We start from the raw sequence: 72,089 nt of genomic DNA, 5'->3' as shown, positions 1-72,089 counted from the left end.
GACAGATTTCTAGAAACATATGAACTATCAAAGCTCAACGAAGAAGATAGAGCAATTTTGAATAACCAAGTATCAGCTCCTGAAATTGAAAACATAATTAAAGGCATATCAACAAAGAAAAGCCCAGATCCTGATAGATTCATGGCTGAATTCTACAAGAAATTTAGAGAAGATCTGATGTCAATACTCCTTAAAATTTTCAATGAAATTAAAAAGGAATCAATTTTCCCTAAATCATTCCTGGAGGCAAGTATTACTCTGATTCCAAAACCAGAGAAAGACCCAACCAAAAAGAAGAACTATAGGCCAGTCTCACTAATGAACATTGAGGCAATGATTCTCAATACTGGCAAATAGAATGCAACAAATCATCAAGAAGATTAGATACCACAACCAAGTGGGATTTATTCCAGGAATGCAGGGATGGTTTAATATACACAAATCAATAAATGTAATACACCACATCAACAGAGCCAAAAATAAAGGCCATATGGTCATCTCAATAGATTCAGAAAAAGCTTTCGATGAAGTCCAACACGTGTTCATAATAAAAACCCTTCAGAAACTTGGAACACACGGTGTCTACCTCAATCTTATAAAGGCCATCTATAACAAACCAATAGCTAACTTTATAGTAAATAGTATATGGACAAAAAATATAGTAAATGGACAAAAAATGAGAGCTTTCACTTTAAAATCAGGAAGAAGACAAGGATGTCCACTATCACCATTCCTATTCAATATAATTCTAGAAATACTAGCCAGGGAAATCACACGGGAGAGAAATAAAAGGAATAAAGATAGGAAAGGAAGAAGTTAAATCATCACTATTTGCAGATGACCTAATACTTTATATAGAAGATCCAAAAAACTCGATTAAAAGACTACTAGAAGTAATAAACAATTCAGCAGTGTAGTTGAATACAAAGTCAATGCTCAGAAATCAATAGCATTCCTGTACACAAAGAACTCACCGAGAAAGTATAGAAATATCACCCTTCACAATAGTATCTGAAAAAAATGAAATACTTAGGAAGCAACCTAAGAATGTAAAAAACCTATATGCTGAAAATTATGCTATGCTTAAAAAAGGAGATTGAAGAGGATATTAAAAAATGGAAGGATATTCCTTGCTCTTGGCTAGGAAGAACCAACATTGTGAAAATGACCATACTCCCAAAACTGTTATACAGATTTAACAAAATCCCAATCAAAATACCATTAACATACTTCACAGATCTAGAGAAAACACTCCTAAAATTCATTTGGAAACAGAAGAAACCTAGAATAGCAAAGACAATTCTGGGCAACAAAAGCAAGATAGGAGGTGTCTCACTCCCTGACCTGAAACTATACTACAAAGTCACAATGATAAAATCAGCATGGCACTGGCAAAGAAATAGACCACAGGATCAAGGAAAAAGATTAGAAGATGCAAGCCCAACTACAAAGACACTCAGCCACCTGCTTTTGACAAAGAAGCTAAACATATTCCTCTTTAATAAATGTTGTTGGAAAAATTGGCTTTCTACATGCCATAGACTGAAACTATAACCATGCCTATCACCATGCACAAAACTAAAATCTAAACGGATCAAAGACCTAAATATTAAAACAGAAATACTAATCTACTGGAAGACAAGGTAGATAGAAGTGTTGGAGACATAAGGGTAGGCAGAGAATTCATGAACAAAACGCAAACTGCATAGGAAACACTTCAAAGTATCAACAATTGGGATCTCACATTATTGAAAAGTTTCTGTACTTCAAAAGAAATCACCAACAGAGTGAAAAGAAAACCAGAATGGGAAATAATGTTAGCCAGTAATCCCTCAGACAAAGGACTTATATCCAGAACATATAAAGAATTAAAAAACATCAAGCCCCCCAAATCCAAAGACCCTCTCCAAAAATGGGCATCAGAGATGAACACACAGTTCCTAAATAAAGATACACAAATGGCAAATAAATACATGAAGAAATATCACCACCACTGGTCATTCAAGAAGTGTAAATTAAAACAGCATTGTCATTTCATCTCACTCCTGAAAGAATTGCTACCATCAAGAAATCAACTGGTTACAAATGTTGGCAAGACATTGTATCTGTGGGGAGAAAGGAACACTGCTCCACTGTTGTGGGAGTATAGAAAGGTGCAGCCATTATAGAAATCAGTATGAAGAATTCTCAGAAGACTAACTGGAAGTTCCATTCAACCCAGCTATTCCCTTCCTGGGTGTTTTCCCAGAAAAACTGAAAAGGTCATATCAAAGCATCACAATTTGTAACAGCTAAATCTTGGAAACAACCGATGCCCATCAACTGCAGAGTGGATGAAAAAGATGTGGTATTTTTATACAATGGAATATTACTCAGCTATAAAAAAGGATGATCTTGAGGCCTTCATAGGTAAATGGAGACAACTTGAAACTATCCTCATAAGTGAAATAAATAAGAATCATGTTTATAAATATCACATTGTGTCTGTAATGTAAAAAGGAATGAAAACTGTAGGAGTAATAAAACCCAAAATGTGTAATTGCTATTGTAAAAAAGAGAGGAAAAGAAAGTGCTCTACAGGATATAACTGCATATATGTTTAAGTGTTTAGTATTGATAACCATGTTACTAAGTTTTTGTAGGGTCATTGAAAAGAACTGTTTGCAGTCTGACTGTTTGAATGTCTACTTTGTATGCTTTAATTTTGTAACTTGAACAACTATTTCTAAGAAGATAATATGTAATTTATCAACTAGTGATTTCTTACTTTTTTGAAATTATATATATTTCTACCCTTTTTCTGTTTTGTTTTTTCTCTTTAAATAAAATTTTTAAAATAAATAAATAAAAATAAATAAATGCAAAACAAAATTATGCAATTTTGGCTTCGCTGTTCAAAAAAATATAATTTTTCTATTACAGAAATGAAATGTTCAGGTCGTAGGAATTTTTAGTCCTTTTATCTTTGAGATTCACCACAGAATAACTGGAATGCATATCCAATTGTAAGCATCAGAGTGAGTGTCAAAGGCTAGACAAATTCAAAATGTATGAAAAATGGGTAACAAAAAAGTAAGCTTGTTGGGAACTGTCTTATAAATGAATTATTGATGGAACTATGATATTCGGCCTGGAAAACAAAATGCTAAAAGGGATTATATAATAGTTATTTGTACAGAATTGAAGGCTACCATGTGAAATGGAGGAGGAAGAACAGGCTTATTCTCTGGGTCCAGAAAACAAACTAGAACACCAGAGTAACCTTCCTCCTAGTCCCTGTGCAGCCATGTAACTATGAATCATTGAAAACCTCAAAAATGCTCACTGTGACCCTGATAAAGGTTGATGAATATGAGAGAAATTGAAGAGAGGCATCATCAGTAACTAACAATTGAGCAAATGAGCGAAGAGTCACCAAGGATACCAGTATTTTGAGTCCAAAAGCACCTGGTTAAAGATAGAGTCAAACCAAAGTGTTCACAACCTTTCCCCTGTATAGAGCACCCACCTGCCTCCTCAGCAGAAGCAGCAAGCACTATTACAGGAGGTGCAATGGCCGACAGACCAGGGTTTTCACACCAACAAGTGTGAAACTCCCACTTTGGCCTCTGCTCCTGGCTGCTCACCTCACTCAGGGTGCTCTTGCCCTGCACGTCTGCAAGGCTCACACCTTTCCTCCATGCGGGCCTCTGCTTCACTTGTATGTCAACTCTGCAAGTCAAAAAATTTTATTTTGTTCCCTGATGCCTCAGCAATGCCTAGAACAGTATCCGGGACACTATAGATACCCAGGAATCACTGTGAAATATGTAACTTTTTCAAAGGTAATTTACATAACTTCATGGCAAAATTGTCACAACAACACTGCACCTTGATTGATGCAAAGCTCACTGGGATTGGTCTTGATTTCTGTGACATATTACAGATGTATTACAGCTTACCTTTGAAAGTGACAGCACTTGTAGCCACAAATCTAACATTGAGTTTTTCAGTACTATATTGACAGACTGCCCTTGACACTCTCTTGAATTTTCCAAATCAACACATGAAATAATTTGGTCACATTGTAATGCTGTAGGCCAAAAAAATATTATCTGTAATGCTATTTTCCAACTATATGGGATTAAACAAATTATACAAACTAATGATTTTGGATTTCAGAATCAAATTTTGAAATTTGAATATTTAAGTGGAAGTTTTTCTTAAAACATGAATTTGGGGATTACTACATGAGCTATAAGATGGTATCCAAAATCAAAATAATTAAAATATTACATATATTTGTGCATACCCTCCCAGGTGAAAAAGAATAGATAACTACGTGCCTCTGTATACTTTTTCTTTCACAAAGGCTTCTCAGTACAGTTTTACTCTCTGAAAAATAGGAGAAATCAGGCCCAGAGATGGCAGCAGTTTCCTTAAAGACTCCAGAGACAGGCTTAAGCTTTGACCTCTCTCTTAAGTCACTCTTTCTACCCCACCCACCCACCCCCATCCTCTAAAAAGCTACTCTGGTTCCATTTACAGGAGTTAGTCCCAAATGTCACCCAGAAACATTTACCCAAAAATGTTTGCCTACTCCTCTCCTTTGTCCCAATAAGAGAGAGAGAGAGAGAGTTTGTGTGCTAAACCTAATTGTACAGATGCCTTCAGAACGCAGCCAGAGTCTGACCATTTCCCATCCTGCTGTCTCCTGACCAGGGCTCTCACCATCTCTCTCCTGGACTGCTACAGATTTCCTGTTTGCTTTCTAAAGCATGTACACTGCTACTCGAGACTGCACTCCCCTCCCCAGGTATTCTCAGGGAAAGTCCAAGTTTTACCAAGGCCCGCAAGCCCTGCCCCTTACCTCAGTGATCTCAACTCCCCTTTCTCTGGCCCTGGCTCACTGTGTTCAGGCCATGTGGGATCCTTGCTGTGCCTTGAACACAGGCCTGCCTTGGGGATTCCCACTGGAGTCCACAGCTTCCTTGTGTCATTGCTTAAATGTCATCTTCACAGCAAGGTCTCCCCCTGTGTATCCAAGAAGGCTAAAATGAAGCTTGGCATATCATAATGATCCTATAATTATTTTTTACTTAATGCATTAGTAATTCTGATAGTACAGAAATTATTCTACACATGGATATGTCTAGAATGCTTAGTGTGTGTGTATGCTACATGCTACTAAGCACTATGGAGATTTTGCTGGTTTTGGTGGTGATGGTGGTATTTTCGCTTTAAGATCTGCCCTCTGAAAGCTTACAGTCCAGTTGTGAAGATCATAGGTAGTCAGCAATGTCAAAGAGATTAAGAATGAAAAGTATTGATAAAAATATCAACTATACTAATAACAAGTTTCTGTATTTTCACTAAGCATCAGTTACTCATTATATACCCAGTATGGTTCTATACCACCCTGCAGATACTGGTGTGAGCAACATAGACATGATCCTTACCTCCTGGGAATTTAGATTCTGAAGACACAAACAGACAACAAATCCATGAATTAATAAACAAAGTAATCATAGAAGTACCCTGATAAACAAGGTCTGCCCCAGAAAACAAAAGGACACCAGTCACAATCATGAGATAAACACAAGCAGAGAGGGAGTCAGAAAAATGAGCACCTGGGTCTTGCTCTCCTCTCATCCTCCAGTCTCCTACTGGTGCCTGCCATTGGCCAGTGGACAGCCAGAGGGAAGGGGAGTCTGTTAATGCCCAGCAGGTGAAGATCTGGAAATGGGGGTGGAGACTGTGCCCAAATATACCCAGGAGAGTGCAAGTCCTCCCCAGTCTTTCCTGACTGCTGTTTGTACCCACTGTTCTATCCATTGCATAGTCATTTCTGTCTTTATCTCTCCAGCAGAATAATCTAACTAGGTTCATGAATCTCTTCATCTTTAATTGCTCGTCATAGACTTTTTTACTTCTCTAGTTTTGTGGTCTTCTAAATCATTCAATTTCTCCCATCTTTCTGAATATAAAAAAATAAAACATTATGTACCACTTGCATACCACTTATTAGTAGGACGATAGTTTATTTGCATGAAAACGAAAACTTTTAAAATTTGATTGGCATGCTAGGACCAGCCTGATTTGATTTTTAAAGATTTTTTTAAACAAACAGCCTCTAAAGGCAGATTGTTTTAAAACATCCTTATTGATATGCATAGAAAATAACTTCATATTGAAATTATCAGAAATTAGATACAAAGAGAAAAATCACCTCAGAATCAATAATAATTCTGTCATTCATTGGCATTTATTGAACACTTACTTTGGGTCAAAAATTACATCAGCAATTTTACAGCATTATTACTCACAATGTAAGTAATAGGTAACAATATTTTATTATTAAAATAACCTGAGGCACGGGGTACAAGTTCACTTTTCCAGGGTCACACAGATAATAAGAGATGAGAAGTGGATTACAACTTTGCTTTACCCCTGCTGAGTCAAACTCAGACTAACAGGGAAAAAACCCTTTCGACAGATCTGTGGTATCCAAACACACTCCTCACCCATCTTTCCACATCTAATCACTTCTAAATGGGCAGGCATCTAAATATATTCATTGCCCATAATAATAATAACTGAAAATATATTAAGTGAACAAAAAACAAGTTGTATGACAATTGAACACACAGTGATTCCCACTGTGGCAAAATAAGAATAGATATTTATAAGCTAAAGGGTTGTAGTTATACATAATGGACAAATATATAATATATCAATGTGACTATCAGTTTATAGTCATAGCTGATTTCTTAAAAACAATAGAAAATAATCTGTCAGAACATGGAGTTGCCTTAAAACCATACTCAGAAAGGGTAATGGGGTATTTTTTCCCACTACACCCATCTATACTATTTGAATTTATCACAAATTTACATGTTATAACATTATACTAATATTTCATAAGGAGGCAAAGGCTGTGATGGTAGCCCAAAATAACTTCTTTACCAAAAAGCATCACTTTGCAAATCCTAGTGTACCCACTAGGAATTTCTTCCAAGGTTATTAGATTCAAACTCTGCTGTTTTCTTCTTGCTAGCTATATACATCAATAAGTGGTACTAGCAAAAAATAAATTTAAAAAATCAGTAGCCATAAAATAACTTCACTAATTAAATTAATACTATCAGACTGTCTATAGGCTTGGAAGCAAACAACTTTGTTTCACTGAAAATAAAATCTAACTAGAGATCAAAAATGTCAGTGCCAATCAGCCTATCCTTGTCTTCCTACTATTTCAGAGTAGCCACCAACCAAGAGAATATTGAGGTTTAACCTCCTGTACAACACTGGCCATCATCATACTAACAATCAGGTATTAATTACAGCTGAAATTTATTTTCCAATTAGGTCTTACTTTTGGAGAAACAGAATTTTACCACCAGTCCAGGCCTTAACTTTGTGTGGAAGCACAAAGAGTACCCAGAAAAGAATCAACTACAAATCTTGGCTGGTATCTTATTAAGAAACCATGTCCTGAGAGGAAAGAGCACAGAATTTTATTGCCAAAAGTGAAGTGTTTGGATTGAATTTTTTAAAAATGCAATGTGCCATGACTGACATGATATCAAACTCTAGAACCTCAATGTGGATTTATAGATTGCGAAGCCCAATTCAAAGTGATTAGTCATGACAAAATATGTAAATACTGAATTCTCAGCATTTTAAATAAGAACTGGTTGAGTAAGTATTCATACACTGTAACACAAAACATTCTTTGAGTTCATGCAAATCATGCCAAAAATCAATGCAGCACTTTATCACAAAGCTTGACATTATTTTCTTCCTTAGTCACTCAACATCAGCCATGTAAGCATGCTCCCCAGTTTAAGCCAGGGTTATATCCCTGTCGACCCATCCTAAGTTAAAAAGTGCCAACAGTCAAAATTGCATTTAATACACTTCACCTTCATCATCAGAGTTCAGCAGCACAAGACTGCACACAGTACACTGCTTCCCTGGGCATCTCAGGGCTAACCAGAAGCGGTAGCTCACTGCCCAGTATCACAGGGACCATCATACTACATAGGGTTAGCCCAAGAAAAGATCAAAAATCAAACTCTAAACTACAATATCTGCTGAATGCATAACACTGTCACATCATTAGTCAAGCCATTGTAAACTGAGGGTTGCACTGCGGAAGGCATGATGTTCTCATGCCTCCTCCAAGCAAGGGGAATTCGCCATCCTACCCGACTTTCACAGAGCTGATCACGCACAAGTCCTTGGAAGTACATGGCATTCAGTACTTCTGCTTTTCTCTTAATTGGCTTACTGCATAGAGTAATATTCTTCACATCACCAACTAATTCTGTTTGCTTGACTTATTCTGCTGTATAGCTACTGTAGCAGTAGAAATAATTCTTTCTTGGAGGATGTTATGTAACGCTGTAGTTAGAACTCTAACACTAGTCAGTCTGCAGTACATTCCTGTAGTCCATGAGGATTTGGGATACTGAGACTGGAGAATTACAATTTAAAGACCAACCTCAAAACAGAAAATTTAGAAGAGAAAAAATAAATAAATAAAGATTGTAGATTTAGTTCAACGCCCCTTAGGTTGAATTCCCCAGTGCTGTGGAGGAAGGGAAGGAGGGAGGGAGAGAAATAGAGAGTCTGGGAGGAATGAAAGGAGAGAGCAAAAGGGAAGGAAGGGAAGAAAGAGTAAAGAAAGAAAATAATGAAAGGGAGAAGTAGAGAGGGAGCGAGAGAGACAGACAGACAGACAGAGGACTTGACTTTCAATACAAGTTCCAACACTGAGTAGGCAGAGGACTTTCAGCAATGTATTTAATCATTATGAGACTCAGTATTCCCATCTGTAAAGTAGGACTGACACGTATCTTACATGTAAAGTAGTTAGTAATTGCTCAGCACTTAATTATTTTTAATTCTAGAGTTTTTTAATCTTCTCCATGGCATGATTTTTCTAAAGATCAAAAATGTTTCAACAATTACACTGTCACATGAGCAGAATCTCCTGGTCATTGTATATATCAACCTGGATGTGACTTCCAGAAGGCCTGGATTTATACTAAAGGAATATCTCAAAATGATGCTTAGTTTTATAACAGTGGTAGAGTCATTTTTTGCCAGGATTGGTTAAAATTATAAAATTTAATTAAACCAACATGAAATATATAAGCAATTACATCTGGAAAAATTCAATTAATTTTCAATTTTCTATTTTTTGTAGGGACAGGAAACTGAATAACTAGAATCCATAGACCACACAAACAAAAAGAAATCTAATTTAAAACAACTTTTTCCTCCTCTAAAGCCTTCTTTGATAAGTTTGCAAATGTTACTGATTTCAGTTCCATCTTCAGCTTAAAGTGAAATCCTTCGAGCAGAGAGGCAAGGCCTAAAGAACAAAGGAAGAAAAATAAAAACATTAAACAGCACATACCTAAATGCCCAGAAGTAGGCAGTGGCTTGGTGTTCAGTGATCAGTCACTACTTACAAAGAAGTTTTCCTCATTTAAGGAGTTCTACAGGAACCAAAGCCACCTGGAGCCAGATGTGGCTCATGCCTGAGTCCCAGCACTTGGGAACTGAACCGTGAGGACTGCTGTGAGTTTGAGGTCAGCTTGGGATACATAGTGAGTTCAAAGCCAGTCTGAACTATCTAGTCAGACTCTGTCTCAAAAAAAAAAAAGATATGGGAGAAACCAGCCACCTGAAATCTATAGTTTAGCCCAGATTTTCTCAGACTTCTGACTTCAGGAAAACAAGCAACCACACCCCAAAAGACGGGTGCTAACCCTACCCCACCCACTCACCCCTTCTCCACATGTACCTCCAATGAAACATAAAACAAATCCATAGCACATCTAGCAATGCAGGTGTTTTTTGGTTGTTTGTTTGTTTTGTTTTGTTTTTTTGTACTAGGTATCAAACTCACAGCCTCGTGCTTGCCAGGCAGATGCTTTTGACACTGAGCTATTATCCCCAACCTTCTCAGATATATTTTGTTCACTTGCAGAAATTAAAAGGAAAACTGTTTTATTTTGCTTGTCAACACTTAAAAATGGAATGATTTCACATTAAATCTAGTATCTAGCTTCTCTAAAAACTTTAAGAGATTTGCCAACACAAGCCCAGCATGCCTGGTAGAGATAATAGAGTCACTACTGCTCAGCAGAATGTATGCTCTGTAACATACAACATCCCCCTGCTCTGCTGTGATCCACCACACTCTCCTGGCCCTGGGGGACATGTGCGTGACCAGAGATTACTGGAAGGTCAGGAGGAGCATTAAACCAGATTGATGACCAAACATTAGTAGTAACCAATATGTGTATTGAACAAAATATAACAGAATATAAAATCATTCTGGAAAGTAATCTTGGCTGTCATTTTTAAAATAAATGGGATACCTTCTTAGAATTACTGCTATATGAAAATAGGCAAGTTACCTTTCCTGTGCTCCAAATGATTTAATGTCCTCACAAAAATACTCTAATTCAGTGACCTACTTATGATTGCACATTATTCTCCACACTTTGCAAATTAAAATGCACATATTTAAATGCTGTGGCCAGAGTTTAAAACTCTTCAATAAGAGAAAGAAACATTAAAGGGGAAAATAATATGCCTTTGCCTCTCATTATTCTTAGGATTAATTAGCTTTTAGGTCACAGAGTCTTGTTTTCAAAAAAGTCCGCGATGTATCTGAGACTAATTGAGGGTTTGGAAAATGCCAGGATTGGTCGCTGTACATTGGGCCTAGAACTTCATTAAGATGTGTCTGGATCTGATTATACTTATAAAATTTCTACACTCACATGATCTGACACTGACTGAGCATCTCATGTTGGGCTCCCCTTAATAAACTAAATAATTTCCATTCCTGAGACATAAATAACATTAACAGAAACAAGGGATGGACAAAATAGGAACTAAATTTCTGAAATATGCAAAATGCATCTCCATTTTTCTTCATCAGGCCAACAGTTCCAGTATTAAACAAAGAAAATAATTTTAATACATGATTCATTAACCATTATAATCTTCATGCTCATTCCATGGGCAGCCACTGTAGAAAAGCCACCAACCAAAAGGCCATGGTATCCTATGATGCTGCCCACCCACCCCCAGAAAATGATAGACCTACAGCCTGAAGCATGGTCTGCTCATGCTGTCTTTCTCCATCTTCAAAAAATGAACTAGGAACCTTCCTTCTTTGAGACCTTGAATAGGAAATTTCACGATACAGGATAATAGTGCACCCTCTCATAAAGCTTACACACCATAAAATAGTTGATTAATGTACATGTGTGTTTCTTCTAGCTGTGTGGCCTAGTGCTGGTACACAGAAAACTAGTAAGCCCCTAAAACATACTTCTTAAATTGAACTAAATTGCATTCAGTATTTTCAGTCATATCCACACAAAACATGTGAAAGTCTCAAAGCACTTAGCTGTGTCTAGGATCTCTTCTCCACTGGCATCGAAGGCAGTAGGGTAACATTCCTAACACAACTGAAAAAATGATAAGTATGTTTGAAATATAATAATTAGACCCAGGTGTGCACAGTAAAATCTGCTAGATTCTGTAAAGGCAGATTGATAAAACAGTTTCATGATGTTTCACTTTTTTTTATTTTTAAAGAGATTAAGACAAAAAGGGTCATTAAAAAAAAGCAGATCAGAACACAATATGAGCAACACTATTTTACCAGAAGAGAACCCGTAATTAACAGTAACCACCATACATGGACAGAATAGTTTGAAATAGTTGAGCATACCTTCACATACAATAGTATCAAACATAACAAAATAGTGTAAAACCATTCAAGAGAATGAAAGTATAACAAGGAATTCAGAATCAAATAACAGAAAATGAAGAATGGCTACTCTATTATCTCATTTTCCATAGAAAATTTGTTTATGCTTTCACACATATTACAATCCAATAAGATACAACATGATAGAACCAATGGAAACAGAACAAAAGCATGGTAGGACTTCAGAATAAGATGATACTAAATCAGCACTGGCTATTATAATGACTCCTTTTCTTCAAAATAACTGTTCATATCATCACAGATAATAAAATCAAACAAAACAGGATAAACCGATTCCAAATAATCAAGGCAATCATTATAAGGCTTCAAACCAATGTAATAGGGAATCATGATTACCATAAACTCTTATGTACACTTAACATTTCTTACATTAGGGAGACTATATGGTATTTATACATGTGAATTTGATTTATTTTGCTTATGAGTATGGTCTCAAGCTGCATCCATTTATTTATAAATATCTCAGTGTGATCATTCATTATACCTGAGTAGCACTCCATTGTATAAAAATACCACAACTTTTTATCCATTCCTCAGTTGATGGACACTTTGTTTCCAAGATCTGGCTATTACAAATTGTGCTGCTATAAACATGGGTGTACATGTGGTATGATGTTTTTTAGTTCTTCTGGGAATATGCCTAGAAGTGAAATAGCTGGGAATGGGACTTCCAATCCCAGGTTTTTGAGGAATTTCCAGACTTATCTCCATAGTGGTTGCACTAGTCTAAACCCTCACCAACAGTGCAGCAGAGTTCCTTTTTCCCCACAGCCTCTCCAGCATTTGTTGGTGGTGGTTTTCTTGATCCAGGCCACTCATTCAGGAATGAGATGGAATCTCAGTGTTGTTTTAATTTGCATTTCTCTAATGAGTAATGCTGACATTTTTTTCATGTATTTATTTGCCATTTGTATTTCTTAATCTGAGAACTGTGTATTCATCTCAGATACACATTTTTGGATTGGATCCTTGAACTTGGGGGTCTGATTTTTTTTAATTCTTTACATATTTTAGACAGAAGTCCTTTGTCTGAGGGACAGTTTACTAAGATGTTTTCACAGTTTGTGGGTTTTCTTTTCACTATGCTGGAGATTTCTTTTAATGTGCAGAAACTCTTTAATAAAATGTGATCCCAAGTATTGATTCTGGGAAGTAGTTCCCGTGCGGTTTGATTCCTGTTCATGAATTCTCTACCTATCCCTATGTCTTTGAGATTTTTACCTAATTTGCCTTCCAACAGATTTGGTGTTTCTGTTTTAATATTCAGGTCTTTGATCCATTTAGATTTTAGTTTAGTATATGGTCATAGGCATGGGTCTAGTTTTAGTTATCAGCATATGGAGAGCCAGTTTTTCCAGCACCATTTATTAAAGCGACTGTCATTCTGCCAGTGAACATGTTTGGCCCCTTTATCAAAGACAAGGTGGTTGAGCATGTATGTAGTTGTGGTTGAATCTTCTAATCTAGTCCATTGATCTTCAGATCTGTTTTTATTCCAGGACGATGTTGATTTTATTACAGTACCTTTGTGTTATAACTTCAACGCAGGGATAGTGATGCCTCTTGCCTTGCCTTTCCTGCTTAGCATTGCTTTTGCTATTGTAGGTCTCTTCTGGTTCCAGATGAATTTTAGAAGTGATTTCTCTAGATCTACGAGGTATGTAGATGGTATTTTCATTGGGATTGCATTGAATCTGTGTAACAGTTTTGGAAGAATGGCCATTTTCACAATATTTATTCTTCCAATCCACGAACAAGGATGTCTTTCCATTTTCTGAGACTGTCTTCAATTTCTTTTTCAGGGTATTATAATTTTCCCTGTATAGATCTTTTACTTATTTCATGAGATTAATTCCTAAGTATTTCATTTTTTGGATGCTAGTGTGAAGTGTGTAGCTTCTCTTATTTCTCTCTCCGTGAATTTCTTGGCAGTGTATAGAAATGCTATTGAATTTTGAGTATTGATTTTGTATCCAGCTACATTGCCGAATTTATTTATTATATCTAGGAGTCTTTCCATGGAGTTTTGGGGGTCTTCTATGTAGAGTATCATGTCATCTGCAAATAACGATAATTTAACTTCCTCTTTTCCTATCTTTACCCTTTTTATTTCTCTCTTGTCTAATTGCTCTGACTAATATTTCCAGTACTATATTGAATAGGAGCGATGATAGGGACATCCTTGTCTTGTGCCTGATTTTAAGGTAAAGGCCTTCAGTTTTGGCCATTTAATATTATGATGGCTGTTGGTTTGTCATAGATGGCCTTTATCATATAGAGGTAAAGACCATCTATTCCAATTTTCTCTAAGATTCTTATCATGAATGAGTGTTGCACCTTATCTAAAGGTTTTTCTGCATCTATAAAAATGATCATTTGATTCTTACTTTTGGCTCTATTGATATGGTGGATTATATTTATTGACTTATGTGTGTTGAAGCATCTCTGGATGCCTGGGATGAATCCCACTGGTCATGGTGTTTAATCTTCTTGATGATTTGCTGTATCCTGTTTGCCAGTATTTTATTGAGGATTTTTGCATCTGTGTTCATTAGGGAGATTGGCCTGTAGCTCTCTTTTTTAGTTGGGTCTCTCTCAGGTTTCGGTACTAAAGTAATATTTGCTTCCAGGAATGATTTAGGAAGAATTGCTTCCTTTTCAATTTCATTAAAGTGTTTGAGGAGTGTTGGCATTAAGTCTTCTTTGTATTTCTTGTAGAATTCCTCAGTAAATCCACCTGATCCTGCATTCTTCTTTGTAGGTAAAGACTTAATTACATTTTCAATTTTATTAATAGAAATTGGGTTATTCAGCAGTTTTACATCTTCTTGACCCAGCTTTGGTACTTCATATGTTTCTAGGAATCTGTCCATTTCTTCTGTGTTATCGAACCCATGGGAGTAGAGGTTTCCAAAATAGATGTTGACGATCTGTATTTCCAGAGTCTGTAGTAATTTTGCCTTTTTCATTCCTTATTGCATGAATTTGAGCTTTTTCTTCCCTTCTTTTAATCAGGTTGTCTAGGGGCTTATCAATTTTATTTATTCTTTCAAAGAACCAACTCTTTGATTGATTGATTCTTGGGATTGTTTTCTTAGTCTCTATTGCATTAACTTCTGCTCTGATTTTTATAATTTCCTCCCTTCTTTTGGCTTTCAGCTTGACTTGCTCTTCTTTTTCTAGCTGTTTGAGGTGTAGCATCAAGTTATTTATTTGTATTTCTTCTGTTTTCCTAATGTGGGAACTCAGTGCAATAAATTTTCCTCTGAGGACTGCTTTCATTGCATCCCACATATTCCAGTAAGTTGTATTTGTATTTTCATTTGCTTGTAAGTATTAATTAATTTCTTCTTTAATTTCCCGTGTGACCCACTGATTGCTCAAGAGTGTATTATTCATTTTCCATGTGTTTGTTTTTGCAGTTTCTTTTATCATTAGTTTCTAGTTTGATGACACTATAATCTGATAACCTGCATGGGATAATTTCACCTCTTTTGCATTTATTTAAATATGTCCTGTGGGCTGGTATATGGTCTATTTTAAAGAGTATCCTAGGTACTGCTGAGAAGAATATATATTCTGATGTTGTTGGGTGGAACACTCTGTATATGTCTATCAAGTCCATTTGTTCACAGGTGTAATTCAGTTCTGTTATTTCTTTGCTGATTTTCTGTCTGCTTGATCTGTCCCTTGGTGTGAGTGTGTGTTAAGTTCTCCTGTTATAATTGTGTTATTGCTAATTTGATTTTTCATTTCTATTAATACTTGCTTTATATAACTGGGTGCTCTGGATTTTGGTGCATATATATTTAAGATTGTTATCTCTTCCTCTTGAAGTTTTCCCATAACCAGTATATAATTATCTCCTTTATCTATTCTGATCATTCTTGGTTTGAAGTTCACATTGTCTGCAAACAGAATAGCTACCCCCACTTTTTTTTTTTTTTTTTTTTTGGTTCCTGTTGTATGAAGTATTGTTTTCCATGTTTTGACTTTCAGTCTGTGAATTTCCTTTTGGGTTAGATGGGTTTCTTGTAGACAGCATATGATTGGATGTTGTTTCTTGATCCATTCTCCCAGTCTTTTTCTTTTAATTAATAACCGCTATATATTGGTTTATTATTGACATGTTATCTTTCTGCTGTTGGATATTTATCTTTCTGTTTTGTTTAATTGTATGTCTTGCTTGGTGGCTTTTTTCCTATGTGTATCTAAACTGTCTTTCAGTATTCTTTGCAGGGCTGGCTTAGTAATCATGAAGTTCTTCAGCTGTTCTTTGTCATGGAAGTATCTCATTTCTCCATCAATTTTGAAGGACAGTTTTTTGGGGTACATCAGGCTAGGTTGGAAATCATTTTTCTTTAGGATCTGAAATACTTCATTCCATGCTCTTCTTGACTTCATTGTTTGTGTTGAGAAGTCTGCTGTGATTCTGATAGGCTTTCCTTTACAGGTGGTTTGTCTCTTCTCTCTAACAGCTTTTAATATTCTATTCATATGTTGGATTTCTGGGATGGTAATTATTATATATCTGGGTGTAGTTTTATTTTGGTTATGGCTATTTGGAGTTCTATATGCTTCACTAAACCTGATGTCAGTTTCCATTCTCATGTTTGGGAAATTTTTGGTTATTACTTCTGTAAATAGTCTCTTGATATCATTTGTGTTGTCCCCTTCTTTTTCATCCCTATCAATCTTATGTTGCTTTTCTTTGCATCATCTTGCAGCTGTTGAATTGTTATTTCCTGATTCCTTGTTATTTTTAAGAGGTCTTTCCTTTCCTGTTCACTGGCTGCAATCTTGTCTTCAAGGTCTGAAATATTATCTTCACTTTCATTGAGATAGTTTTGACAACTTTCAATGGAATTTTTTATTTCCTGTGTATCTCTTTGAATTTGCTTCCTGAATTCTGTTTGCTTCTTGTATTGTTCATCCAGGTATGCTATGTTTCTGTTTTATTCCTCTAATTTTTTAACTGTGTCTTCTTTAGATGTGTTCAGCATCTCTTTCATTACTTTTATCATTTCTTCTTTTACCTGGGAGATTATTTCTAGTTTGAATTCCTTTAAAGCTTCCCAACATTGCTTCTTTATTTCAGTTACTATTATTTCAAGTATTTCTGGTATATGGCATATACTTTCTTTTATGTATACAATTCCTAGGCTTTCTTGGTATGGGCTGGATGTTTGAGATTGCATTTTGGTGTCTTGTTTTGTCATTTTCCTATATTTCCGTGTTTCAAGTGTTGTTCCAAAGCTTCCCCTGGGCATGTTGGAAATCATCTCCTATGTCCTGGGCCCCTCGGACTCCTCTGGCAGCGCAGCTCCCAGGATTGAAAGAAGGTCCCTGGGCATGGCCCAGGCAAGCCTGAAACCTGCAGAGCCCAGTCTAGTATGGCTGTAAGATGGCCGGGTCCCTGACCACTGGGAGCAAGAATCTCAAACTCTCTCAGGGCTTGGATGGTGTGCAGGAACCCACCTCTTCTGGCAGTGAAGCTTCCTGGCTTGAAAGATCACCTGGTGTGGCCCAGGCAGGCCCTAAACCTCCTCTGGCAGTGCAGCTCCCAGGATTTAAAGAAGGTCACTAGGCATGGTCCAGGAAGGCCCAAAACCTGCAGAGCCCAGTACAGAGTCATTGCAAACCAAGCGGTCCCTGACCACTGCAATCAAGTTCTCAAACTCTCCCAGGGCTCAGATGGTGTGCAGAAATCTACTTCCTCGGGCAGGGAAGCTCTCAGGATTGAAAGAAGATCATGGGCATGGCCCAGGCAGGCCCTAAACCTCCGTCAGCGCAGCTCTCTCCTCTGGCTGATGTTTCACTCTTAAAATACAGGCATTGAGTCACCCACTGGGTCCCAGGCTTCTCTTCTTCCTGTGTTTCTAACAGTTTTCAGGGGCAGCCTCATTATCTGCCCACAGAGTTGGAAGCAAAACAGCACAATCCTTTGCTTAACAGGCTTTGCATCTACTTTGACTCTGGCATTCATTGATCAAACAATTTAAAATCCCTATGTTTTGGTTTTCTCATCTGTAACATATAATAATAGTTTTTACCCTAATGTGACCCCTGTGAAGATTAATACAGATTGTATGTAAAGATGCTGGGCACTGTGCCCAGCATCCGGTACTGCACTCATATAATAAAGTACCTACTCCTAGCATGCAAGAACATGAGCAGATACTTGGCTAACCAGAGAAAACTTGAGGGAGATGGACATGTAGTAATGCTTTGAGGCAGCTTCCAGGCTCCACTGGTGTGGAGGCCTAGACTTTATGGCCCAAGATAGCACTGTTACTCCAGTATAGGAGACACCTCTAACTACCTGGAGAGAACTGTAAATGTATCCCTGTAAGCCTGTTGAAAAAATTAAAAATTTACCCTTATATTTTGAGTTACAGCTTCAGTTGACAGTGTGGCCCAACTTAATATATTATAGCATCTTGCCATTAATGTATAAAACTCTAATGCCCCAAGAAACTAAAGGATTTCCAACAAATCACAATGTGGGGGGAGATTGACTAAACCAGCACTGTCTGGGCTCATCCTATCTTTGTCTCTAGTCATATGTGCCATAAACAGAAAACAATATAAGTAGGCACACTATTATAAAAAAACAAATTGCAAGTGATAGGCATCCTGAGGGAAAAACATTTCATATTGTCATAGTGTTTATGAGTGGTGTTGCTATTTATGAAATATAGGAAAATTAACATTTCAGTGGCTCCTTTTGGTTGGGAGAGTGAAGAGTTACACTTGAAATCATAAAAGTCAAATAACTCAAGAGATGGGTTTAGATAAAATATAGAATTTACTATGGAATCATCTGCACTGAGAGTTGTTTCTCAACAACAACAAAAAAAAAGGACAAAAAGTCTAACAAGTTTATGGAACAAAGAAGAACTTTATAGCCCTAAATACTGCAATAGCTATAGGAAATGAAACTTTCTTAACATTTAATATGCAAAATGACAATACTACATGTTGATTTAAAACAGAATAGACACATTTTACAGAGACAGTTTCAATATATTATGAGGATAGGAGGTACAAGTGAAATCATAAACTATCTAAACTTAATAATACTAAAAGAAAAATACTTTTATGTTTTTAAATAAAATACTAAAATATTCTTAAATAGAACTTTAAATAATTTCCATGATACACAAAACTAAAAACTTGCAAGTTTTCTGCCACAGTAGGGAAGAGCAGACTCTAAAGAAGCCTAAGGTTTTCTTTCTCTCAGACTTTCTCTGTCTTTCCTTTCCACTGCTATCAGGGCCTGGGCCTCTCCACTTAGCAAAAGACACTTTACTCCCCCATCTCCATCCCCATGAAAGACAGCAAAACCCTATTGGTACTCCAGGAGAAAAGAAGAATCTAGGAAAACCCAGATCCTTGGGCCAATTTCTGATCTAGCAGCCTATGGAATGGATATGTCTCTCTCTGAGGATACAGCCCAGTTACCAAGACACAGCATGTGCCTGTAGAACCCCCTCAGCAAGCCCTTCAGACATCCAGAAAAGTAGCATGTGATTTTGAATCGTTTGTGTCCCAGACGTTCCTAATTCTTTATGACTAGCAATTAGTACTTCAGCTTCTGTACTTACAGTCATAGAAGTAGTGGATTAACCAATACCAGCATTTTCCAAAGTGTATGCCAAAGAGCATCAGATTTGTTGTAAGTTAACAAACTGTATGTAAGTTAAGGGTTCCAAGCCAAAGAAGTTGAGGAGATGGTATATTAAACCATGTTCAAAATTGTGCTGTGTCACAGATTTTTCACACAGCCATGAATGCATGAATGACTCCAAACGAAGGGGTATTTCAAAAACCAGTTTTACTTACACATTAAAACTTAAACTTACCTGAAATTCTTTTAGAAAACTCCTAGCCTATGAGACACATTTGCATATGGCATTGCACAGTGACAAACCCAAAGATGAACCATACAAAAATTCATTTTATTCAATATAGCACCAAATATTTGTTTCACTATTCTGCCTCTCTGTCATAGCAATCCAAGTGCAAAATGCATGAAAAAAATTCAAGTCATGCCAATTTATTACCTAGGTAAAAAGACCATGTTGTTACTACCAGTCACCATTCTCACAAGAGAGAGCTGGGTGATGAGTATAGTGTGAGCATGTGGTTGGGGAGATGACCAGGATCACAGAGCCTTTCACAAACTGTACATCTTAGATATCTTCTCAAAGTGACAGCCACTACTCCATGTTCATGAAGTGATAAAAGTGAGGTATGTTCCAAAGTAATATCAGAGTTTATAAATTATTAAACATCATGAGTAGGGCTGTGGATAGAGGAAAGACAGTGGTAGAGGTCTTGCCTAGCATGGGCAAGGACTCTATGTCAGACAGCTAGTACTGAAAAAAAAATCTTAACTGTAGGGCTACAATTTCCAAAGTAGGGTTACTATACCACAGAGAATATGTTTTAACTTTTCATCGGTACCAGGGATCGAACTCACAAACGCCTGCTTGCAAGGCAGGTGCTTATGCCGCTGAGCTAAATCCCCAGCCCACAGAGAATATGTTTTAAAATAATAGTTTCTGCTTACATTTTATCTCAAAAATAAGGAATTAAACTTTCTTAATATTTCATATGCAGAATGACAGTGTTATAACAATTTGAAGGAAGACAGAATATGCACAAATTTACAAAAGGACAGCTTGAAGATATCTTGCTGATGGGAAGCTCAATTTAAAAGTTAGGAGACCAAAGTTGAGAAAATTATGCCTATGAAACATATGTCAGGTTAATTAGAAGATAACTTAAACAGATGTGAGCCTGCAGTCCAAAAATCGTCTTCTATTGTCAAATAAATAGCAAAATGAAACAAAACTTCATACTGAAATGGTACCATGCTACTATAAGAACAAAACTACACATTCGGCTAAAATTTTCACTTACAAAGCAAATAACAAACTTCAGGCCACTTGGATAGCAAACAAAGACTTAAATAAAAAGAAAAACATCTATAATGCATCTTTTTGAACTATTAGGATCGAAATATAGATCCTCTACCCAAAAATATCATCAATAGATGAATTTTTGCTAATATTTTTCCGTCAAAAAATAACAATCGTGTTCTAAATATATTTACTTTTTAATTTTAAAAAGTAACATGAAGGCCGGGGGTTTAGCTCAGCGGCACAAATGCTTGGCTGGTAAGTGCAAGGTCATGAGTTTGGTGTCAAAAAAAGTAACATGAACCTGTTATAATTTTTTACTGAGAATGAAGATTATGAAGCTGGTGATGATAACTAACTAGATTCTTTGCCAATTAAAAGACGTAAAGAAATAGTTTGAAAGAAAGTTAAATTCTTATCCTAAGATCATATGTTCCACAATCTGTCTGGATGTCCCTTTAATTTAGATGTGCATTGCTTGACTTTATTAGTGATTGAATTAGTCCTCACCTGATGGTTTGTGAGAGGTGAGGTTCTTGAGGTTATCATGATGAAAAATGAACATGTTGATTCACAATTGATAGTTTTGAATCAGCAGATATAAAACCATGCCAAGTAGCAGGTAGTAATCAGTGGTTTCTCCTTCTGGAGAGATTTGGTCTCAAAGGAATTGCATGGCAACCATCTACCTCATGTGGTCTTCAAAGACTTCAAAGTCCTGGAAGTCATCACTCAGTCACAACTGACTTTCCACAATGTTGATGTCAGAAGTACCTGTTGATCACTTGCTTCACTTTAATAATAATCTTTATCTTAGTCTTGACTGTTTTGCAAAGTGTCAAGTACATGTCTTTAGAATTTTAAATGCTGCCACATGTTCACTGTCACATCAGATGAATCAATAGCTGGAGTGTACAAAGATCTAACTCTAGGTTAACTTCAGATACCTCCTTCTGAGCAAACTCCTGATGAGAGAGGTCCAGACAATAGTGAAGATTTTGATTGACCATGTCCCAGACTTTAATGACTTCTCCTTTAGCTTAGACAGAATAAAGACCAGAAGCTGATAACTGAGAATTGAACAGAATTCACACTTTGCAAAATGGTGCCATAACTCATAAATAAACTGTACCAAACTGAAGCATGCAAGACAAACATTTCAAATTCAAAGTGTTTAACATCAGCTCATTCAGAAGCATGTATTTCAAGATAATATTCATCTCCCTTACAAACTCTAACAAAAATGCCTGAGACCATACTGTGACTAACACTTATCCTCAAAACCACAAAAGTACCCTTTCCTAAATTCTCTTTGGAGATATTCAGGGTTATCATCGGTGTGCATGCTTTCTACTGAAGCAAATTAGTAAATTTACCTTTTTTGTGCTGTTTCTGATTGTTGGTAAATGTTTTAACAAAAGTCATAAAGTCACCTTGCTACACATTGAGTCATGATAAAGAGAGTTTGCAAGTAAAGTGCAGTTGGTTTAATCAAATGAGAAGAAAAAGCAAGAGAGACCTGTGGAGATCAAAGGAAGAAAACAAGCTGCTTCTTCTACATCAAAAACAGCCCCTGCAGCTTACTCACTTATAAGGCTTCTAGCAAACAAAGAAAATATGTTAGTCAGCTTTTTAGCTCTGTGACCAAATACCTGAGCAAAACAATTTAGGGAAGAAATTTATTTTGACTCAGTTTTAGAAGTTTCAATCCATGGTATGCTGACCCCAAAGCGGAAATATGATGAAGGGACCTGGCACAGGAAAAACACTCACTTCATAGCAGCCAAGAGCCAAAAGAAAGGGAACGATCCAGAGAAGAATCCAGGGACAAGTTAGAATGTCCAGTATCAGGCCCCTGAAATTATGATCTTAATCCATTGAGGAAGTTAATATCCTCCTAATCCCATCATCTTCCCAAACCCTCACCTCTGAACATGAAACCTTCGGGAGACGTTTCCGATCTAAATAATAACAGAAATCATAAGAAGGATCTTTGTAAAATGATTTGATGTCTAAATTTCCCATGCTTATTCTCACAATTTTAGACTGCTATAAGCAAACAGCAGTTTCTATATAAACATCAATAAAATAATTGCAATAGATCTATTTTCACATATAAAATAACTTACAGATTTACTTTGTAGAATTCCCTTCTTTAAAATAGTCAACAATGTGGAGTTATTCTCATTTTAGAAAGAAAGCCTCATAGGTCCCTAAGTCATCATCAAGCAGCTTTAAAAAGTGGAACAAGAACATAATCTCAATTACTAATCACCATGATAAACTCCTTTCCTCCTGTGCGGAGATTTACACAGTAAGAACCTATGTTATTGCTGCAGTTTGGATATGTGCTGTGTCTCTCAAGGTTTTTGTGTTGGAAGTTTTGTCTCCATTGCACTAATGTGTGAGGTACTGAAAACATTAAGTGATGGAGCCAAGTGGGAATTCCCTGCAGGTGCTGCCCTTGGAAGTAATTAACATAATCTTCATGGAACCCCCATTGAGTTCCAATGACAGTGAACTCTCACAAAAGAGCAAACCTGACCTGAGCCACTCTGATTTTCTGACTCACCATGAGATTGCTCTCACATATCCTTCCACCAACATACCATCTGCCTTTACATCTGCATCAGAAGATGAATACACAAGGCTGCCTAATTCTGGATTTTCTGCCTCCAAAGTGTGAGCAAAATAAACCTCTTTTCTTCATACATTATAAAGCCTCAGGGATTGTTTGGAGCAATGGAAAATGGATTAATACAGTCACCTTATACATAATAATATTTAAAAATTAGAAGCTAGGCCATCATTTTATTTCAGTGGAAAATGGAATTGATGTTTTTAAAAACATTGTTGACAAAAGTCAACCTCTTTAATCACCATTTTATGAGCTGTAGCTTTTGTGCAGTCAGAAATAATTTTAATCACATATCATAATGAAAAGCTTTCATTAGAATTAACTAATAGTCCCAAAAATACTACTAAAGTTTTTAACTTCACCTTACTATGAGGTTAAACACACTAAACTCTTTGAAAAGGCAGCAGCCATGCTATTATCTTAGCAGAATAATCACCTTTTAGATGGTCCCTGGTATTTGAAATGTGCACATGGCCTCAGGTGAAAGTAATGGCCATAGAGAATCTTACAGCATTTTATTAAATGGGTTATTAAATATACTCACAGTTCATAAAATTTAATGGTCTGTCAGTAATGATTTACTTTAAATCAGCCAAAGGCTTTAAGGAAGCCAAAATATGATCAAATGTCATCAACTACTCTGTTGAGCTTAATGTTAGCATTTAAAGTCTCGCCATAAACTTAACAAATTAACTAACTTCCCCCAGCATGAACTGAAAGTCTCCCCTTGAATAAATTAAAATGCTCCCTGACCTGCCAGGATTTTCTGAGCACTGAAAGGATACAGTTTTCTCAACGTATTATGTCAGAAATGTTCCGACAGTAGTCATAGGAAATCATTAATAGTACTCAGTCAAAAGACTGGACCAAATGAGCAGACATGAGAATGCAGCCCTAAAAAATCCATAGTCATTTATTCTATCAGAGAGAGGGTAAAAATGGGAATAGTAATATGAAATATTTCTCTGTAGCAGAGTGAGGGCGACCAGTGAGAGTCTAAATCTCTAACTGCTAATCAGAAAATGTATAAATTCAAGATCGTCACCAAATGTCTTAGCATTTCTATGTAAACTTCTAGCTAAGGAAAAATTTGCAGTTCAACTGCTAGCTGTTAATAAATCGTCTAATGCACACAAACACAGTCTTTCCAAAAATGAGCAGCCAAGTTGTCAGGGGACTCAACTGAAAGGTTCTTACCCTAGTATAAATTACTGTGCAATCATGGTGGTGGTCTAACATGGTGGAAGGCCAAACAGGAATGCTTACCACCCCCTGCTTCTTCTTCAGCCCTAATTGCGGTTCCCCTTCATATTTGCACACACAGAGAATTCCAATTGGTTCCTCACATGTCATCAATATCCGCCCCATGTACCACTTCCGATCAGAGATTACATAACCCTCTGCCTCACTGTATCTGGTTGAAGGAGACAGCCCAAACACCATGGGTTGTGTGCTCCTTTCCATGTTCTCATCTCAATAAACCTGTTCATTTTGTACTTTTACTTCTTTATTGTGCCAGAATATTCTAACATTATGGTGCCTTGAGACTCAGATGGCAGAGTGCTAGCTCCTGGGAGTCACTCCCACTTTGAGCTCTCTGTCTGTGAACCACCTTTTTTTCTCCACCTGCTTACTTGCCACCACTAATCCAGATACAACACCAACCCTCTTCACTCATCACAGGAGAGCTGCCATCTGGGGTTTTCTGGTTTCATTCCTAAAATTCACAAACTTGCATCAGAAAACCTATCTGCTGCCATCTCCGGACAGAGATAGCAATTTTCAGTTCCTTGATCAGAACAACCTGAGGTAAAACTATTATCCTCTTGTTCTCTGGGACCCCACCCCACACATTTTGGTGACAGTTGATGAGAGTGGGTTGGGACCTTCTGTGCCACACTTCCAAAACAAGTGATGACTTCTTTTGATAGGTGTGATCCAGGACAGCTTCCACATTCCTTGGGGGGAGCTAAAGCTCTTACATCCTAAGGTGAAGTTGTTCTCTCAGCTCACTTATAATTTAGTCATGGGGACCATTTCCTGTCCCCCAAAAGACACATCTCTGAGGTGCCTTGTTCATAACCCTTGGTGTTCTTGGCCTCAACAAGGCTATAAAAAACCAAAAAATGATCTTTTATTTATATTTTTGTCACAATGGTGGCAAGTTGGCAGAAGCTCCTCATTTTTAGGCGTTTACCACTTTGAGGATGTGTCCTCTTATTCTGTCTTGTATGATGGCTCAAATACTTCTGGCTCTCTCTGCTCCACCAGGAACTCTCCCTTCTTCCCCACTGTACCCCTTAGATAATGTATCTCCTGCTTTACTCCCCCTCCCTCATATTCCAAGATTAAACCCCACAGCTTTCTCAGCCAGAGGTTTCTGTGCTCCCCTGCGTCATCCTCTTCCCCTTCCTCACCTCCAGTGGCCTTTAATCCTTCCCTTAGTTTCTCTCCCCAGTCTCAGATTTCTCATTCCCCTCACCTCAGCCATCTATTCCATCGAATGACTCTTCTTTTTGTCCCCTACGCTTGCATCACCATCTTCCCCACCCGCTCACCATACTCAGTCTTCTTAGTCTCTGTCCCTCTTCCTCCTTCGGAAACAGGCTGGTCCTGAGGGACTAGTTCATATGCATGTTCTTTTTTCCCCTTGCCAAACCATCTCAGAGTAACATAAATTAGGTTCCTTTTCTGCTATTCTTATTTCAAGAGATTGATTAATTAACCTACAAAAAGGTTCACACCAGTCTACTTACTATAGTTCAAATTGGCCAAATATATTTGAGTGCACTCTGATTCTGTAAGATGTTTGGCAGACTGTACATCTGTTGTCTGTTTGTCCAGTCTGTTTACACTGTACATATTGCCTGTCCATGTTTGTCCATTTGTCTGCTCTGTAAATAGCTGTTCCTTTTTATTTGAACTCAGCAATCTTTTTCCCTTTTTCTTTTACATTTTCAGATCACTTAATCAAGGTGTATTTGGTTTATAGATTTAAAAAGCATGCTTGCACCTATGTTGCCAGCTGGTCACAATGATGCTAAAACTGGTTAAACATAATCCCTTGGGATGAGGAGAGATTAGACAAGACTTCAATTGATAATAAGAAAGAGGTGAGTTCCAGCACACTGGTGCAGGCCCAGGGAGAGTTTAAAATCATTGCTCCTATCAGTTAAGAGCTCACCCTGCTTCCAGTCACACTACTGGGCACTACAGATTTCATGGACCTACCTAGGACATGTCTACAGAACTTCTTTCAATCTGGGGAACTGTGGCTGTGTGAAGTGAGTTCCAGCACACCAGCTCAGGCCTGGGGAGTTTAAGATCGTCACTCCAGTGGTTAAGTGCCTGTCCAGCTTCCAGCCACACTAGACTAGGCTCTGGAGGTTTTCTGGGCCTGACTAGATCATGCCCAGCAACTTTCTTCAATAAGGGGAGCTGAGGGTACTTGAGGTGAATTCCAGCACATCGGTGCTAGTCCAGGGAGAGCTTTGGACCATCACTCACAGTGATTAGAAGCCCACCCAGCTTCCAGAAACACCAGAGGTGGCATGGGAAGTCCTGCAGGCCTGACTGGACCATGCTTAGCAACCTCCATTCAGTCCCAAGATCCAACAGCATAGAAGGTAATTTCCAACACACCCAGGGGAAGCTTTGGAACCTCACTTGAAACATGGAAATATAGGAAAATGCAAGATGAAAGGCCAAAATACAATCTTAAGCCTCCAGGCCATCCCAAAAAAGCCTATGAGCCACATACATTGAAGAAAATACATGTCATATGCATGAAAAACTTAAAATAATAGCAATTGAAATGCAGAAGCAACTCCAAGAAGCTTTAAAGAAATTCAAATTAGAAATAATCTCCCAGGTAAAAGAAGAAATGATAAAAATAATGAAAGAAATGCTGAACACATCTAAAGAAGACACAGAATTAGAGGAACAATGCAAAAAGACAGTATCCCTAGATGAACAATATAAGAAACAAACAGAATACATGAAGCAGATTCAGAGATAGACAGGAAATCAAAAATTCCATTGAAAGTTGGCAAAATCACCTCAATGAAAGTGAAAATAGAATTTCAGACCTTGAAGACAAGACTACAGCTAGTGAACAGGAAAGGAAAGATCTTTTAAAAGTAACAAGGAATCCAGAAATAACAATTAAACAGCTGCAAGATGATGCAAAGAAAAACAACATAAGACTGATAGGGATAAATGAAAAAGAAGAAGACAACACAAATGATATCAAGAGACTATTTACAGAAGTAATAGCTGACAATTTCCCAAACATGAGAATGGAAATTGACATTAGGATTAGTGAAGCATATAGAACTGTAAATAGCCATAACCAAAAATAACTACACCCAGATATATAATAATTACCATCCCAGAAATCCAACATGAGAATAGAATATTAAAAGCTGTTAGAGGAAAAGACATATCACTTATAAAGGAAAACCCATGAGAATCACACCAGATACCACAACACAAAGAAGGAAGTCAAGAAATTCATGGAATGAAGTATTTCAGATCCTAAAGAAAAATGATTTCCAACCTAGCTGGATGTACCCTGAAAAACTGTCCTTCAAAATGGATGGAGAAATCAGATACTTCCATGACAAAGAACAGCTGAAGAATTTCATGATCACCAAGCCAACCCTGCAAATAATACTGAAAGACAGTTTAGATATACATAGGAAAAAAACAATAAGCAAGGAAAACAATTAAACATAATGGAATGATAAAGATGCAACAACAGAAAGATAACGTGTCAACAATAAACCAACAAATAACAGTTATAACCATTAATGTAAATGGTCTCAATGCACCAATTAAAAGAAACAGACTGGCAGAATGGGTCAACAGGAACTGAAAAAAAAAAAGCTGGGGTAGGTATTCTGTTTGCAGACAATGTGAACTTCAAACCAAGAATGATCCTAAGTGATAAAAGGTCACTACATACTGATTAGGGGAAAACTTCAAGAGGAAGAAATAACAATCTTAAATATATATGCACCAAATACCAGAGCACCCAGTTATATAAAGCAAGTATTAATACAAATGAAAAACCAAATTAGCAATAACACAATTATAACAGGAGACCTTAACTCACTGTTGACACCAAGGGACAAATCAACCAGACAGAAAATCAGCAAAGAAGTAACAGAACTGAATCACACCTGTGAACAAATGGATTTGATAGGTGAATACAGAGTGTCCCATCCAACAACATCAGAATACACATTCTTCCTAGCAGTACCTGGGGCATTCTCTAAAACACACCATATACTAGCCAACAGAACATATTTAAGTAAATGCAAAAGAGTTGGAATTATCCCAAGCAGGTTATCAGATCATAGCACCATAAAACTAGAAATTAATAATAAAAGATACTGCAAAAAAAAAAACCAGGGGGGCTGGGGATTTAGCTCAGTGGCATAAGCACCTGCCTTGCAAGCAGGCAGTCATGAGTTCGATCCCTGGTAGTGAAAAAATGAAAAAGATAAAAAAAAAAAAAAAAAACCAGAAACACAGGGAAATTGAATAATACACTCTTGAGCAATCAGTGGGTCACACAGGAAAATTAAACCTGAAATTAAGCAATATCTACAAGCAAATGAAAACACAAATACAACTTACTGGAATCTGTGGGATGCAATGAAAGTGGTCCTCAGAGGAAAATTTATTGCGCTCAGTTCCCTCATCAGAAAACAGAATAAAAACAAATAAACAACCTGATGCTACACCTCAGACATCTACAAACAGAAGAAGCAAGTCAAGCCCAAAGCAAAAAGAAGGGAGGAAATCATAAAAATCAGAGTAGAAATTAACACAATAGAGACTAAGAAAGCAATCCAAAGAATCAATGAATCAAAGAGTTGGTTCTTTGAAAGAATAAATGAAATTGATAAGCCCCTAGCCAATCTCATCTTGTTGCTGATATTATGGTATATTCATGCCTTCAAATACAAAATTGGGATAGTTTATGATGACAAATATTTTCTTTCAGACACAGACATCTGCCTTTTTGTGTGTGTTCCAGCCAGGAGATTCAAGTCAAACTAACATGAGGTCACAGGTCAAATAATAATTTTTAAACAAAAATTTGTGTAATGTGTATGTTATACTTAGAGATACTTAAATATTGAGCAGTCCAAACAATGTCACAAATTTCTTCAGTGCTTTAATGTTAAAACACCCATGGTTAATAAAAAATAGCAGTTCCATTTAATGGTCTATGCTAAGCTTACTGCCTCTACTACACTGTACTGTTATCAATCTTTGCTTCAGGATGTTCAACAACTAAAAGTAAGAGATAATTATAAATTCATTTTAGATTCCTTTTATTGAGATACACCAGATCTTTTCCAGAAAAAAGGTTATATGATGCATATTGAAGCCATAATTAGCTATATTCAACTGGCCTTAAATGACATCACAGCTGATCTCTTTCCTAAATAAAAAGGGTAAAATTAATAAAAAGAAGCCACCTTCCAAAATCAGATGGCATTATATATTCTAACAGCATAAGAGGTACTTATAAAATTGTAAAACCTAAATGTGTATATGACATGACATAAATGACGTGTCAGTTTCTAAAATTTCATGGACCTTATCAATATCCTGTTTTATGCAAAGCCATTACTAAAATTATATTCACAAATATCCTATTGATTCTATTATTTGGCCCCTGCAAACTTAATTGATTCTTTGCCTTTGTCTCCTCTAGACTTAAAGATGTACACCTACCCAAGATGAAAATGCCTGCTATCTACTGAGGATTAGTAGCTCTGCAGAGTATCTCTGACAGCCATTCAACAACTTCAACCCCCTTCAGCATAAAAAAGTCAGATCAGTTGTCACCCATTTCCACTCACGGCAATTTGGATTACGTCTTCAGGAGAAAAATGCTACAGGCAACTAAGTCAATTAAAAATATTATAGGGCGAGGGCCTCAAAGGAGCCAGCCCAGAGGACTTGATGTCTTGTGACTATGGAGGAGACAGATACCTCCCACTGTGAGCCAGATCCCAGGACAAAACACTAAACTTGGCCCTCAAACCCCACAGGGAGACCTTCTTATTATGGTTTTTCATGTTTTCAACAACAGAAACAAACTCAAAAGGAAGAAAAATAACAATCTGATCTTTTAACAGGGACACTTGGAGCTCTAAGACAGGTAAACTGAGACAAGGTGGAGCCGCCCAAACCTCTCTAGGACCATGCTTCAGGTGAGACAAAAAGGACACTGAGTAAGACAGTAACCTTTCTGCAATCTCAAGGGCTACTGAAGTAGCAACTATGCTAACCGTCAGAGAGTGGTAAGCCATCCTCTAACTCCTTGCCCTCACAGGAGACCTCATCACCACTGGATTCACTGCTGGCTGATCTACTTGGACTTGCTGCTGAAGATTGATGGGGCTTGGAACCCACAGCCACCATTAATGTATCCTTCTCAGAGCCTCGAGTCTCACTGGAGGTCTCAGGTAAGACATTCTCTGTACTTGTAGACATGGAGGCCATGTACAGTGTTCTTCCTAAGTTTTCAGGTCACCATTGTACTAAATCCTCAGTCTCTATACTAGTGGGTATTGACAGCCAACCTACACAGCATCTTCAAACAGGGCCCATTCCATTCAAGTTCCAAACTCTCTTCTTTACTCATAGCTTTCTAGTAACTTCAACATGTCTCAAACCCCTTTTGGGTAGGGATCTTCTTTAGAAGCTTAACTTCTTTTTTGCCTTCTCCCTCCCCACAGCTCTAGTCCTCCAAAGACCCTCATAATGCACTGCAAAGCCATCCCTTCCTTTCCATTCTTCTCTGGTTGATCCCATAGTTTGGGATACCTCCAGTCCTATATGCACTACCCATGCCATACCTATTTTAATTCATCTCAGGGATCCTTCAATTTTTCCTTGCATTCTCCAACATCCTATAGCGCTGAAACATTTATGTAAACTTAAATCTATAATCAAGCATCTTTTAGACAGTGGTTTTCTTAAACCTACCCATTCACCCTATCTTCTCACATTTGTTTGTACATTTTCAGGATGGATAGAAGCCTTTCCCACAACCAGGAGACTGCTGGTTACAAACACATCATTCCAAAGTTTAGTCTACCTCAGAGTATCCAGTCAGATAATGGTCCAGCCTTTATTTCTCAGATCTCTCAACAGGACTACAATCAAAATAGAGTGAACCCTAGAGTAGCACCTTGGAACCCCAATGGTGGTCAAGGTCACTGAACTGCCATCCAATTTCACATCACTCAAGCTAAGTGGTGCCCTCCTAACCCTAACTCCCCTGACTCTAAACATTCTGGTCATCTCATCTCTTCCCACAGCCACAATTTTCAGGCTAGGTCATGTTTTGTTATCCTATTTGATTCCTGATCCCTCACATTCTAGTAGTTACTTTTTTCACTATAAGATTCTGGGCAGTCTTTCCTAAAGACTCCCACATTACATGTAAAATTTTTTCATGCCATTCTACATAACAACTTAGTTCTCTCTGCCCTCAGCTGTTTAGTTAAACATGAGACACCTGTAGGTCTAAGATCGCATGTCACTTGTAGTGATGCAGCCCTTCCCACTCTATTTTATAATTTCCCAAACATGATTCAACTATCAGGCCTTATAATCCTTATGCTTCCTATTCTCTCCAACTCAACCCCTGAACCAAAGACAAGTCCTACCTACCTACATTTTTAACTTTTACCCTATCCAATGGGGGAATAATTACCTCTCATAACTTCACCCCTCCCAAATCCACACTTATTTTCATATTCTTCCACTTCTGATCAGAGATCATATAACCCTCTGTCTTTCTGTATCTGGTCAAAGGATACAGCCCAACTGCCATGGGTTGTGTGTGCCTTTCCACATCCTCAACTCAATAAACCTGTTCATTTTATACTTTTTGCTTTTCTGTTGTGTCAGAATACTCTAACATCAATGTAATTTCTCTACATGACACTCATTTGATCAATAAGTGGCTAAATTGATGACAGTTAATTTTACATCTTGATCCTTTTTCAAGTCCATACACTTCTAGAAAATGGAGTAATGAATAATGTAATGTTCAATAGAACAAAAAAACTCCCAGTAGTTAACACCCTCAAAATACCACAAACTGAGGGAAATTTCTCATAAAGCCACTGTAAAAGTATAATATCCATTTTCAAAATTGTATCTGCAATAGTAATGAAAAAATGGTGTAGTTATTCAAAAAATAAATACAAGAGAGAAAGATAAAAATATGGAGAATAAAAAAATAACTCAATCTCTACTTTTTGCTAAATTTCCAGGTCTGCTGTATTGGGAAATATTTGTTTCCAAAGAACTCAAGAAATGCGAAGCCTGCATCAAATGATTTTAATCAAAAACTATCACTTTATTTCTTTTGAATAACACCTTTAATTCATTTCTTCTGATGTCCTGTTGTGTATATATCTCACTTTTTCACCCTTGCTTTGATTATCTCTTGCTTCTTACTTTTTGTAGTTGTATTACCATTCTGACTATAAAAGTAATGCATCCTCAGATCTTTCCAGGTGCTGAACAAATTGGGTGATGCTGCCCACACTGGTGAGAATAGATCTTTATTCAGCCTACAGATTCAAATGTTAATCTCTCCCTGAAACATCCTCACAGACACATCTGAAAATAATGTTTATCATTTTTTATAATATCTGAGCACCCTTTATGCCAGTAAAGTTGGCATAAAAATAGTCATCACCAATAGAGTAATAGCCATTAAAAAGATTAGCTATGTTGATATCTTCTTCAGTGTCTGATTAAAGTTTGAGCTTTGACAAGCTTAAGTAATGAAACAGTTTAAAATTAGCACGATTTTTTATTTATAGAGACAGTTTTTCTTCATAATCATAGACATGACAAAAATAAGTACAGTTTCATGGATACTGACAGTCTTAGTTTGTTTAAGCTGCTATAACAAGTATCATAATGTCAATGGCTTATAAATAATAGAAATGTATTTCTCACAGTTTCGGAGACTAGAAAGCCAAAGATAAAAGTATAAGGAGATTTTGGTGAGGGCCTACTTTTTGGTTCATCAACAGCAACATTTCTTTGTGTCTTCAGATGGTAGGAGGGGTAAATGAGCTCTCAAGAGTCTTCCTTATTAAGACACTAATCCCAAGTCATGAAGGCTCCACTCTTGTGACCTAATCATCTGCCAAAATTTCCATCACTTATTACCAACACTTTTAGGGTGACAATTTCAATTTACAAATTTTAGGTGCCATAAAATTTTGTCATTGCATTGATAAAATACACAAGAATCCTGGATCAGAGATAAATATCTAACACAAAAGTAGTAGTAGCCAATGGTAGCATTTTTCTTATGACAATTCTCACAGTCCCAATATCTCAGGGCATTGAACAACAGGCCAGATAATACCTACCCTCATTTGTGTTGAAGAAAAATTTTAATTGTAAAGAATCAGAACCCTTTATTTTGAGTACTAAACATACCTGTCCTTTGTTCTGGAGGAAAAGCCTATTTTATAAGGCTACTTACTATGGAAACAACCTTGTAAAGTCAATCAGAAACTAAGATTATCACTGCCTCTGCTCTTAAGACATGCAGAAATGTGAGAGATCCCTGAAGCCTCAGCTCGCAAGATACAATCAGTTACTTTAAGGGGCTGCACAACAGTTCATTATACATTGTACCACTATTCCAGGAAACTTTTAACTGTTTTTCAGAAATTTTAGTTGTTTCTAATGCCAATATTAATATTCTTGGGCTTGTTCTATTGTTTCTTTGAGATTAATGAGATAAAATTGCTATATCAGACTTCTTTTATCTTTTTGAACAATTTTGTTTTAATATGTATATTACATTCATTGTTCTAGGTTTCTATTTGTAGAGATCGTTCACTATTTAAAACAAAAATCATGTGTTTCCACATGCAGATTTCACAGCCTTTTATATTTACTTGGTCTGGAAGGAAATAACAAGGAAACAGGCAGTAACATTGCAAAGGCTAGACGATGACAAGAGGATCTATAACTTAAGAATAAAGAATGCAAATGAACAAGCAGGAATAAACAAAAGAATTACAAAGGCTATTCACAGAAATAATTAAGGAAAACTTCCCAAGAATAGGAAAAGGAAATAATATTCAGATGTATGAGGCATACAGAACTCCAGCCACCTACAACCCCAGCTCCAGCCCTGAGCTAACCCTAGACACATAATAATCAAGATCCCAGAAATTCAGCATAAGAACAGAATATTAAAAGCCATCCAAGAAAAGAAAAACATCACCTATAAAGGAAAACCCGTCAAAATCATGGCACATTTCTTGACACAGACCATCAAAACAAGAAGAGCTTGGAGTGAAGTAATCCAAGCCCTGAAAAAAAATAACCTCCAATGCAGATTGATGTACCCTTAAAAACTCTCTAGAAATTAATGGAGAAACAAGGTGCTTCCGAAACAAAGAGGAATTGGAGGAATTCGCAACCACCAATCCAACTCTATAGAGAATACTAAAGGACATTCAAGAGAGAGAGAAAAGTACCAGGATTTCAGGAACAGCAGCAGAGAGGTCTCAATGAATGGGGCAGAAAGTAGAATGAAGGAGAAAAGCAGACAACTAATGGCAGAAAAATAGCACAACAGAAGTGAGCCCAACAGAAGTGGGCCCACTAAGATGCTCTATATAGGAAATATGATTAACCTGAAAAAGGGTTTACAGACCAAAAATCAAATATGAGAAAACAATGCTCTACATGACAGGGAACCAGAGAATAATAGGGGCAACTCGATGAGCACCTGCAGATAGGTTGGAAAGATAGGTTTTGTAGGTAAAGGAATACGGTTGAGACCAAGTCCAGGAGGGAAAAGGTTTGGAACCACCTATGTAAATAACAGGTTGCCCCCTCAATCTAAAAACTGAGGGAGTTGGTGGAACCCAAAAATGCACAGTGTACCCTGTGGGAGTGAAAGGGGAGGAATAATCTTAAAAAAAGAAGGCAGAGGATATTGTTAATAGTGTATCAGGATTAAAAACCCACATTACTCACACTGCTCTGTTTAGATAGATTATATTCTGTCCCAGTATGTCTACTTGCACTAGATCTGATGGCACAGACAGCTATCCCAAAAATAGCAGGATATAGTAGGGTAATCATCCTTAATTCCCTATTAACTTAAGCTGAAGCCCTGTATAACGTATACTTTTACCATGACTGATCTTAGTTCAATCTGGTTTGTTAGATTGCTGCTTGGTATCAATGGATTCTATTCAAAACTATTACAATTGAGAGTATATTCATCTACACTGAAGATGACAAGATTCACTACAATACCCATTCTGGTTTGATTATTACATGCTTTTGAAGTTTTACACTACAATGTTTTGTTTTTATTAATATTGTTATGTATTGCTATATTCAAGTATACTATGCCTGATGATATAGACAATTCTATTGAAGATAACAAGAGACAACACAGTAACCATTGTAGAACGCCTTGTACTCTAGTTTTATATGACTTTTTCATTTCATGTATTTGTTTATAGGAATATGTTTTGTTTTGTCTTGCTTTGTTTTGTTTCTCTCTCTAATATATAGGGATAGAAATACATGTAGAGACTCATGCATGCGTAGAACCTATAAACAGTGTATGAAAACTGATTTTATAATGCATGATGAAATAAACAACTATTTTGAAGAAAAAAGAGACACTAAAGTATCCAGTGCTGATCCCATAGTGCCATGATGTGAAATCCAGCAATACTATTATTCTTTGTTCAGAGTGACTTTAGCCTGCTTTGGTTTGCTTAATCTTAACATACATGAAGATATAGATTACTGCATATATAGGATTGTTAACCATATTACTAAATTTTTGTTGGATAGTTGAACAGAACTATTTGCAGTTTCACTGTTTGAATGTCCACTTTGTATGCTTCACTATTGTAACTTGAACAACTACTTGTAAAAGGACAATATGTAATTATCAAATAGTGATTTCTTACTTATTTTTTCTTTGAAATTAAGTATTATTTCTACCCTTTTTCTGTTTTGTTTACTCTTTCTTTAAATAAAATTTTAAAAAGGAATAATTTTTTAAAAGCCTTAAGAGGGCCAGGGATTTAGTTCAGCAGCATAGGCACCTGCCTCGCAAGCGTGAGGTCATGAGATTGATCCCCAGTATCAAAAGAAAAAAGAGAGGATCGAGAAAAGATGGTGGATAGATAACAGCACCTACAGAGGCTCTCTGAAATAGCCAGCTTAGATTCCAGGAATGGTGCAGCATGGGGAATCCTAAGCTCAGGGAGATATACCCTGCCAACCCAGGAACAAACTAAGCTGAGAGAAACCAATTAGAAATGTAGTTTAGGTGCTACGAATGGAACAGCTAAAGTCTTGGTGCCGCCACTAGAACTCGCGGATTGAACTTGCTGCCGCTGCCACACCTGAATTGGCGCAGCCAGGATAGCCTGCTAGTTTCAACTCCTGGAGATACGAATGCTCTGAGAGCAGGAATTGGTGAACTGAATTGAGAGCAGAGCTGGTGGGGAACCCTGCATCAACCTGGCGTGAGTGAGAGGAATAAAGACCTTTCCATAGACAAAGAGACTCCGACAAATGACATTCTGGGACCAGGCAGACTGGCCAGAACAGAGTGCTGCAGTGACTTCAGTCACATATTCCCCTCTCAAGCATGATTGGTGGGGAGCACTTGACCTGGGTGATGCCATGGACTGAGGCCCAATAGACTAGCCCAAACCAGGTCCCTGCACCTGGCAGTGCACCCTAACACAGTGAAACCTTCAGTAGGTTGACCTGGAGGGGCGGGCCCAGCATAGGCTGCCAGGGTCTGTACCTCCTAGTATACTGTAGTGGGTGCGACCACTTAGCACACTTCAGACAAACTGAAACTGACAAAGAAAGAAACTGGGCCTCCTATATGTGCCTATATGGAAGGAACAAAAAATATGACAAGAGGAGGCAACAAGAAAGGATCCTCAGTCCCTAATCCTGAGAACACTGATCCAGGAAAGGTAAATGAAAAGGAGAATGAGGACAGAAAACATGCAATATCAAGCATGGCACCAATAGACATAAAGAAATATCTTCAGGACCTCGTAGATGAGTTCAAAAGTGAAGTATTTAACCAAATAAAGCACGATATAAATAAAATAATTAAAGAAATGCTGAACACCTCCCAAGAGAAAACAGATGGTTGAATGGAAGAACAAAAAAGGGGGAAAATTATTTGATGGAGAAAATAGAGAAAACAGAGAATACACGAAGCAGGTTCAAAGAGATTACCAGGAAACTAAAAACTCTATTGAAAGCTGGCATAACAGCTTGAAAGAAACTAAGGATAGATTATCTGAACTGGAGGACAGGTTTGTAATGTGGGAACATGAAAGGAAAAACTTCTTAAAAATAACAAGGAAATAAGCACTACAATACAAAGGCTAGAAGATGCCAAGAGGATCTATAACTTAAGAATAAAGAATGTGAATGAAGAAGCAGGGGTACAAAAAAGGAACTACAAAGGCTCGTCACAGAAATAATCAAGGAAAACTTCCCAAACATAGGAAAAGGAAAAGAAGCTCAGATGTATGAGGCATACAGAACTCCAGCCACCTACAATCAAAACAGAACTACACCCAGGCATATAATAATCAAGATTCCAGAAATCCAATATAAGAACAGAATAGTAAAAGCTGTCAGAGACAAGAAACAGATCACTTACAAGGGAACACCCACAGAATTACAACAAACTTAGCACAAACCATCAAATCTCAAAGAGCATGGGGCGAAATAATCCAAGCCTTGAAAGACAATAACCTCCAGCCAAGATTAATATATCCTGCACAACTGTCCCTAGAAATTAATGGGGAAACAAGGTACTTCCCAGATAAAGAGGAACTGGAGGGATTCACAACCACCGATCCAACTCTACAGAAAATACTGCAGGACATTCTAAAGACAGATAAAAGTACCAGGATTCCAGAAACAATGGCAGAGAGTCACAATGAATGGAGCAGAAAGTGAAATGAAGAAGACAAACAGACATATAATGACAGAAAAAGAGCATAACAGAAATGAGACAAAGAAGGTTGGATATAGTTTCTAATATAGATGGCCTAGATACACTAACTTAAGGGGAAAAAAAGAGAGAATCGCACACAGAGTGGATCAAGAGGTAGGGTCTACTGAGAGGCTCTTTATAGGAAATATAATTAGCCTGAAGAAGGTTATGTGGATCAAAATCAAATATGAGAAAATGGAACTCAATGTGGTAGAGAACCAGAGAGTAATAGGGGTAACTAGACCAGTACTTATGGATAGGTTGAACAGACAGGCTTTAATAAATGAAGAAATATAACTAGAAATCCAGCCCAGGAGTGAGAAAGTTCAGAAACACTTAGGTAAATAGCAGGTTGCTCTCCCCACCAATATAAAACCATGAGTATTGGGGAGACCCAAAAATACACAGTTCATTCTGGGGGAGTAAAGGGGAGGAATAATCTTCAAAAAAAACAGAACAAGATATAGCTAATAGTATTTCAGGAATTAAAGTCCCTATTACTCGCACCACTCTGCTTGGATGGAACTTGTTCCATCCTAGTTTGTATACAAGCACTGGATCTGAGGGCACAGACAGCTGTCCCAAAGATATCAGGACATAGCACAGTGGTCATCTTTAATTTCCTATTAACTCAATCAAGATACCTGTATGACATACTGTTGTATCATGACTGATCTTAGTTAAATCTGACTTGTTTGATTGCTGCTTGACAGATTTTATTTAAAACTTTTAGGTTGCTAGTATCAAGTTGAGGAGTATAGACAACTATACTGAAAATGACAAAGATTCACATGATATCCATTCTGATTTGATTACTATCTGTTTTTGTAGCTCTACACTATCTACAAAGTTGTACAGTTATGTGCTGATATGTTCAATTATATTTTATCTGATGATATAGCCAATTCTGTTGATGATAACAAGAAATAGCACAGTGACCATGGTAGAACTCCTTATACAGCAGTTTTATAAGTCTTTTTAGTTTTATGTGTCTATAGGAAAATGTATAGTTCTGTCCTGCTTTGTTCTCTTTCTCCCTCTATATTAGAGGGAGAAAGGATAGAAATACATGTTAAGAGTCATGCTTGCATAAAACCAGTAAAAACAGTTCATGAGAACTGATCTTATGACACATGATGAAATGAACAAATACTTTGAAGGAAAGAAAGGGGTACTGCAGTACCCAGTGCTGATTCTGGAGTGTTATAATGTGAAATCCAGCAATATTATTAATCTTTGTTCAGAAGTGTTTTAATCTAATAAGTTTTGTTAGGTCTCAACATAAATGAAGATATGGATAAATGTGTACATGTCTAAGTGTATAAGATTGATAGCCATATTATTTAGTTTTTGTTGGATAGTTGAACAGAACTATTTGTAGTCTCCTTGGTTGAATTCCCATTTATATGTTCCACTTTTGTATCTTGAACAACTATTTGTGGGGGGACAATATGTATACATCAACTAGTGATTTATTACTGTTTATTTCTTTTCTTTGATAGTATGTACTATTTCTGCTCATTTTCTATTTTGTTTTGTCTTTCTTTAAATGATAAAAAAAGAAAAAGCTCATTCCTAAAAAGTCTTAAGTTGGCTGTATTCAAATAATTTATGAGAGCAAAACTTGGCAAGGGTTCTTTTAGTAAGAGCAGTGTGTGTTAATTCTGAACTCAGTGGTGAATGTCAAAGCTCAAAATTCTCAAGGAAATGTTTTCACTGATTTAAGGCAGCTTATATATCATAGTTGATAGTTCATTATCATTGTTTAAAAATTTCAAGATCAGAAAAAAAACTGAAATAACAAGAAATCAGCCACAGTCCTGTTTTAGAGAAATGGAAAAGAGACTAAAATCCCTTGAGGGTTGAAACACCAGCAGTCTCTTGATGCTCCGGTTCATCTTCTGAGAGTACCTTCAAAGTACAGAAGGAAGAAGCAAATGACGTACCCAAAAATCCAGGCCTCCTTGTGGTGCTGGGAAGAGAAAAGTACTTTCACAGTCAGACATGTATATATTCTCCAGGTCATAAAGAAAAGACTAGAGTACTCAGAAATTTTTCTTCTTGACGGGTTATTTGAGACCTAGTGACTGACTGGATAGATAGATAGATAGATAGATAGATAGATAGATAGATAGATAGATAGACATAGATTTATGCGTAACTTTAAATCAAACCACACACGTGCCGGCACATGTACACACAGAGGATTTAGCTCAGTGGTTTTAAGCATCTGTCTGGCAAGCACAAAATCATTAGTTCGATCCCCAGTATCAGAAAAAAATCACAGATACATATACATTACGCCCTTTCCTCTCTCTCAGTTTTTCTGTCTTACTCATTCCAATAACTGGAAGAAAAATTCCAATAATTAAAAGAAAATCAATGTGAGCTTGAACCTGTACCTCCCATTATCTCCTTTTTTATGGTTTTGGATTCACACAACCTCTATCACATACAGCAAACTTAATGCTTGGAAAGTTCAGTGATTCTCTGAAATCACACTCTTAAGCAAAGATTAACAGACTCTCATTCACAGAAACTTCTAAGACTGGTTTTTTCTTAATCATTCTGAGTTCAACTGCCTTCTGAAGCACACAGGAAGTCTATTCAGCTTTCTTATTCCTCCCAACTTGACTGCAGACACAGAGCAGGGAAGATATTCTATTTGTACATCCCATGGGTACAGTTCTAACCCTAAGCGAGGAGAGTAATAAAGCAGATGAAATTTTCATAATTCTTAAAAACTTAACATGTAAGATTAGAACTGGAGGACTGTATAGCAAAAATAATTCAAAAAATCATGGCATCTTGGACCTTGATGGTACAAGAAAGCTTACTTTAACAGAATAATCATTTTCTGATGAGATAAAATGGCAAACTTTGTGGATATTCTCCAAATTAGAGCTTAATAATGCATTTCTCTGTGTATCAATACACACAAGAAAAGCATGGCGTCTCGTATTTGACTTAATGCATGCATTAAAAAATTGTTTTTGAGACACAAACAGAACTATATGGTCAAGGGCGATGACCTAAGTGTGCTGAGAAAAGTTATGCATGTTTATAGCAGCACAACTCATAACACCTAAAACTCAGAAGTGGCCTACATGTCCATCAGCAGATGCATGAATAAAGAAAATGTGGTATTTATACACAATGAAGTACTACTATGCCATAAAGGGATAAATTTAAATCATTTGTACTTGAGACCATAATGTTAGGTGGAATAAATCAAACATACAAGCTTAAATATCATATGGTTTGTCACAGATGATAAACCTAAGATAAAAATAAAAAGCATATCAAAATAAAAGGTAATATGAAGTAAGGAGATAGATCTTTCTTAAAAGGAAAGAGAATCAAGAGATGAAGGAAGAGGGGAGGGAAGGGGTGAAAAAAAAGAATAAAGATGTGCTATATGCATGTACCAGCTCCACACAAGGAATATAAGCATCATGTGCTGTAAACCTGCCATCCGCCAGTGAAGGGGATGGAGACTGGGGGAAGGAGGGGAGGGGGGGATGAAAAAGGGATTAAAATGTGTTACGTGCATCTACTAACTTCCCACAAGGAATTTAAACATTAAGGACTACACATGTGTACTAATAAAAAAAAAGATCTGAGTGAAAGAACTAGAGGAGTTTTTAATTAAATCCAGTTTGTCATTCACTGTTCAAGCTTCCTTACAATCAAAACTGTTGCATGAATCTAGTTGGAAAGTTACAGCATAAAATCTGAACTTTATTTTTTCCAACTAGAGTAATAGATATTAATGAGAAAGTGTCTTTCAGTCATTGCTCCTATAACCTTCTGATGAATGTTAACTCTCCAGAAAATTGGATGGATTAATTTGATCTGTACTGTCCCTAAAGGGGAGTGAGAAAATACTAAACAGTGTATATCTTCTGTGAAGCTAATTAATTTGAATTTTCAGACTACTCCCTTGCTTTAGCCCCTTCCAAGTCTGTGGAAGGTGGCCTAGCAATGTCATATTGGAAACTTGTATTTTTTGTGATATTTGCACATGTGAAATTTTTTAACTAGTTTATTAATTAAAACCCCTTCCTGTTCCTTTCTGCTACAACATCTTCATGCAAATGTTGGAACTGAAAAGAAAAAGCAGTCTTAATCAACCAGCTACAGGAGGTGATGTTGGAGTGGCTGCAGTTATTTTGAGATCCAGCTAGAAGAGGAAGCTAAATTAAAAATACATTTAGTTTAAATTTAATGGAATGTACTTATGTGATTCATAGCTAATTCCACATATGGTTAAGTTATTGCTAGCTAGTCCAATATAAGAATACATTCTAGGAAGAATACTCCTACTGTAGGAAGAAAATTTTCTATTCTAGGAAGAGTGCTCCTAGGTGGCTGTTACAGCACCAGAGTGTAAAGATGCAGGACCAGAGGACACATCACATTATAAATAGATCCCACACCACCCACTGCTGGAAGAAGGAACTATAGAAAAACTGAAAGTTACTTAGAGGGAAATTCACCCAATCATGAGACCTACAAAAGTATAAGCAAAAGACTGTGCCCTTCTTGATATTTGTCAGAAGAAATTTTTCTTATATCAAAAATAAAAAAATATAGATTATCAAGGGGTGGAGATTTAGCTTAGTGGCTTAAGTGCCTGCCTGACAAGCACAAAGTCATGAGTTCGATTCCCAAAACAAAAAAAAAAAAAATACATTATCACGCAGCCATATGAAATTATAACATCTGGTTTTCATTCTTTTCTTGGGAAGCATAGTGCAAAGCATTTACAATATAGCTGTGTTGGTACAGTGCAAACATGTAGTAGTACATTAAGTAGCAAGCAGGTTTACAAACTGGTAATAGATAAAACTTGGAAGAATCTCACATTTGAGAATAATCTCACAAATGAGTATTAGCAATAAGTAATTGTAAAGCATAAAATAAACTTCTCTAAATGATTGGAAACTGGAAAATGTTTATCCAAAATGCTAGAGAAAAATGAAAACAGTCTGCTTCTAGGTTGCAGATTGCTATTGTCCTACATACGAAAAGAGAATGAGAGAGCTCTCTGGGGCCCCTTTTATAAGAGCATTAATTCCATCCATACCCCATCCTAATGACCTGAGACACCTTCTAAATGCCACATCTTCTAATACAACACCTTGTGGATTAGGATTTCCACCTATGAATTTTGTAGGAATAAAAATATTCATTCCATTGCACAAAGTCTTCCTTGAACAGCTAATTATATAGTTAATTGATTACCAGCATGACACATGCAAAACAAGAGTACAGTAGGAATATCTAAAAGAAATCTGACTAAACCTGGGAAATCGTGGAAGATTTCTCTAAGGAAATGACTTCAAGGTAAACCCTAAGAGATGTATAGGAATCACTTGCACACAGAGAGAGGAAAATTGTGCACAAGACTCAGTGGCCAAATGAAGAATGAGACTGCTAAGAAACAAAAAGTCAGTGCAGAAGGATTGTAAGCCAAAGGAATATATGGATGATACCAGATTAAAATATGCATTGATCATAAACATTTTTCTTTAAAAAATAACTATGGTTTCAGTACATTTCAGAGGGCAGCAAACATGTAATGTATAAGACAAGAGAGTATTGACAGCAGATGATGGGAGCTTAGACCAAGTAATTCAACAACAGCAGCTGGCCACACTTGCTGAACGATTTAGCCACCCCACACAAAATACGTATAATTTTCCCTTTATGAAATTCCAGAAAGTTACAAGTAGAAAGAAACTTCTAAACCCTAAGTCCAAACTCCCTCTTTATAAATCAGGAAATGGAGGACCAAGGAGCAGGAGGCTTATGCACAGTGAGTAGAGCTCAGGCAAAGCCAAAGTTAGATCCTAATAAATTTCCAAATACAGTCTCAGTGCCTTAGCATGCACTGAATCCTTTCCCACACATCACATCAGTTTGCTTTTTTAACAACATTAAGAAAAATACAAAGTAAATATAGTAATTCTAAATGTATTCAGAAAGAAATTAAAGCCAATATTAATCCAAAGTCCTGGTGTTAGTAATGTAGTCAGGACTAGTACTGAGGGCTCTGCCCTTCATGAACTCAATTAGTTCAGCTAACAATGAGTTCTTGCTATGTGCAATCTAAAATGCTCCTGAGGAACATCCAAATTAATAATTAAGAGTGTATAGCCCAGTGGGTGCCATTAGTCTTGGTTAAAAGATGAGAAACTGCATTTCTAGAAACTGAACACTTAAAAAAAAGACTTGTCTTTCTTTTATTATTAGTATGTATTTGCAATACATAATAATTACATTTGTTTTGGATAATTGGTACATATATATCTGTCTTAATTACATTTCTCATTGCTGAGATAAAATCTCTGACACCCAAAGTTAGAGAGGTAAAGATTTATTTAGCTCACAGTTTGCAGAAGTTTCAGTCCATAATTGGCAGGTTCCAAGACAGAGTGGCACATGACAAGAATCCACGGCAGCAGAAGACAAAAAAAGCAACAAAAGAGATCAAGGCAAACTTCTTTCTGTCCCTTATATTGTATGCAGTCTACCAGGATTAGGGGCAATACCAATCCAATCAGTGAACTAATCCAAGAGGTCACCAAGCTTAGTCCTTGGCCTTTCTTTTAACAGCAGTATTGCACTACAAATCAATCTCACACTGTAGTTCAGCCACTTCTAAATAAACCCATTGACCACCTGAGCCTTTGCAGGGACATCTAGACACAAATCATAACAATATCATACCTTGATCATGTTTATCCATCTGCTCCCCACATTTCTCTCTTCCTGCCTGGCAACAAAAACTCTACCTGCCTGTTTCCTGCCATCTCTCCTTTATTTTAGTCTTAAATTGTATATATTTTGGGGTTTCTCAATAATAAAACCAAGTGATATTTAACTTTCTGAATCTGGTTTATTTTAGTTAATATTATGGTCTCAAAATCCATCCACTTTTCTACAAATAATTCAAATTCATCCTTCTTTATGGCTTACTACTCCATGTTGTATAAACACCACCTTTTCTTCATCTATTCATTGTGGATGGGTAACTAGGCTGTTTCCATAGTGCAGCTATTGTGAATTGTACTGCTGTAAACTGGGTATGTATGCATCATAGTGCAATCTCTTTAAATCAGGAAATATTCAAGAAAGGTATACTTGGAATAAATAGAATTTTATTTTTAGTTTTTTGGGAGGAATTTCCATAAGAATTTTCATAGTGGTGCTACTAACTTGTATCCCAACCAATGACATAGAAAAGTTCCTTTTTCTTCGCACTGCCACCAGCATTTGTTGCTGTTGTTGTGTGCATGCTCTTGATGATAGCCATTCTGACTAGATTAAGATGAAATTTCCGAGTTATTTTAATCTGCATTTCCCTCATGACCAAAGATGCTGAACATTTTTTCATGTACTTATTGGCCATTTGTATTTCTTCTTTTGAGTGGTGTCCACTCATTTCAGTTGTTTATGTTTTGATTGAGTTATTTGTTTCTTGGAGCCTAACATTTTTTAGTTCTAGATATTACTTCCCTATCAAAAGAATAGCTGACAATTTTTTTCGCATTCTATAGATTTTCAGTTCACTCTGTCAGTTGTTTCCTTTGTTGTGCGGAAGTTTTTTAATTGATGTAATCCTATTTGTTGATTCTTGTTATTATTTCCTGAGCTATTAGAGCTCTGCTTTGGAACTGCTTCCTGTATCTGTGTCTTCAAGTGTTTATTCTATCTTCCACCAGGTGTGTAATTTTGTTTTTATATTTAGGTCTTCAATCCACTTTGAATTTATTTCAGTAACAAGGTAAGAAATTTGGGTCTAGATTATTCTTTTGCACTATAGTTGTCTTTTGATTCTCTTCTTCCTAAATCCAGGCCAAGTAGGGTGTGGAGCCTATGTTTCAAGCCTGTAGCTGTTGGGCAGGAATTTGTAACAGGTAGATTACTTTGGTTTCAGGCAAGAAAAAGACTGCATGCATAAAATGAAAGCATGTTTATCAGAAATTCATGGAACAAATGGGAACAGAAGACTCATGCACAGCCAGAACCCATTGCTCTAGAGGGTATACAGGAGTCAGAAATAATCTTTTAATAAGACCTATCTGTCAATGCAATGCATGGACTCCAAACACATTCAGGCTCTTGGTCCCTCTAACTAAGATTCATAGTGCAGGCAGGGAGCATCTAGTGAGTCTCACTTGTGTCAAATTACACCTCTTGGCTAATAAAGTCAGAACACAGGATTATAATCCCATTACGTTATTCCCAGTGGAGAGAAGATAATTCTCATAAAACTGTACTTTTAGGAAAGGAGAAAAGAATTTAGGTAGCCAAAGAGAAAAAATTCCAAGTCTCAGTGCACATCAGGTCATAGAGCAACAGACAATCAGTTTCATCCGACAGAAAACAAACTTGAGCATTCCCCCCCCCAAAAGCACTTCTGATCTATTATAGCTGCATTTCAAGCACTACTGGGTTTGTATTCTAGCAAAGTGACAAAAGTTTTCTAACCAGACCTACCACAGTTGCAGCATGAGTATAGAAATCTCTATAGTTAACTAGGTTTCTTTAGGAACAGCAACAATGATCATCATGTGCCTCTTTTGCATGTGGTTTATTACTGTTTCTGATCAGGAGAAGAGAATAAACAACAATAATGAAAAATTGTGTCTCAAGGGCTTCCTGTGTAGCAGGCATCAGAAGTGGCATATATATATATATATAAATTGTCCTAAATCTGGTGTAAAAATCCATCTTGATTTTTGTTGCATCATTGTTTTTGATCAATATTTTCTATTTTTCTTCTCTGGTAACCTCTAGGGATTGCTTCTCTTACCAGCACATAGTCATAGTGTCACACACAGCAAAGTACACCTTCTTTTCATTTGCACACAGAACTTCCTCTAAAATAAACCACACACTAACTTACAAAGCTTGCTTAAATAAATACAAAAGACTAAAAATTCCCCCATCCATACTACTTCATAGTGCAAAGAAACTAAAAATCAGTAGCAAAAGAAACCACAGAAATTATGCAAACACATGAATATTAAACAGTATAATCTTGGATACTCAATGAATTATAGAAAAAATCAAGGAAAAAATTAATGTCTAGAATCAAAGGATAATGCTAGTACAACATACCAGTGCTTATGGGACACAATGAAGGCAGTCCTAAGAAGGAAGATTATAGCGGTGATTGCCCACATCAGAAAAATAAAGCAAATCCAAATAAACAACCTAATAATGCACCTCCAGCACCTAGAAAAACAAGAAAAATCAAAACCCAAAGCTAGTACAACAGAAGAAATTATAAAGATCAGTACAGATATTAATGAAATTTAGACTAAAAAATAACAAAGAATCAATGAGTCAAAGAGCTGGTTCCTTGAAAGAATAAAATAATCTGAGCAACTGCTTTGAAGATAAGCGTATACAATATATTAACCATTGTTAATCTCCTATTATTTTGTTTTGACATTCTGTATCATCATTTTTATTTTCTTTTTTTTTTAAAAAAATATAATAAAATAATTAGACAAACAGGCAATTTTATTTAAAAAATATCTATAGCAATACAATTAGAAATAATCATAACAGTCATTATAAAAATCTAGATTTTTAGTAACTACATTAAAAATGTATACTCCAATGAATTTGAAAATTCAGAACAAAATGGAAAGGCTCCTAGAAATACATAAATTATTAAAACTGAAAACATAAGATAAAAATCCTTGAAAAATCTATTTACAGGCAATGAAATTGAAGCAGAAAAAAAACTAACTGCCACCCAAGAAAAGACCAGGACATGCTATATTCACCACTGAATTTTACAAGAACATTAGGGAAAATGTGAATACTCCTCAAACCCTTTAAAGAAACTGAAATACAAAGATTACTACCCAAGTCATTCTTGAAAACTGGCATTACCTTTATTCTAAGACTGGACAAGGATGCCACTAAAAAAGAAAACTATAGATCAACTTCTTTAATGAACATAAATGCAGAATTTCTCAACAAAATACTGACAAATAGAATGCAATGAATTATCTAAAAGAGCATGCATCGTGACCAAGTAGGTCTCATCTCAGAGACGCAAGGATGATCAACATATACAAATCAATAAATGTACTATATCATGTTAAAAAAAAAAAAGCAAGTACAAGATGACACACTCCTGTAATCCCAGAACTCAGAAGGCTAAGGTAGAAGGATTGCTGTGAGTTGAAGGCCAGCCTGAACTGCATGGCGAGACCCTATTTCAAAACATCCAAAATATAAATAAATAAAATCAGGAATAAGACAAGGATCTTCACTATCACCTCCCCAAAACAAAAGACTTGACCAAAAATGGACAACTGAAATGCATAGACACTTCACAAAAGAACAAATGCCCAAATAAATACATGAAGAAATGCTTGATACTGCTGACCATTAGAAAATGGCAAATTAAAACAACACTGAGATTTCACCATTCCCAAGAAAGAATAGCCATTATCAACATCAAATAATTACAAATGCTGGTGAGGCTGTGGGAAAAAAAAATAATCTTTCCACACTGTTTTTAGTAATATAAACTAGTACCACCACTCTGGAAATCAGTAAAGTCCTCAAAAAATGGAAACTAGAAATTCCATTTAAATAGTTTATCTCCCTTCTAGATATCTTCTCAAGAGTTAACAAAAATAAATAAATAAATAAAATTTTAAAAGGGCTGGGGATTTAGCTCAGAGGCATAAGCGCCTGCCTTCAAGCAGTGGTGAGTTCAATCCCCGGTACCGATAAAAAGGAAAAAGACAAAAAAAAAAAAAAAAAAAAAAAAACAGTTAAAGCCATCATATTGCAGTGATAGTTGAATATCCATGTTTTTAACAGCACAATTCATAACATCTAAATCTTGGAAGCCATCTATTTGAGCACCAACAGATGAAGGGATAAAGAAAACACCGTATTTATACACAATGAAGTACTACTCTGACAAAAGAAGGAAAAATTGAGTCATTTGCAGGGAAATAGATGCACCTTGAAACAATACTGCTGAGTAAGGGCTGGGGATTTAGATCAGTGGTGTAAGAACCTGGCTGGCAAACACAAGGTCTTGAGTTTGATCTTTGGTTCAAAAAAATGCTGTGTAAAATAAATCACATACACAAACTCAAATATCTAAAGGCTTCTCTTTTATGAGAACTGCAACATATAAATAAAGAGCAAAATAAAACTACATGATAGAAATCAGGAAGATAAATCTTTTGAAAACTGGAAGAGGACCAAGAGAAGGAGAAAGGGAAGTACAAGAAAAGGGAAAGTAAAAATAATTGATATATTATATACATGTTCCAACTCCCCATGATAAATGTAACCACTAAGTACTGGAAAAAGCACTAATAAAAATTTAAAATAGATGAAAATCTATTCCACATAGAGGACCTCCAGAGAATAAAAACTCTGGAAAAGATTGCCTTGAGCTTTCTCAAGGGTTAACTCCTGCCAGCCTGAAATATTTCCTCTAGCTTCTAGGTTCAAATATTTCACTTTTTATTATCTTTGTAGATATAATGTAAAAGAGAAAAAAACATCTTGCAGCAATAAATCACAGGTGGACCTGAGGCCTGAGCCCTGCTACAGAACAGGTAACCGAGAGGATTTACAGTTAACAGCAACTACGGGAGTAGTCTGAGGATGCTTTGACTGGTTAGGCAGGCCCATAGCTTATGTTTCTAGAACACCCAAGAGAAACCCCCAAAATATAAAAATTCCTGCACAGTGACAGGTTACCTTCTTGTAGATGGCAGATTCCTTCCTTTGTGTATTTTGGGACATCTGCAGTAGGAAAGTATGCAAGATAGGAAAGCAATGAGTCAGACTATCTTTTTTTTGGCTTGTTTGTATAACCACAAAGCAGATGAGTTTTAAAATATTTTACAATAAAGGAATGTTACGGTTATAAATATTATGTTGACTTTTCTACTGGTCACAGCACCATCATGAATGGACATATACATAGCTCTTAAGAACCTTTCTGATTCAAAAATAGTATGTGTGTTTGGGGAGGGGAGAGGTTTAGGAAGAATACTTGTTGAGTTAAGAGCACCAATCACCAAGGGAGAAAAGGACTTTGTCTGAAGCATGTAAAGCTGATGATGAGAAGCCAAGGACCAGTTGAAGACAAATCAGAGCTGAGCAAACAATAAGTACTAGTCAAAGCACTTAGCCAACAAAAATACAAGGCTATCCTGGAATACCGCATCACTTTTTTTTTCTTTTGGTATCAGAGATCAAACTCATAACCTCACACTTACCAGGCAAGTGCTTGAGCTGCTGGGCTACATCCCCAGCACTGCATCTTTTAAAAACAGAAAGTGAGGGATAATGTTTTAAATACTGATGGCAGACACCTGCAGACAAAGATATGTAAGCACTGAGGTTTTGGTTAATATCACTTAAGGTACTAGCTATACAAAAATGAATATGGTTTAAATGAAGGTAAAAGAAAATGAGTATAGTTTTAAATGCTTTATTTAGACTTTTGAGGTCAAAATAGTAACCTTTACTGATGTCATATCTTGGAGGTAAAGTGTAAGGATAGATGAAGTGTAAGGAAGCACAAGGAAATATTCCAATGTCCAAGGAGTCATTCTGAGGTCAAATGTAACTTTAAGAGAGAGGAGAGGTCTCACCACGAACTGGACCCCAACCTGCCATTGTATAGGCTGAGCTGCAGCACTGGAAGCCATAGGATCACATCGTCCCCTCGATGATTTCATTATTTCCAGCTACTCTATCTATGACAACCAGCTTCAGAACGCCCATACATGTTCCAAATTCACTACATGAGTGTTACCTTTTTCAGTTCAACTTATATAATGTTGACTTTTGTACAGTCATTCCAAAAACTATTCCCTGAACACTAGGTATGGGCTACCTATCTACAAAAGCACTTAGGATACAAGAAAAATGGATAGGATAAATAACACCCCTGCCTTTACAGAATTTAGAGTGGAGTAGATGAGGAACAAACATGGAAATTATAGGATAATAAAACAATAGTGTGAAAAGGATGTAGACCACTTATACACACTAAAAATATGTTTATCCCATATATCTCAGGACAAAAAATGCTTCTGTTTCCCAGAGGGAATGATATCTATGATGAAGGAGTCAGCCAAATGTTGGGTTGTGTGTCCGTGTCTGTGTATCTGTGTGTCTGTGGGTCTGTGCTAGAAGGAGAAGTGATTCACATACAAAAAAGTATACAAAGGTTCAGACAGTGGGTATCTGGCCTTCACACCAAACAAGGTACATGAAATAAATTTGGTGATACCAAAGCATAAAGTATGACTGGAAAATGGGAAAAGCTAAAATTGCATTGGGAATCAATAAACACAAAAGGAAACCATTAACAGGTTTTGGGCAGAAGAGTGACATGATCCTATTGATACCTAAGGAAGATCACTCTGGCTGGTTGCTATGAAGAAGATGAGAGAAGAATAAGAATCTAAGTACCGATAGCAGGTAGGAAATCCAGAAGATGGTGAGTGGGAATCCAAAGTACAGTGGAGCTGTCATGGAAGAGGAAATACGTAACTGTGGAAGTTCTTAAGTAGGTGGCAAAAATAACATGTAGCAGTTGACTAAGTGTAAGAGTGAGGAAAAGGAATAAATCAAATATTTGGCCAGATATCTGGTCATAAATAATTTCATAAATGATTGTACCATGTGTCATGAAATAAAGAAAGAAGAGCAGATTTGAGAAGGAAGATGATAAGCTCCAGTTTGAATATGTTGAACATAAGATGAGTATGGCCTAGTCACATGAAAATGTCTGGTGAGTAACTGCTAACAGAAGCAGGGAAAGTTGTATGCATAGAATTGGAGCCCATCAGGTAAGAGAGCATAATCTAGAGACAAAGTTGTAAAAGGATCACTATGTAAGTGGCCCTAGGTTGGGGGGCTTGAATATGGCTCCCAGCATGGCAAGATCATTTAGGACAAAAAAAAAAAAACAATTTTACAAAATGAGCTACCAGTGGTCTATATTTCTGAGAAAGGGCCATGTGGAGACATTATTTCCTGGATTGTAACCACCACTCTTCCTCAAAAGAATGTAGTTAAAAATCTAAATTCATGACACAGATCACTCGTTGCTGTTATTGACTGGAATAGAGTGATGCACATGTAAGAAAATAGTGGATCTCTGTTGTTAGAGCCCAGACCATGACAACCCAGTCAAATGAAGCAAAATGAGGCCTGAAAACACTCAGAATAACACTATCTCCTCCCCACTGCTAATGTGTATGTATCTGTGAGAAGAGGTGTTAGAATGGAAGATACCAAGGAAAGAAGAAAATGCCCTGAGAAGAAAGTACCTCCAAAACACAAGAAAGGTCTGGAGCTATAGCAACCCTGGCACTATTTGACCAGGTAATCAGACACCCACACTCTAATTCATACCAGCTCCCATTCAAGCTCTATATTTCCACACATTGCACCCAAAAAGCTAAAAGACATAAAATGTTTTCCTATTATACCTATATTTCATTAACAAAGCTGGAATTTCTAGATTGCTGTTATATAATGTTGGCACTATTTTTCAGTATTGTCAAAAATACTTCTCACACATCTCCAAGAAAATTGAGAAAATTTTTCTTTTCTCAGAAGGCCTTGCATTTTACAACATTCTTATCATTCTACATTCTATCCAACTCATTCATCTTTCAATTATTTTTTTATTTTTAAAAAGGAAAACAGATTCTTTCCCCAGTTTGGGAAAGTTTCTACTATTTCTTCTGGGAATAGTTTTCCTATATCATTTGCATTGACTCCTGCATCTTCATTGTTGCCTACGAGTCTTATATTGTTTCTCTTGGCATCATCTTGAACCTGTTGAATTGTCATTTCATGCTGCCTTGTTAGTTTTAAAAGTTCTTTCCTTTCATGATCACTAGCTACAATCTTGTCCTCAAGGTCCAAAATTCTATCCTCAGCTTCATTCAGACAGTTTCACCAGCTTTCAATAGAATTTTTATTTCTTAGATATATCTTTGAATTTATTTCATGCATACTACTTCTTTTCTATGTTTTTCATCCAAAGTTTTCATAATTTTCCCATGCTCCTGTACTTTTTTTTTAATCTGTGTCTTCTCTAGCTGTGCTGAGCAACTTCTTTATTAAGGTTGTCATTACTGTCTTTATGTGAGACATTATTTATAATCTGATTTCCTCTATAGCCTCATGGATTTGTTTCTTTATTTCACTTTCCACCTTTTCAGAAATTTCAGGTGCATGGCTTTTAAAGTCTTCTATTTCAATGTCTCCTGTACTTGTTCCTGATGTACTAGGCATTTGAGATTGCATTTTGCTTTTTTATTTTGTCATTTTCACCTTTGTGCTGATGTTTGGTCTTTCAATCCTATTAGTCTGAACTGTCCATAGTATATGGATTAAGGTCCCACTGTGGGGTTGGTGTCCGTCCAAATGCTGGGTCCCAAAATGAGGGGAGTGCCAGTCACCTGAATTATTCTCGCAGGGCCTGTTGGCCCCTACAAGAGGTGAGTACTATATTCTTGCTAGGCTGAATAGCCTGGGAGGATTAGTATAAGTCAGCCCTTCTTCTGCTGTTACTATGGCTTCAGGTTGTTGGAGGCCACTAGATCTACCTGGCTACAGTGTTTGCCTCAGCTGCAACCCTGCTGTGTCACTAGGTGTCTTAGCCCTTTTGATTTCCTCCGAGTTGGGGGTGGCCTTATTGACACTCTCCTCAACTTGGCTGGTGTTCTCTGTATGGAGGAAGGATTCATCCACACTCTTGACAGGCTTGCCAATGTCCTACAGCTGGTAAGGACCTCATTACTTCTCCTGTTTACCCTCTGAGGTCCTCTATTTGAGTGGGAAGCTCACCACACTGTTGTAAGCCTGCTGAGGTCCTCTGTATGGATAAGGGGTTATTGATCTCCCATTAGGCCAGCAAGGTTATCCAAAGTCCAGGGGTTGATGGGGAGAGGCAGTCAATGATCTGTGGCTCTCCTTGGTCCAGGGGTGAAGAGGAAGGGCAGCTGAGAATCCCTTGCAGTCTTAGGTCTGGGGGTTGATGGGGAGGGTTAGCCCACAATCTGGAATGGTTCCAGGTTTGGGAGTTGAGCAGGAGGAGCAGTCAATGATCCTGGGCCATCCCAGGTCTAGCGGGCAAGGAGGAAAGTAGCCGATGATCCATGACCATCCTACATCCTATAAGGGTGAGAAGGTGGAGGGGTAGCCCATGATTTATGTCAGTTCTATCTCTGAGGGTCCATAGGGAGGGGTAGCTGACAGTCCAGGGGCTTCCTAGGTCTGAGGGGTGAGGAGGAAAGGCAGCCAACTATCCAGGGCTGTCCCAGGTCCTGAGGTCGAGCGGGAGGGACAGCCAATGATCCAGGGCCACCCTAGATGCGAGTTGAGGGGGAGGGGCAGCCAACCATGAGGAAGCACCCCAACCAAGTCTAAGGATTAAGGGCTAAAGTCATTTCTAGTTACTGATAGGCTCCTCCTTTATTAGTATTTGTGTCCCTAGCACTAGAGATACATTCAATCTGAGAATTTTTGATATTATGAAACAAACTTCCAATTGGTCAGAATGTTGTTAGACAACTTAGTTTAAAATAGCACAAATCACAACCTTACAATCCCAATTTTTTTTTTTTTTTTTTGCGGGTACCGGGGATCGAACTCATGACCGCCTGCTTGCAAGGCAGGTTCTTATGCTGCTGAGCTAAATCCCTAGCCCCTACAATCCCAATTTTAATAATGGCAAAGTATTTTTGGTTGTCAAGTGTCTGACTGGGTAGAATTATTAATCTAATAGTATTATATATAAAGATACAAAACCACATTCTCAAGTCAAGCCATCTGAGACAGATTCAAGTAAACAAATTGCTAAAATGTCCATTACACACACACACACACACACACACACACACACTTACTTTTCCTGTCTGTGTGTGTTATGAGGTTTTAGTGATTGCGGTACTGTTTTTGTCATTCTCATAAAGCATGCTGAATGCATTCTAAGTCACCACGCTCCTATAATTGCTCTGGTTATATTGCTTAGGATGGGACTTACAAATTAGAAAACTGAAAATTCTTTCCAATATTTGCTTCATGGTTCTGGCATCAATCCCCCCTGAAGTGACACTGTTGGAACAAAAAAATCACATGACTGAGAGGACCATCCAGTAACAGTAAGAGGTTTGATGTGATTGGGAAAAAGTCCTCATTTCTCAGATGATAAAGGTTGCCCTAATTTCAAAACCAAGTTCTTAGTTCTTTGCAAAAACAGAATACTGAGTAATAACCAAAAATATTTCATTAATAATAAACATTGTTATTTAATTCAGCCTTCTTTCAAGATAGTAGGACCCCCTGATAGATTGAAGAAGGAAAAAGATGATGTACAGTTTTGTTAAAGAGAAATAGAAGGCACCAATTCTCAGAAATGATTCAGGCTACATTGACATGGACCAGGTACCTATACACCATGTAAATGTAAAACAACAATCTTGATATAGAAAATCACATGCTGCCTGTCATGGTTTATGTTTGTGTCCCCCAGGCCTCATGAGTTTGCATTGTTCATATGTGATGGTTCATTGTATAGTGCTTGGATTGATGGTGTCAGTGCTCCACCCACATAGGGGTGGAGCCAGGATGTGATGTAATGGCAGGAAGAAGGTGTGTTTTTCTCTTTGCTGGTTCAAGTAGGCTGTTGGCAGCCACCATGAACTGCAGCCCAGCCATGCCTGCCTGTCTTGGAGCCAACTGAGTATGAACTGAAACCTCCAAAAACTGTAAGAAATAAACCTTTCCTTTCCCAGCCTTGGGCTTCAGGTATTTTGTCTCAGCGACGAGTAGAAAGTAACTAAGACAGAAATTTGGTACTGAGGAGTGGGGTCGTTTGCTGTGACTATACCTGGCCATGTTTTTCAAGAGGTTTTGGAAATGGCTTGTGGGCGGAGTTTGAAAAGGTTTGGACACGTCGCCTGGATGCATAGAGCTGGAGCAGCTTAGGCTGTTCTGTAGAGGAGATTCTGGTCAGAGCTCAGGAGACCAGAAAGCTGATAGAAAGCCTGATGGCAAAGACCAGGCTTGGGAGGTTTCTGCTGGGAAGGACTGCATTGGACGTTGGACTCCACATGATGTGTGTTATGGCTTAGCAGAAAGTTTGTCTGCATTTTGCTCCTGCCCAGAGACTTTGCCTGAGACTGAGACAAAGGGCAATGGACTGATTAATATTGAAAAAGAAATTTAAAAGCAACCAAATGTTGAGGCTGTGGCATGGCTATTGTTGGTGGCTTTCAGCCAGCTTTATGTTTCGAATCAGGAGCAAAGAGCCCAGAAGGATAATGTACAATGCTGTGAGTTTGGCCCAAAGGAAGATTCCAGGAAGGGTGTGGATTGTAAAGACAGAGTTGAAATTTTGATTCCTGAGGAGAAACAGGGAGATAAGAAAGATGGCCCCGGGGCATCCCAGGAAGCAAGTCCCCACCCTGTGCAGCCTCACAGCAAAGATGAAAAATTTTGCTCAGAGGAAAAATCTACAGAGTGCCATGCTCCAGAATGGCGACAGAAGCCAAGTGAGGTTCCAGAATGGCGACAGAGGCCACATGAGTTTCCAGAAAGGCGGCAACATAGAGAAGCTTTTCATCACAATCAGGTAAACAGAGCCCTGCGATCCAGGCAACTGACCCCTACAGCCAAGAGAGAGAAAAGCCTGGCTACTGCTTCAGCTAGCAGCAAACCTTGGCAGCATCCACAAGGTGCTGATTTTAGGTGCAAGGAAAATGCACAAATTCTGAGGGTAAGACGGCTTCCACCTCGATTGCAAAGGGCCTGGCTGGCCAAGCAGTGTGCCCCTGAGAGGGCAATTTGTGCAGATGTAAGTGTGAAGCCAAAGGTGCAGTGGAGACCCCAGAAGTTTGGAAAAGCCAGGAATGTGGATGATCCAAGGGAAGCTGCAAAAAGGGAGCAGAGAGGATGTAAGAGAAAAGCTGCGGGAGTTGAAATCGCTGGAAGTGCCCTGGGGGTGGAATCACCCAAGCCTTTTGGAGCTTGCAACCAGATTGCTTCAGATGCTGAGCTTGGAACTCTAGGACTTAATGTTTGCCCTGCTGGATGTTGGAATTGCTTTGTTTCGAATGGTTTCTATTCTCCTGTTTGTAACTTTTGGAATGGTAATGTTTATTTTGTGCCTTTGCATTTCAGAAATTTTTAACCTTGTTTCTTTTGTACAGGGGTTTACAGTTAAGAATTTGCCATAGATCTTGGAGGAGACTTGGGACTTGTACTTTTCAGCAATGTTGAAGCTGTTAGGACTTTGGCAAATCTTGGAGTTGGACTAAACGTCTTTTGTATAAAGGATGTACATGAGTCCTGGGGGCCAGGGGTGGAATGTCATGGTTTATGTTTGTGTCCCCCAGGCCTCATGAGTTTGCATTGTTCATATGTGATGGTTCATTGTATAGTGCTTGGATTGATGGTGTCAGTGCTCCACCCACATAGGGGTGGAGCCAGGATGTGATGTAATGGCAGGAAGAAGGTGTGTTTTTCTCTTTGCTGGTTCAAGTAGGCTGTTGGCAGCCACCATGAACTGCAGCCCAGCCATGCCTGCCTGTCTTGGAGCCAACTGAGTATGGACTGAAACCTCCAAAAACTGTAAGAAATAAACCTTTCCTTTCCCAGCCTTGGGCTTCAGGTATTTTGTCTCAGCGACGAGTAAAAAGTAACTAAGACACCGTCTGAAGACAAAGCACAAGACAAGTGCTGAATGGTGATTGTCATCACTCTAACAATTTCAAATTCATTTCAAACAGCATTTTTCTGACTCTAAAACTCATTTTTAAAATATTTGTCAAGCAGTTTTAAAAACAGAAAAATTTAGGCCACATGCTGAAAGTGAGCAATTATGAATAATCAAAATTAGCCCCACAGGATACAAATCACAAAGTAGCAAATTTCTAGCATAAATATTTGACAGGTTCCATTGTCTACTTATTCTCACTGAGAAAAATAACAATTATTTGCTTTAGAAAAAGAAAAACCAAGCTAGCCTCAAATCCTTTACTTTTTGTATATCATTTTACAGTTAGAACAGCACATTTCTGGAGATTTCAAAACACTACGTAAACAATTATAATCTCCACAGTACTGAGCTGTCAGGAGAAAGGGGGCTTTGAGAACATAAAGCCTGTGCAAGGTGACCTAAAAGGCTACCAGTAAGTATAGATAAAACTTCTGAATGTCAGTTTATATCCTCCTGTTTCAACTTTCTCACTTAAGAAACACATGCATGCTATTTCCATATTCTTTTCAAAAAGCATGCCCCCAAGAACTTCCAACTTGAAAGAAAAAGCCTCTTGTCTTCAACTGAAAATATAGCATAGAATATATTAGGATAATAAAAGGACAGCCTGATCATTATATTTTTTGGCTAAAGAGCCATTACAATGCCAGGCTTATTCAGTAAACACTTTTGAAATTAATTAATCCAATTAAATATCCACAAAAACTCAATTTCTTTCATAGGTAAGTATATAATCAAGTTGACCCAAATCTATAAATAACACACTTGCTTGAAATAGGATATTTTTAAGAAATTTACAAGCTTTTTCCTAATCTAAAACAGGAATGTTAAAGCAGAAGTGTTTCCTACTTAAGTTCAGGAAGTTCAAGATTCTCTATTAACACTTCAGAATGTGGGTCCTGAACTCTAAAAAGTGTTGAAATATTAATTCATATCTGCTTCTCTCAGAGACACTGAAAAAATTTGGTCATTTAAATCGGGCTAAAAAGTCATTAGGTATTTAAAGTATAAATGGAAGAATATAATTTTGATCATCGAGTTTGTTAGCTACTAGATATTACATAATAGAAATAAATAATGCAAATATCATTAAAGAACATCCAGAATAGAAAAGTCAGAATAAAGAAAAAATAAAAGAAACTGTTTAAGCTTGTATAAGCAGAGTACTTTCCCTAATCCTACCCTTAAACCAAAGAGAGTGGAGAACTGACTTCTGATTAAACTATATTTTGACCTGAACTGTCTATGCAGAGATAATTTTTAAAAAATAATTATGTATCCACTACTCTAGAGTTGAAAAATTCAATAGTTATCCACTTCATCTTTACATGATATATTTTTGATGATTTTAAAAACTTAAGTACTAAGTTTTTCCTGTATCTCTTATGTCTGAGAACATATGGACTATTTCAAACTCATTTTTGCTTATGACCTTAATATGATGGGAGACAACCACTGTCACATCTAAAAATGACTTCAGCAGATTATCAGGCAGGCCTGGCAAAGGAAGTGCCTGGGCAGGGCTGATGTCCTCACACTGAAACACTGGGAGGCTCAACTGAGACCAGTTCAAGGGAGAGTTGTTTCACTTGAAGAGCTAGGGAAATTTTACTCCCATCCAATTTTCTACAGTTCTTTCTCTTTTCCTCAAACCTAGAGATAATCTCTTCATGGAAAGCATGCTGTGAGGGTAACATGCATGCCTTGCGGTTTGGGGAAATGAGGTCTTGGGCGTGACTCATGTGAGAAGTGACTGTGGTTGGAGTTGCCTGCAACAGAGTTAATGACAAGAATACTATGTGTGGAAAGTAGTTAACTCCCACAAATAGTGAGGGAAAGTTCATATTTTATGTGGATTCGATATGAGGAAAGAAGGTTGAGGGAAATGAGAAGGAGGATACTAGCATCATTATCTTTAGATACCAAGCAAAAGGCCCTTCTTGAAGGTGAAGCAGGAACCTCAACAAAGAGCTGAATATGAACAGTCAGCAACTCAGGGAAAGGAACTCCCAGCAGAGCCTAAGAAACCAGTCAATACAGGTGCATCCACTCATTTCAAGGAACCTGACAAAGGCAATGATAGGGGAAGTCCCCAAAGAACAAGATAATGAAATCCAAATTTGATCATGCAATGGCCAATCATAGTTCACAGCATTGCTAAAGTAAGATATTTCCTAAGTAGAAGCCAACAGCAATTCACAACTTCTCTGGGACCCAGATTGAAATACCTAGAAAACAACTAGTACATAGCTAAGAGGGGGAATAAAGAACACTGGGAATCAAGAAAGAGCCAACAGAGGGGGAACCTCAGTGAGCCACACAGAAGGACAGAAACCCCACCTACCACCTCTCTGCCATCCTGGGAACCTCCACCTGAAGAACCCAGGTGTCTAGCCCATTCCCCTACACAGCGGGAGGGGTGGCCAGCACAGGAAGCACTGACTCAGTGACTGGTTCATCCAGATGAACCAAAAGTAAGTCCACTCTAACAATGGGAAACACTTTGCATGCAAGCCCCTAATTTATGATTGGTTCTGTTATATAACTACAAACTTGTCTCCTATAGTCTAAAGTACAAAATCAATAAGTACCACAGTTTGTCAATTTCTAAATTGTGCTTGATGCTATCATTATTGCTAGTTGTATTACTGTAACTAGGATGTCATACCTGTTGCAATCAGTTGGACTCCCTTGTGTAGCAATATTGGGGAGCTCTAGGGTAACAACCTCACCACAGCCCTACACCAAAAGACTGAGGACTGAGCCAAACATAAGCCAATACTCCACTCTTAATCAGTTGGGAAGGTAGGATCTTGAGATAGACACAAACCAAGAATCTCTTACACAAGAAGATATCCCTAAACAACACATTCTTCCTAGTGAGGCCTTGATACTAGTGATATTGCTACCTACCATCAAAGCTCATAAGGATCATCACAGAAAACAAAATAAAAACTTTTTGAAATAGAAAATATTAGCCCACTCTGTCCTAGCTTGTAGAGTGGGTCTGCAGTGCTGAGTTCTTCCAACATGAGGACTTTAATGGATGCTTTTTGCAAAAGAAAGCCAGTAACAGACAGTGGAGGATTGGCTGGACTGGATTGGAGTAAAGGGAGTTCAGGGAGTCAATCGAGTATGACAATATCATTCAGAATTCAACAAACACTGGAAAAGTGAATGCAACTTTCTTCAAAATTTTAAGTTCAGCCTGGTGTGTTGATTTCCAAAGAGTTCCATCCTTTCCCCTCCAGCTCAGTGGAGATCTCCTCTGTGAATGGTCCTATTTCATTGTGCCTAAGTTGCTAAGTGCTTGCCTTCCTCAAGATTCTTGGAAAGTTAACATTTGGAAACAAACTGAAGTTGCAAGATTGTCAGCATTTCCAGGATATCTTAAAGAAAACATGAGTGGCCTAATGATACCTAATATGGTACATAACATGGAGCAAGAGGTCAGGGGTGTCCAAAGCACAAAGAGTATTCCTAAAAGCAATGAAATGGAGGAAGAATTTTAAACTGCTGACCTACTTCAAAGCTGGAAAAATTAAAAATTTTTATCTAAATAATAAAAGTGTACCCTTTACATACTCTGGAGAAAATCTCCCTTACATTTGGCTTTCTGAAATAATGGTTTCTTGATTGTTGAAAGATTAGCTTCCACAGATGCTAAACTATTGAGAGTATTCCTGGACAGTGTCCCTCAAGACAATCCTGAACCACACAAGCTCTAATAAGGAAGATAGTGAGAGTGTGTCTACCAGTACAGCAACACAGACCAGTGAAAGTTCATTGCCTAGCATTTGTAATAAATCTGATGAGGAATGCTCAGGGACAGACCAAGAAAGTGGAACATATATTCAGAATATATCTTTGTTTTCATGCAAATCATCCACACTTACTAGTAAAGAGCCAGAAACTCAATGTGAGAAGAAGAAATCAATGCAATCTTCTGATTCAGAGGCAGATGAAAGTAAGAAATTCCTGAAAAATACAATGCAAATCCCTTGAATTATAAAAACCACAATTGGAAGAAACAATCAAAGGCAAGAGAGTTAAAGACAATAAGAAATCTGCATGTGTAGTAATGGCCAGCATTTTTGATGATCATCCCCTAGGTGATATTGAACTCCAACATCTCACTGAGAATGCACTTTGAGAGCTTCTGCTGGCACTAAATTATTGTGCAGACAGTCGAGAACCCAAGTTGCCCAGTAAACTTTACTCACAGACATGGTGTGAAGGTCTCCCCAAATGGGAAACACTTGTTACATTAATGAAGTCTTATAGTCCCTCTGTTCAGTTCCATTGTTTGTTAATGATGTGCTCAGTCCTTATTTCCCTGAGGCAAAAATTTCCCATAATATTTTTTCTTGTGCATGGCACTCCTGCTTACTATGAAAGATGTTTTTAACATGAGCATCAAGGAGAAAGTACTTGTGACTATTAAAAAAAAGTTCACTAGTTGCAGAGATATTCACTATGGACATGCAAAACAATACACATGAATTCTTAAGTTTTGCTTAGATCAGATGAAGGAGGGCTTCCAAATACCAAAGATTTTGGCAGAAGCAAAAACAAATCTGAGCACTATAGTTCCCCTCAGCAAGCATTTGCTGGTGATTTTGCTGCTAGAGTAGCTGGTTGTTCTGTCATGACTAATTTTGAATGTGAGTTTCTGTGCTCTATATATTTTAAAGCTGTGGTCACTCTGTTTAAAAGACAGAACCAAATAATTATTTCTCCATCAACCCTCTACAAGGAAAGAAAGCACAGCCTTTGTCTATTCAGTCTACTATTGATCAGAAGAGCTTGAGTATAAGTGTGAGAAGTGTAAGCACATGAGATCTGATAGCACACAAATTCAGTGGGCTGCTTAGGATTCTTATTATTCACCTGAAACACTATCACTTTAATGAGTTTTTGTCACTAAGGAAGGATGACCAGGCAATTACTATTTTCACATATTTAGATTTTTTTTCTCATTGCAATGAGGACACCAAGCCATCTGTTCCTCTTGGCAAAAATGTACACATTAGAGATATATGATTACAAATAGCTTTTCAAAAGCTAAGTTTTAGCATTCTTTGCTCATTATCTTTAGTGAAGTCAGAAAAGCCCAAGAATTCCAGAACAAAATGAATGGAATCAGGCAAAGAATCTGATTCACAAAAATCCCAGAGATTGCTTAAAAGGAAGAATACAATGGAAGAAAGTGGATAAGAGAGAGTCAGAATCGGCATGTTGAGGAGATGCAGTACTGACCCGAGAAGAGCAGTTATCCAGCTCAGTGATGAATCTGGAAGACACTTACCCTCCTCTGTTTTCCAGATATTCAGGTAAACCCTTTAGCAGCTCAGACACCTGTCTCACAGAAGCACAAGTTCAAGGAGTGCCTGAAAATCCAAAAGTAAAGAAGTCTGGAAAGAAACAATACATTTGCAGTCAGAGTTTGATAGTGCCAGTGAGACCACTGAAGACTTTTCAAACAATAAGAAAACCAGGATTACAGGAATATCCCAGAGGTGACCAAACAAAGTGAGGAATGTGATGGGATGGGAATCCATAAAGATATCCCTCAACACACACTTCCTGAAGGCCTTCCAAAACCAAATACCTGGAGGCCTGAGTAAACATTAGAGAACATACAGAATTAAATCTGCAGAAGGCTAAACCTGGAAACAAAGATAGTTCTGATAAGGAAACCAGAATCAAAAACCCTGGAACAAGAAGAAAAGGCTGATGTCAAAAATTCTCGTATCTATAAGCTCACTGGTATTATCAGCCATCTTGGAAGTATCTTCAATTCAGGACACTATATCAGTGATGTTTACGATTTTACAAAGCAGGCCTGGTCCACTTACAATGATCTTCTGGTATCAAGTATCTCAGAGTCCCAGGTACAGAAGGATAGGCTTTGTTCATCTTCTTTTACATGTATAATGAGATCTTTGAAGAGCTGGAGCTAAGGGTAAAGACCTCCCAGGCTCAGGCTCAGGCTCAGGCTCAGGCCCAGTCTCAGTCCCAGTGCCAATAGCAATCCAAATCTAAATCTAAGTCTAAGCCTAAGCCTAAGTCTAAGTCTAAGTCTCAGTCTAAGTCTCAGATTTGTCACCAAGGCAAGCCCTCTTAGGAAGTTAGACACCTCTGTGCTCAGATCTCTTGGATTACCTCACTCACTACCACTTCCTGCACAGAAAGAGAACTCTAAACTACATAGAGCTAGAGATTAGTCTTAAGACTGAAGTTTAAACAAACATTCTTAGGGCAGGGGGGAAATCACCAATCTACCCCAGATACACATTTCAGTCCCACAGTTCTGGTTGATGCACACACTTCTCTCCTCCAAGGGAGATGTGCTTTTCATGTTCTACTGCAGTGCTTTGAAAAGTGTGCCCATCAGCAACATCACAAGAAGAGGGGACCTGATTTGAAATGCAGCATCTTGAGTTCCATAAACTGGAAGCAGAGAGCAGCAAGAACAGAAATCTGATGGAGATTCTGACATTTAAGAAAGTGTAAGCGCTACTATAGTTTGTAGAACATGTTGGTATTATTTTGTTGTCATATATCTGAGTTTCTTATTTTATAAAAGACTTTGACTGCATTTTTAGCATTTATTTTTAGATATGTTTTTCTTTGTGAACTTACTAAAAAGTAACCCAGAAAAGTACAAGTCTGCAGGCATACTCCTGCTAATTATACCCAGTGCTTTGTTGGAAAAATAATAGTTACTGGGATCCAGTCCAAAAAAAATTAAATGAGACTGATAACTTTTGAATCCTCTTATTAATTAAATGACACTGAACACCATACCATGTCAAGTCTTCAAATTGCCTATGGAGCCTTTCTCTTCTCTTTCTTAATTCTCAAATGGGGGGGAATCTGTTCTCAGACTGGGATCTTAAAGGGAGAGAAGTTGATTTGCCCACTTATCCTGTATGTGTGCTAGCAAGCTATTGACATCCTTGCTGATAGGAGCAGCGTTGGACTGCTCAGAGGAATGCTTGCATTGCCTACAGGAACTTTGTTTACCTGGATTTACCTACAGAACCTTGAAGAATCTTTTTGAATTCAATATTATAAGACTATTTTTTTATTTCTCTTACACTTTTGTGCCTTATAGCATGATAGCTTTGTTCTTTTAATAAGTAAACAATATATGTTTAAAAGGGGACTTTTAGGATTTGAAAGCTTTACTTGTCACTGTTTTGGTACAACATGACAAACTGTATGGAAGTGACTGTTTATGAAGAAAGCCACATGGCTTTTCAGGGTGATTGTACTCTGTAAGCACTCTGTATAATTAAGGGGGTTAATAATTTTGATAGCAAGTATGTACTATCTCTGTAATGCTTTTTCTTGCATTTGAGGCAGTGAATCTATAGTGCATTGCATCTTTTTTGGGAATGAATGACTTGTACTGTGTCTTTCTTACATTACACGGAGGATTGGTTTTTAATCCTACTTTTACCAACACAAGTTTCCCCCTGAATATGGGGTATGGTATTAGTATACCAATCAAAAGAAACAGTCAGGCACAGTAGATCAAGAAAGAAAATTCAACAATATGTTGTATACAAGAAACACATATAAGTCAAAAAGAAGTTCATAGGCTGAAAGTCCAAGGGTGGAAAACAATACTTTATATGACAGGAACTAAGTAAAAAGCAAGGGTAGTGATCTTGTTTGCAGACAATGTGAACTTCAAATCAAGCATGATCAAAAGATAGTCACTGCATATTTGTCAGGGGAAAACTTCAAGAGGAAGAGATAACAGTCATGAATATCTTTGCACCAAATATAGGAGCACTCAACTATATAAGACAAATATTAATACATATGAAAAATCAAATAAGCAATAATACAATTGTAACAGGGACCATAACACCTCATTGTCATAAAGAGATAGTTCAAAAAAACAAAAATTCAGCAAAGAAAAAAATCAGAATACACATTCTTCTCAGTTTCACATAAGTCTCTAAAATAGATCACATATTATCCCCTAGAACATGCTTAAGTAAATACAAAAGAATAGAAATTATCCCATGCACATTATTTGACCATAGTGCAATGAAATTGGAAATTAATGACAAAAGAAACATGTGGAAATTAAATAACACCCTCCTGAAAACCATGGGTCACAGATAAAATTAAGTGAGAAATTATACAATATCTACAATCAAAAGAAAATGCAAATACAACTTACAGGAACCTGTAGGACACAATGAAAGCAGTCCTCAGAGAAAAATTTATAGCAGTAAATTAGGCTACCACAAAAAGAAGCCAAAAGCCCAAAGAAGGGAAGAAATTATAAAGATCATAGCATAAATGAACACAATTGAGACTAAGAAAACAATAAAAGAATTAATAAATCAAATAGTCAGTTCATTGAAAAAATAAAAACAAACTGACAAGCTCCTAACCAAACTTATCAAATAAATGAAAAAACCCTCAAATTCATATAATAAGGAATGACAAGGGCAAAATCACTATAAAACCTGTGGGAATTAATCTTTACTCTCATAGGATAGAAAACACAGAGGAAATGGACAGACTCCTAGAAACATGAATTACCACAGCTGGATCAAGAAGATATAAAATTTCTGAGTAACACAATATCAGTTAATGAAGTTGAAAATGTAATTAAAAACTTACCAATAAAGAAAAGCCCAGGTCATGATGGAGTCACAGCTGAATTCTTCAAGAAATTTAGAGAAGATTTAACACTAATACTCCTCAAACTCTCTAATGAAATTGAAAAGGAAAAAACTCTCTAACTCATTCCTAGAGGTGAGTATTACCCTGATACTAAAAACCAGAGAAATACCCAAGCAAAAAGGAAAACTACAAGCCAATCTCCCTAATGAACATAGATGCAAAAACCCTCAATAAAATACTAGAAAACAGAATGCAGAAAATCATTAAGAAGACTGTACACCATGAACAAATGGGATTCATCCCATGAAGGCAGGGAAGGATCAACATACACAAATCAGTAAATGTGATACACCATATCAACAAAGCCAAAAACAAAAATCACATGATCATCTCAATAGATGCAGAAAACCTTTTTGATTCATTCATATTAAAAAAAACCTACAGAAAACTGGGATAGTTTTAACTTCAATCTGATAAAAGCAATCTATGACAAACCAACAGCCAACATTATTCTAAATGAACAAAAACTGAGTTTTTACTCTAAAATCAGAAACAAGGCAAGTACCACTAGTACCACTCCTACACAATATAGTTCTGGAAACATTGTCCAGAGCAATTATACAAGAGTGTGAAATAAAAGAAATAAGGTAGAAAAGAAGGAATTTAAATTATCATTTCTCAAAGATGGCATGATACTCTACATAAAAGACCCCCAAAACTCCACCAGACTATTAGCATTAATAATGAAATTCAGTAGCACAGCTAGATACAAAGTTAACACTCAGAAACCAATGGCATTCCTGTACACAAACAACAAATTCACTGAGACACAAATTAGGGAAACAACACCTTCCACAATAGCATCCAAAAAATTTAAGTACTTACAAATCAATAAAAAAAGGAAATAAAAGATCCATACACTGAAAAGTATAATACTCTGAAAAAAGAAATCAAAGATTTTAGCAAATAGCAAAATATTCCTTGCTCATGGTTAAGAAGAATCAACATTGCAAAAATGGTCATACTCCCAAAACTATTACATAGATTTAATGAAATCATTAGCATACCTCACAGATTAGAAAAAACATTCCTAAAATTCATCTGGAAGCAGAAGAGACCTAGAATAGCAAAGGCTATCCTGGGCAACAAAGGCAAGGCAGGAGGCATCACAATCCCTGATTTGAAATATATTACAAAGCTACTGTACTAAAATCAGCATGATATTGGCCAAAAAAAATAGACCTGATGATCAATGGAACCCAACAGAGAATACAGACACAGCTATAAACATACACAATCACCTTACCTTTGATAAAGAGGCTATAAAATACGTTCTTTGGAAGAAAGATAGCCTCTTTAACAAATGGTGCTGGAAAAACTGGCTTTCTACATGTGGAAGACTAAAGCTAGATTCATCTATCGCTGTGCTCTAAGCTAAAGTCAACATGGATCAAAGATCGAAATACTAAAATAGAAATAATCTACTGGAGGAAAAAGTAGGTAGAAATCTTGAAGACATAGGAGTAGGCAAAGAGTTCATAAACAAAAACAAAACTGCACAGGAAACACTTCAAAGAATCAACTCCTGGGGTCTCATTTTATTAAAAATCTTTTGCAATTCAAAAGAAACCATGAACAGTGTGAAAAGGAATCTCATGAATTGGGAAAAAATTTTAGCCAACTGTTCCTCAGACAAAGGGTTTCTATCCAGAACACACAAAGAATTAAAAAAAATCAGGCCCAATCAAACTCAAAGACCCAATCCAAAACTGAACATCTGAAATGATTATGTACTTCTTAGATGAAGAAATACAAATAGCAACTAAATATACAAAAAAAAGTATTCAACATCAGTGGTCATTTGAGAAATGTAAATTAAAACCACACTGAGATTCCATCTCACCCCAGAAAAAAATGTCTAAATCAAAAAGTCATCCAATAACAAATGCTGGAAGGCCTGTGAGGAAAAAGGAACATGTCTCTATTGTTGGTAGGTATGTAGACGGTGCAATCACTATGGAAACCAGTGTGGAGATTCCTCAAAAAACTACTATTAGAGGCTCCATTTGACCCAGCTATTCCTCTTCTGGGTATTTTTCTAGAAGCAATGAAAACATCCAATCACAGCTATATGTGTGCACCCAAGTTTGTAACCTCACAATTTTTTTAATTTTTAATTTTTTTTTATTTTAAAGAGGATAAAACAGAATAAAACCAATCAAAATAAACCAGTGTAACAGGTACAGGCCTAAAAACATTACAAAATCAACAGTAGTTACCATAATGCTTTTTGATGTTTTCAAAATAGCTGCAGATAACTTTGGACATAGTAAAAATCAAACAGAACAGAATAAAAGCAATAAAAACAGGATAATGAATGCAATAAAGGACTTCAAAACAAGCCAATAGTAGATCCAAAATTGCTACCATAATATATCTTGCTATCTGAAATAGCCACTTCTGCCATCAGATTTGACATAATTGAACAAAACAAAAGAGCACAAAATCCAGCCCAACAAAACAATGGAAATGATATGGAACTTCTCAAACAAGACCATAAGGAATCAACAGTGGTTGCAACCCTCAAAAGGAGATCCCTCCCCCAGATGTCACATTCTGTACCACTATCTTCTGAATCCATGATCAGACCATTGGCCCCAGACTTGCAGTGTTAGTGAAACACCAAAGCACCACAGGCATCCAATTGCATTTCACCTCCATAGCTATCATCACAGCCTATGTTTCTCCAGATAAGCCAATGACTTACAGCAGGGGCTGTGAGATGGTATATCTTGCTTGTCAGCCCTCGTGCCAGGAGGGTCTGGGGTCTGGCCGTTCAAGTCTGTCAGAAGGCCACACATGGTGCTGGTTCCCAGGCTCTCTAATGTGTCCTTTGTTTTCTCTACCCCCAGTCCTACTAGCCACAAAAATTTTTATAGCTAGATCTTGGAAACAACCCAAATGCTCAACAGATGAGTGGAGAAAATAAAATGTGGTTTTTTTATACAATGAAGTATTACTCAGCTATAAAGATAGACAAACTCAATGCTTATTGTGGATTAAAACTGGTGGTCAACTTAATGCCAGCTGAATTACATCAGCATGGAGCTGAGCGTACATGTTCCACCTGAGGAAAGTTGCCAGCATAACCAGAGAGGTGGAAAAGAAGGAAGGAGTTAATGTGTTAATGCATTGATGTGTTGAGGCATTGTAGCATTGTGGGTTCTCCTATGAGTTGCTGTTTGAGCCATTGGTTCTCCTGGAGAACCTTTGGTCCTCACATCGAGCATTGCTTCCTGGCTCCAGAGGGGAAGACCTGTGCCACTTGGTCTCCAGGATGAACTCGTCATGCTGGCTTCCTGGCATGTACCTGACTGTGCTTGTCAGAGGAGGAGCTCGGGGCATCTGTGTCACTGAGGATGGCTGTGGTGCTTTTCAGGACAGCCCTGGTCTTTGTTGTGAGTGTGACTTCTCGTCTCCAGCATAGAACTCTCATCCCACCAGCACAGCTCCTTCACCCCACTGGCATGGACTTTCTGGCTGACCTTTGGGCCTTCTTGGCATGGATCTGTAAAAGAGACTGGCGTGAGTCCTTCTTGTGGGCTCTGAACCTCCAGATGGACTCGTGGGAGGCACTGTCATGAGCTCTGGGTTTTCATCTGGACTCACGTGGGAAATTGCTGTGGGATTTAGGCCTATCTAAATATTCTATGTCTTTGATGTTGTGAATAGATTTCCTGCATTCTCTTGTGTTAACTCTCAGTGACCATTATAAAAATAATATTATAAACTCCATGTCGTGATTCTAATTGTTCTCTGCACAACCCCTGACTACAACAAGGCTTTTATAGATACATGGGTGCAACTAGAGACCATACTCATAAGTGAAATAAAACAGACTTGTATGTGTAAACATCATATTGTCTCCTTTGTGTAGGAAACTGAAAGAATAAATAAGAACCAAAAGGTACAGTAGATATTGTGAAAGAAGAAAAAACTTCTCAAAAGCAAATAACTGGGATGGGGGAAAGGAGAAAAGAGGAAGGGGGAAAATATACAAATATATATATGTGTGTGTGTGTGTGTGTGTGTGTGTGTGTGTATCCATATTCTCAAAATAGTTAATATAACAGAAAGAATGCTACCTTCAGCTTCTAGGAAGGCATATCAGTCCCCACAAGTACAAGTTTGCTTTCTCCTATCTGAGTGATACTGAGAAGTCAAACCCTCAACTGAAGGATAGAAAATAAAAAGACCCTAAAAGAAAAGTAGACGAGATACCTGTCCCAACACATGCACATATCTCTCGTGTAGAAACACAAGTATGAAAAAACAAAGCAACATGACTCCTCCTAATTTTCACAATTCATCAGAAACTGAATGCAAAGACACCAGAGTGAATGAAATGCCAAACAAAGGATTCAAATGACAATTTATAAAATGAGCAGGGTCTTCAAAGAAGTTACAAATAAACAGCTGCATAAATTCAGGAAGATAATGCAGAATATGAAGAAGCAATTTTACAAAGATATAGATTCTATAAAAGAACCAAGCACAAATCCTAGAAATGAAAAACACAGTAAGTCAAATCAAAAACTCAGTGGAAAGCTTTACCAATGTACAGAACCAAGCCAAAGATAGAATTTCAGGGCTTGAATAAATGGAACCATTACATGTTAAAAAGAAAAAAAAAAGAAATCCTGAAAAATCTTCAAGCCATACTGATACACAATTAAAGAATAAACTTAGATGAGAAAATTTTGTTGTAAAAGACAGTGTTATAAGTACAGAATAAAAATTATTCAACAGAATAATAACAGAAAAATTCCCAAATCTTAAGGAAAATATAGATATCTAGATATAGGAGATATTTAGAACTCCAAACACATGTTTCCAGAAAAAAACTTCCCCGTGTCACATTATGTTTAAAATGACAAGAGTACAGAACAAGGAAAGAATATTAAAAGCAGCAAGGGAGAGGCCAGGGATATAACTCAGTGGCACAGCACCTGCCTGGCATGTGTGAGGTCAAGAGTTTGATCTTCAGTACAAAAAAAAAAAAAAGTATTAAGAGAGAAACCCATAAAAATAACTTGAGACTGATCTATGCAAATCCTAAAGGCCAGGATGGTAGGGAACTATGTATTTTAAACTTT

At 37.2% G+C, this 72,089-nt stretch overlaps 1 pseudogene; it reads left to right on the top strand.

Annotated features, from left to right (window-relative positions):
* Window positions 1-23,161: 23,161 nt before the first annotated feature.
* On the top strand, window positions 23,162-64,309 carry LOC134478034 (ubiquitin carboxyl-terminal hydrolase 26-like; annotated as a pseudogene).
* Window positions 64,310-72,089: the final 7,780 nt, after the last annotated feature.

The sequence above is a fragment of the Cavia porcellus genome, unplaced genomic scaffold (assembly GCF_034190915.1).
Source record: "Cavia porcellus strain 051 isolate PalLab524CR breed Dunkin Hartley unplaced genomic scaffold, mCavPor4.1 scaffold_11, whole genome shotgun sequence".
In the NCBI taxonomy this organism is placed as follows: Eukaryota; Metazoa; Chordata; class Mammalia; order Rodentia; family Caviidae; genus Cavia; species Cavia porcellus.
The sequence above is the reverse complement of the archived record's forward strand: the minus strand, read 5'-3'. Positions and strand labels throughout refer to the sequence as shown.